The 60948-nt window shown below is 51.6% G+C and overlaps 4 protein-coding genes and 1 pseudogene across 12 annotated transcripts; all 5 read right to left on the bottom strand.

Annotated features, from left to right (window-relative positions):
* Positions 1 to 486: 486 nt before the first annotated feature.
* On the bottom strand, positions 487 to 7914 carry TBC1D24 (TBC1 domain family member 24). 3 transcript variants are annotated; one of them, XM_053671695.1, is made up of 7 exons: positions 6948 to 7914; positions 6347 to 6364; positions 5713 to 5871; positions 4477 to 4540; positions 3343 to 3438; positions 2780 to 3011; positions 487 to 2387 (listed from the first exon to the last, which is right to left on the bottom strand). In XM_053671695.1, exons 1-7 carry the CDS (start codon positions 7910 to 7912, stop codon positions 2233 to 2235), a joined length of 1689 nt encoding a protein of 562 aa, XP_053527670.1. In that variant the 5' UTR covers positions 7913 to 7914; the 3' UTR covers positions 487 to 2232. The 3 variants fall into 3 exon arrangements, with proteins under 3 accessions (XP_053527670.1, XP_037013192.1, XP_037013193.1); XM_037157297.2 differs by lacking the exon at positions 6347 to 6364; XM_037157298.2 differs by lacking the exons at positions 5713 to 5871; positions 6347 to 6364.
* Positions 7915 to 7939: 25 nt separating this feature from the next.
* Positions 7940 to 27258, bottom strand: NTN3 (netrin 3). 5 transcript variants are annotated; one of them, XM_037157293.2, is made up of 7 exons: positions 25904 to 27258; positions 25644 to 25832; positions 25418 to 25567; positions 25247 to 25297; positions 25027 to 25101; positions 8863 to 8971; positions 7940 to 8028 (listed from the first exon to the last, which is right to left on the bottom strand). In XM_037157293.2, exons 1-6 carry the CDS (start codon positions 26829 to 26831, stop codon positions 8880 to 8882), a joined length of 1485 nt encoding a protein of 494 aa, XP_037013188.1. In that variant the 5' UTR covers positions 26832 to 27258; the 3' UTR covers positions 7940 to 8028; positions 8863 to 8879. The 5 variants fall into 5 exon arrangements, with proteins under 5 accessions (XP_037013188.1, XP_037013191.1, XP_037013189.1 ...); XM_037157296.2 differs by lacking the exon at positions 25027 to 25101; XM_037157292.2 differs by lacking the exons at positions 7940 to 8028; positions 8863 to 8971 and adding an exon at positions 23210 to 24286.
* A 2133-nt stretch (positions 27259 to 29391) lies between these two features.
* On the bottom strand, positions 29392 to 30022 carry LOC119058156 (mitochondrial import inner membrane translocase subunit TIM14-like; annotated as a pseudogene).
* A 4188-nt stretch (positions 30023 to 34210) lies between these two features.
* TEDC2 (tubulin epsilon and delta complex 2) lies at positions 34211 to 38429 on the bottom strand. Of its 3 annotated transcripts, none has more exons than XM_037157396.2 (10): positions 38374 to 38429; positions 38182 to 38280; positions 37872 to 37942; positions 37371 to 37752; positions 36849 to 36902; positions 36119 to 36212; positions 35824 to 35935; positions 35636 to 35737; positions 35034 to 35224; positions 34211 to 34710 (listed from the first exon to the last, which is right to left on the bottom strand). In XM_037157396.2, the coding sequence occupies exons 1-10, from the start codon at positions 38397 to 38399 to the stop codon at positions 34564 to 34566; spliced, it is 1278 nt and encodes a 425-aa protein (XP_037013291.2). In that variant the 5' UTR covers positions 38400 to 38429; the 3' UTR covers positions 34211 to 34563. The 3 variants fall into 3 exon arrangements, with proteins under 3 accessions (XP_037013291.2, XP_037013292.2, XP_037013293.2); XM_037157397.2 differs by having other exon boundaries at positions 35034 to 35221; XM_037157398.2 differs by lacking the exon at positions 36849 to 36902.
* A 1346-nt stretch (positions 38430 to 39775) lies between these two features.
* On the bottom strand, positions 39776 to 59960 carry CCNF (cyclin F). The gene is made up of 17 exons (XM_037157372.2): positions 59871 to 59960; positions 58651 to 58805; positions 57387 to 57493; positions 56139 to 56206; positions 54710 to 54903; positions 54257 to 54310; positions 53444 to 53548; positions 53051 to 53128; positions 50819 to 50970; positions 48439 to 48603; positions 46399 to 46522; positions 45964 to 46144; positions 45505 to 45592; positions 43458 to 43557; positions 43232 to 43359; positions 42324 to 42493; positions 39776 to 41780 (listed from the first exon to the last, which is right to left on the bottom strand). The coding sequence occupies exons 1-17, from the start codon at positions 59884 to 59886 to the stop codon at positions 41221 to 41223; spliced, it is 2445 nt and encodes an 814-aa protein (XP_037013267.2). The 5' UTR covers positions 59887 to 59960; the 3' UTR covers positions 39776 to 41220.
* Between the last annotated feature and the right edge of the window lie 988 nt (positions 59961 to 60948).

Below are 60948 nucleotides of genomic sequence, written 5' to 3'. Positions count from 1 at the left end.
TAGTTTAGCAAAAAAAAAATTAGAAGATAAGAAATTCGGGGTGGGATGGAAGAGAGTACAAGGGAGATAAATGGTAATGGAAAAATATACAATAAAAAATAAACTAATTATAAAAAAGAAATTCAAAGAAACTGTTTTTGCATTGCACACACAAAGATCTCATGATACAGAAATCATGACTAAGCAGCAATTCCTCTCCCTGGGCTGGATCTCTGAGAATGCTCAACAGGGGCCTTGGAGCAGCCACAGAGAATCCTCTGGATTTTCCAGAAAAAGAATACAGTTTAGGAAGTTTGTAGAGAGAGCCATGCAAATAGTACTGAAATATATACCTTTAGCTGCTTCTGAAAGGCTATGTTTTTAAAAGACCTTCAACAGTCCAGCGATAAAACACTGACAAGCCTCCTGCATCCCACTTGGTGACAAGCCTGGAATGGAGGAGCTCCTGCAGGCCCCTCTGCGTGAAGAGACCAAACTTGGACTACGTAATAAGACCATGTTTAATGAACACCAAAATACAGGTGAGATCTGCAGGGGCTCAGAGTAAAGGGGAGTGGCGATGGCTGTAATGATCTTGGGTGGTGGGTAAACAATGCTATTTGGTGGGTGAACACCGCCGCCCACCACCTTTTTCCTTCACAGCCTTTCAACAGTCCTGGGGGACAGCAGAGGGGGATGACTGGCCCCATTTTACAGTTGGGGAAACTGAGTTCCAGATAGGTTCACCAGCTTGCCCAAAGCCGCGCAAGTTTCCTGGTCCTTTCTTCAGCCCCGCTGCAGTCTGGTTCAGAGGAGATTTGAGTAGGTGGATGTAAAGAGGACGAATACTCCATAGGAAGAGCAAGCCGGGTGTGCAGCTGGGTAGGGTGTGGTATGCAAGGACACTGAGGGGGCTGGCTGAAGGGCAGTAACCCTTGGTCAGACTGCCGCAGCACAGCCACTTGGGTGCCTGCTTTTCCTCTCTTCCCTCCTGGGTGCCCAGGCCTTCAGGACCAGCTGAGGGAGGTCATAGGGTAGGAGGGCTTTTCCCGCCTAATCTTTACTTGGCACCTACTATGCATGAGTCCACTGCAAAGTTAGGGAGGACAGGGCAGAAGGGAAGAGGTGGCAGCACAAAAAAACCATGCTAAGCAGCTGACTACAGTGCTGTGAGAGGGATGCAAAGGGGCTTGTGTGAAAGTGCCATGTGGGCAGGGACCTAGGGAGAGTGCAGACCTAGTACGTGAACTTGTGAGCCCCAATGAAGCAGAGGTGGGTAGGACTAGATAAGACAAACACAACACGCTGAAGAGTCTGGATGTGATCCAGGGAACCAGGACATCGCAGTGACATGAAGGAGAAATGGGGCCACCACAAAGACTGTAGGAGAGCTAAGGAGGCGCTGGCTGGAGAGGAGGAGGTTTGGAGAAGGCTCTGTAGGCCCAGGCTTCTCCAGGCAGGCCCCTGGAAATGGAGCCGGCTGGTTTGAGGTCAGAGGGCCCTCCCCTGGCCATGCTGGGAGGCCTCTCCAGGTGTAAATACACAACGAGGCCCAGCAGAAGCTTCAGGCTGTGCAGAAACACAAGGACATATGATGTCCCCTCTAGCCCTTCATCCCACTGGCCCTTGGCCCTCCCTTGGGAGGAGCCCATAGTTCAGCATAGGTCCCGCTTTTCCCAAACTCTTTCACCTTGTAGTTAACTGTACTAGAGGCAGCCCCTGGAGGCCAGCATGGGTTAGAGTCCTCAGGCAGACGCTCCTGCCAAGAAATAGTCCCCAGGGCACCTGTCTCTTCTCAGCACAAAAAATGCAACTGGGGAGCTAGAGCAGCCAGCCAGGCAGGAGGCTGCAGGGGCCTGCACAGAAGCCAGCAGGGGGTGCTATACACCCACATTTGGCGGGGTTCCTGCTGGCGTTCCAGTTGTCTCCACTACCAAGGAATTTGCAGGGGCTGTAAGAGTAGTCCCTCCCAAGCCTCGGGCACAGCATGGGCCAGAGAGAGCCAGGGCATGAGTCCAAGGTGGAGGCAGTGGCAAGTCTAAGCGGCCCTACCAGGGTCCAGAGGAATAGGCTTGGCCAGCTGAGGCCCTGGCACCCTGCCCAGCCCACCATCAGAGCCCCTGCTGTACCCCAACACTGCCCATGCATGTGGTGAGATCTTCACTCACTGACTCCTCCCTGAAGAGAGGGCCCGGCCACCGCCCCACCACCCCATCCCACAGCAGCAGCTCAGTCCCCATCAGCACAGGCCTGTCACTGGGTGTCAGGGTCCTGGAAGCCCCAGGCCTCCACAGCAGCGATGAGGAAGTTCTCACAGCAGAGGGGCTGGTTGTTGAAAGTGTCGCAGTGGCCCGTGCGGCCCCGGTTCAGGTCCCCGTCGATATAGAGAGCCTGGCCGCCCCCTCCACCTGGAGGATGCTGAGTCAGTAGCTGCCCATTTGGCACTGCCCAGGAGGTGCTCTCCTCCTGCTCCCAAGCATCTCCACTTGTCCCGGCCCCAGCCCTGCCACAGGCCTAAAACCACAAGGCTGACCTTCAACTCTCCAAAGCCCATCAGCCCTCAACTGGGGTCTAAACTCTAGGCTAGAACCCCCTTCCCAGCTAGCTTATCCAGAACACCTGTCCCCACTCCCACTCCTCATGCCTGCTCTCTTCCTCTGCCATTATGGGGGCTGTCTGTACTTCAAGTAAGACTCCTGCCATCTGGGTCAGCAATGGCTGACCCAGGGGCTTTGGCCACCCACTACCCTGTACCCTTCTCCCAGGCTAAGTGACACCAGCCTGAGATGGAGATGCCCACCTATGATGAGGCAGTCATTGCCCCCAGCCATGAACATGGACTCAGTCTTGGAGGGCAGGTTGAAGTGCCGAGTGGCCAGGAACGGTGAGAGGCGGTCAGCAGGGTTTGAGGATGAGGACAAGGATGACTGGGAGGGGTGGGACGAAGTGGCAGTGGCCTCCAAGGACACTGGCTTAGTCAGCTCTGGGTGTTTGATGACCACCCATTCATAGCGCTGGACTTCTGGCTGCAACTGAGGGTGAAAAGACAGTATGAGGAGCTGGCACACTGGGCCCTACAGGGCCCTTCTGGTCACTTTCCTCCCACAAAACTTCATTGAAGCCCTTTATGTACGAGGCCTCATGCCACGGCTGGGGAGACAGAGCCATACAGGGCAAGTACGAGGAATGAGAGCCTGCCTGCTCTCATGGAGCTATTGGTCTAATGATCACAAACCAGAAGAAAATGGGGAGGTTATCCTGTAGGGTAACTGCTATAACAGAGGAAAACAGGGTCATGTAAGTGGGGCTGATGAGGGTGCTGGGCCTGTTGGCCTTAGAGCACGTGCAGGGAGACCCACTTACCCTAAACACAAAGCATTCTCCGGTCCCAAAGAAGCCCAGTTTGCCTCCAAACTTATTTCTCTCACTCCAGTCTGTTGACAGGTAAGCTCCACACACCTGAGGAGAAAGACCAAGGTGATGCTGCACCCTGCTGGCCTGCAGGAGCATCCCCTTTCTCAGGCCCCGCTGAGGGGCCATTGTACCATCACAGCTTGGGTGGAGTGGTATTGTCACAGCATCCTCCGCCCCGACTGAAGGGTAAGGGCCGAAGGTAAAGAGAGGTGTGGGAGTCCGAGTTTGGAAGGCATGGGATTGGCGGTGAGAGCTGGGGGCAGGTAGCTGCCATTGGCTTGTTTGGGGTATTTCCATTTGGGCCCTCAAGCATGGTAACAAGCCCCATGTCCACACTCCAATTTCGGGCATCAGCACCTGGGAGGCCCCTCAGATGAAAGCTTCTAGGAGGTATGCCTGTTCGACAACATTCTCCAACCCTGTCAGCCAACAAAGTGCTTGATTTCACCATTAGAGTCATGTCCCTCCAGTGGCTGCAGGGTTCTTCCAAAGTGTCTGTCAGAGTCAACTTCTATGATATAGATGTCCAGGCTCTTTCTGGAAACCCAGATGCAGAGTGTGGAACGGGGTGAGGAACCTAAAACTCCCATGGGTACAGGTCTGGGAGCCACTGAACAAGCCTTTACTGTAGGCAGACACCCCCAGGATGAGGGCACATGAGCTGTGACCTCCCTAGTCTCGGGGGACTTTCCAGGAGACAGGTACTGTGGAGGAAATGGCCCTAAGAACTACCTGTTAGGGGGTGGAGGCAGGTAACAACAGCCAACTCACCTGGTACTGGCCCACTGTGTTGCGGGGAGGCAGGGCCTTGCTACTAGGCATTTCTGCAATGCTCCTTCCAAGTAGCAAGGCTGTTTCAGCAGGGCCTGGATCCTCAGGGGAAACGAGGAGGCCCTGGGTACTTGCGGGTCAGATAGGGAAGCTGGATTCACTTTTTGTGGAGGGTGGCTCTGCTCTGTACCCCTAAGTACAGGAAGGCTGGGTGGAGGCTGCAGAAGTACCCACCCTTCCTGGGGCACAAAAGCAGCAGACTCCCCAGAACTCAGAGACCAGGACCCCAGGTTCCCTCTGATTCCTGCTCACCTCCTTTTGTGTGGTCTTAATGAGCAGGAGGGTGGGCTCGTGTCCTTCGCACTGGAAATACAACCTGGGAAGAGACCACACATGCCAGTCCTGATGGGAAGCAGTTATCTTGTACCCTTTTCCTGTACCACCTCTGGCCAGCTTCTACTGACTGGTGCCCCCAGTGTCAGAGAAACCTGGACTGTCTAGGGGTGAATGGGCCTGGAAATGGCATTTCCTTATCTTCTGGGGACCAGGCATAGTGGCCAAGGACCTGGCAACAATCTGGCCTAGGCACTCTTCCAAGCCAAGGTAGGGCTTCCATCAGGTGGCCTGCAGGCTGAGCACTCTGGTAGGGGGAAAGGCAGCATGACAAATGGCCCCCAGCAGACAGAACTGCGTGCCAGGTGCTCCGCCGGAGCAAGAACAAGAACACATCCCTGCTCTAGAAGAGCTCAGAGTCCAAGCACATGGCAGTCAGCTGGCACTGGGAAGCATGTAAGGAGGCCTGAGGTTGCCACTGTGGTAGCTCCAGGTGCCCAGGGCTTGGCTGACAGCCCTGGCAGCTCCCTTTAACTGTCCCCCAATGAGCCTCCCATGCCACAGAGGTTGGGGTTGGGTGGATGCAGCTCCAGCTGTGCCATAATATTTGTGGGGCTATAGACAGTGCCCACCACATGGACTGGGCCATCTCTGCCTGTGGGCAGAGACAACTCTGACCTGTCTCTGTCAGGTCACCTGTGACCCAAGCCAGAGCTTCTGAGGCCACCTGCACTCTGAGGCTCAAGTGAGGGCTAACCTGACAGAGCTGCCAGTGAGGCAGTGTGCCCTGGGGAGGCCGGCACAGCCCCAACCCCACAGGGCCAACCTGTTCCTGGCTTGTGGACTGACGGAGTGGGGGTGGGGAGTTCTGAAACACAGCCTGTTTCCTTGAGTTGTCCTCTCTTACAGTTCTCTAAGCGAAGCCTCCCATGTCATCACAACGCCTACACAGGGACCTGGAACCGTGGCGTGCACGGCAATGACCCTTGAACTGAACTGGCCTAGGAGTGAGAGAAGCCCAGAAAAGTGCCTCCCAATTCTAGCCCCCCAGAAAGAGGCAGGGCCTCACCCTGTGTGATCTCCTGGAAGCACAGGCAGAAAAAGAAGCTGGGAAACTTCACTGCTCCCTCTGTCCTTCCTGGACTAACTGGCCCTCGGAGTCCCTGCCTCAGGGCCTCTGAGGGCAGGTCCAGCCTCCAGCCTCCTGGGCATTACCTGCTCAGGCTGTACCCATGCTGCAGTGAGGAGAAGAGCAGGAGGGGCTGACAGAGGGCGAACCGCTCAGGGATCCACGACCAGATGTCTCTCATCTCCTTCACACTGACAATCTCTGAGTGGAAGTTTTCCGCATGTACAGCCAGGTGCACAAACTGCCTGGGGAGAGTTTTGAGAGGTTCAGAGCACAGCTGTGACCCCAGTCCTGACGACAATCCCCCACCCCAGGGGTGTGCATTGGCTCTCTTGGAAGCTAAGCCTGGAGTAAACTTCTCACCTATTCAACCAGGTTAAAGCCTGGTCCTAGGTACTCTTGGGAAAAAAATGTGGCGGAGATGTCCCTTGGAGCCCCACTCCCATTTCATTACTAAGAGGGGAGAGCACCCAGCCCAGGTGGGGACAAAAGCACCTTTTCTCTAAGAAATGGGGACAGAAAGTGAGTCAGCTCTGGCAAGATAAGGGCCAGCCAAGCACCAGCAGAGAGCACAATTGAGGCAACTGAGCAGACAGAAGGACAAACAGATGGCACCTGAACAGCTGCCAGGCCCTGAGAGCCAGCACAAGCAGGCCCCCAGGACAGCCAGGCCAGAAGACAGAGAGAATCCAGGCATGGAGATATGGTTTCCAGACCTACCTTTTAGAAAGTGAAACACTGAAAAACAGAAGGAGGCAACGGACGTGGAGAAGAAGAAAAATAAACACAGACAAGGAGAGGTTAGTGGTAAGTACTGATATCCAGGACATGCCCGCATTTGGCCTGGAAGAAAGGCCTCCCACCTACAGTCATATCATCTACCACCAGGACAGTCTCAGGACACCATGAGCCCTTCTCATTTCTGTTCCCCAGGGGGCTGTGCTCAGCAGAAAGGGAGCCCAGAGCTGGAGGGATGGAAAAGGGACTGCTGTAAAATGACCAGAGGCCCTGGCTCAGCCCACTGCCTGATCGTCTGACCTCGTGGTCCACACCTAGCTTTCATTTCTGCCATGGGCCTCAGGCCTGAGGACTGTAGCAGGCACCTTCCATTCCCACAGTTGCCTTAGCAGCCTATGGCTATAACCAGGAAGGCCCTTTCTCCCTTCCCGTGGTTTTCTATCCATGCACGGATGGCTGGCTGGCAGCAGGCAGAATAAAAGTCCTCTGGGCAAGATAAGCTTATACCAAAGATCTTGGGAAGTATTCCATCAAAACCCCACCCTAAGCAGGCCCCTGGCCACCTGCCCAGAGGCCTGCCTACCTCTTCTGCTTGACAGTGATGCCCTTCTGCTTTAGAGCTTTCTCATTGGCCATCTGCAGGAGCTGAATCTCCTTCCGAGAGAAGAGGCGGATGGCAAATGCTTTCTCCAGCAGCTTTTCTGGGGACACTGTCTTGGCAATGTCCTTGACGAAGGTACGGATGTCTTGCTTCACATTATCTGACTCGAGCGGCTGCCCAGCTCTCACCTTGTGAAAGAACTTCAGGATTGCCAGTGCAACGCGGTACAACACCTTGTAACCTTCCACCAGGAAGACATCAAAGACACGAGCAAAGTAGTTAAGGGGCAGTTCCCCAAATAGCCAGCGCTGCCAGTCTGCGTAGACCTGCAGGACATCCTCTGACACAGCTACCATCAGCTTGTGAGCTGCCTGGCAGTACTTGTTCACCAGGTCTCCAAATGTCATGCAGGAAGACTCGAAGGCCAGAAAGCTCTGGTCAATCAGCTTCTTGCTGGGGTCATTGCAGGCCAAGATGCGGCAGGCCTTTTCAAAGCACTCAGCCTCATCAATGCTGTAGTGCAGCAGCAGGGCTACGACTGCAGGCAGGGCAGGGCAGAAGGAGATGTCAGGGAACTGGTTGGCAATGCACAGCAGAATCTTCCGAACAGCACCCTCACCCCGTGTGTTTAGGCAGTAGCTGGGCACCTGTGTGTTGTCCACAAACTCAGGCAAGGGCAGGCTGCTGCTGCTGTGCTTACCCACGATCTTGCCCACAATGTCACTGTACACACTGGCATCGGGCGTGACGGTACGGCAAGGAATGTCCCGGATCAGGCGCTGGTACACCTTCCCACGCAGAGTGTGGCTTTGGGCCCAATAACCTTGGCGTGCCAGCTGCTTCAGCTCTTGCAGCTCTGTGCAGCTCAGTTCCTTGGGTCCCAGGTCCTGGATGGCAGTGTTCATTTTGTCTCTGTCCACAAAGCAGTTGTACCCCTGGGAGTCCATATTGCAGGGCGTATCTGGGAGAAGGGCCCTGGGATGCCAGGACGGGGCAAATAGCAGCTAAATGCTCCAGCCCCCTCTCAGACACTTTTCTGCTAACCTGTTTGCCATGCCATACCCTATAGGATTAAAAACCATACTTAGTATGCAAGTATAAAGGTTCACATTTTAAAGGACATGTTTTTGTTTCACTCTACAGTATTACAAGGGCTTCCATTTAAGATAAGCAGATATTGTGAGAATTCACTATGAAGTGTAGCACATCTTTTCATGGGGCTTATAAAGTTACTATAACAGGTCACACAGATTATAAAATATCGAGAGGCTAGAAACGAGTCCCCAGGAGGGCTTTGAGAGTGAGCCTGACCCGGCTGAAAACAGCTCCCGGCTAGGTGGCGGAAGACCAATCAGACTCCCACACGCCCTCAAGCCCATGGACCTTCTGAAAAGTGATTGATTAAGAGGACTGATTTAAGTCAAGAGATGCTTTGCTTCAGTTCGTGAAGGCTTCAGGCCTTTAAGCATCTGTGTGTCATGAGGAAAACACACACCTACTCTGCCCCACTGTCCCCAGGTTAGAATTCAGAGGCTAGCTCTTTCTAAAAATGCCAGGTAGGTGTCAGGCAGGTACTGCAGAGGAGAAGTACTGGTGGGGAATAGACATGAAGGCTGAGAAATGAATGAAGCTGTCACAGCTCCAGAATTAGATATTTTTACATCCAAATGAACCATAAGTATTGGGGGATTTGGTGCTGTCTCTCCATTTAGGGCAACTATTGAAATTCGGAGAGACATTAAAAAATGGGTAAAATGTGCTATATGGACTCTCTGGCTGATAGGTAGACAGTGAGACAGAAGTCTACTGCTGAGGATACCATAATCTAACATTTGTTTTTGCTACAGGCTACTGTCCTCAGCTTTCACAATGGTCCGCCCATGTGCCTCGGACTAACCTTTCTGCCTACAATGGTTAAGTGTCTGCAGATGTCACAAGGGTTTGCTTCAGTGGGTTTTGGTAAACAGCCAGATCATTCCGGTTTCTCTTGAATCTAGAACATTCATCTGTAAATATAAAAAACAAATAATAACTTAAGAATAATGAGTATAAAGAATTATAGTATAAAACCTGTATTATGAGATGTCTTAAGAAAGCACTTTGATATGATTTTTAACAGTAAAATATACATAACAAATTTACCATTTTAACCATTTGCAAGTGTGCAGTTCGGTTTGCAAGTGTGCATTAAGTACATTCACACTGTTTGTGTAACATCACCCCCATCCATCTTTACAACTTTTTCGTCTTCCCAAATTGACACTCTGTACCCATTAAACACTAACTCCTTGACCCTCCTCCCCTGCAACCACCATTCTACTTTTTCGTGTCTAAGAATTTGACTACTCTGCCCTGGCTGGTGTAGCTCAGTGGATTGCACGTGGGCCTGTGAACCAAAAGGTTGCTGGTTCAATTCCCAGTCAGGGCACATGTCTGGGTTTCGGGCCAGGTCCCCAGTTGGGGACACATGAAAGGCAACTATACACTGATGCTTCTCTCCCTGTCTTCCTCCTTCCCTTCCCCTCTCTCTAAATAAGTAAATAAAAAATCTTAAAAAAAAAAGAATTTGACTACTCTAAGTGCTTGATATTAGTGGGATCATACAATATTTGTCCTTTTGTGTCTGGTTTATTTCACTGATCAAAATATCCTCAAGATTCATCTATACTTACAGCATGCACCAAATAAAATTTTTTTATTTAACAACGTTATTTTTTAGAGTAGATTTAGGTTCACAGAAAAACTGAGAGGAAGGTACAGAGATTTCCCATATACCCCCTGCCCCCACATATGCACAGCCTCCTCTGCTATTAACACGCCTTGCCATGAGTAGTGCATTTGTTATAATTGATGAACCTACCGTGACACAACACAATCACCTAAAATTTACAGATTAATGAAGGTTTGCTCCTGGTGTTATACATTCTATGTTTTGGACAAATGTAAAATGACATGCATTCTCATTAGAATATCATATGGACTATTTTCCCTAAAGATCCTCTGTGCTCTACCTATTCACCCTGGACCCCCATTTATCAGAATTTCATCCCTTTTTATGGCTAAATAACATTCCATTATATGAATAGAGCACAATTTGTCTATCCATTCACCTGCTGATGGACATTTGGGTTGTTTCCACATTTTGGCAAAGTAAACAATGCTGCTGTGAACGTGGGTGTACAAATATCTGCTCAAGTCCCTGCTCCACTTTCTTTGCATATACAGTATATCCATTGACACTGCTTTCATCAGGGCTTCCCCATAGAAAACGTTAATTAAAATAAGGTTTTCTGAAAACATCCACTTAATATAGCCCACTGGAAAAAGCCCTGCCCACAGTAGAACTAGGCCTGCTGCCAGTGTGAAACCTTCTTCCTCAGAAGAAAAGAAACCCTAGTTGGGGTTGACTTTTTGCTATGTTCTGGAGGGGAAAGCAGTGAGGATTCCCTTCTTCTCCAGGTTATAAAGACCAGGCCAACAGGCCCACTCAGGCCCTCATGGCCATGCCCAGGTTGCACTCTACAATTTCCATGTGTAAATTACCTATAGCTTTTAAATCTTCATTCTAGGCTCTGGGCCCACTAACCTCTGGAGAGACCCCAAGCCCATCCTGTTTGTGTGGAAAGGAACTAGCTCTTTCTCAGAGCGATAAACATGTTTATAAACAGAACAAGAGCAGGGCACGCCAGCCCCAACCCTCACTCAACTGGCTTCAGATTCGGGTTGAATATTAAACTGGAAACTCCAAAAGTGATTATCACACCTCGCAAAGTTCCTTCAGAGAGGACGCATGGTTTTGTTTGTTGCAGCAAGTTGCCCAGGGACACAAAGATTCAGAGGGACTCTGAGGCAAGAACACATGCAGGAGACCCTAAAGGAGGCCCCTAGATCCCCACAGGCCTCCTCCCCAAGCCTGCATCAAGAAGAGAGTATGGTGTTGCTGGGCTGGGAAAAAAGGCTTACAGTGACCTTTCTCAGGCATCCATAAAACCAGTTCCAGGGTGGTTTCCTTAGGTTTCTTTTTACATAAATGCATAATCACAAAAAAGTTACAGAGTAAAAATATAAAGTCCTATATACATTACCCCTTCAATCCTATTCCCTCTTCCACCTAAGATAATCAACCATTGCTCACATGTTAGCACAAAACCTTTCCTTATGTTTACACATACATTCACAGCTGAATTAGATTGTTAAGGCTGGCTACTGGGAAGGGGAAGTCAGGAGACAAGGAACAGATCAAAAACATTAAATTATCTAGTTGGATGCTCACACCCTAGAGGTCTGTTTTAGAGTTGAAGTGATGCTCTCACCCTGTTGTTACTCCACCTGCAGCATGCGGCCACGGTGCAGCCATCATGAAGCCATCGCACAATACCTGTTCCCCGCAGTCCCCCAGCTCCTGACAAGGCCGAGGGAGAGAAGGGAGGCAGGAGTAAATGTGGAAAATGATTTGGTTTCAAGTCAGATAGTCCTGGCTTCAAAGTTCAGCTTCACCACTTATTTGCCTGAACCTCAAACAAGTCATGGCTCTTCCCCAAAAGGCAGGTGCCTGTCTGTAAAACCGAGCTGACAAACACAACCCACCTCACCTGAATTAGTCCCCATGTGACACTTGAAGGCTCAGCTCTTACTGGGACTCACTGGCTGGGGTGTGGGTGACATCTCCCTCACTCTCACTTCCACTCACCTTGCTCAGGCAGTCTAAGGCAGGCAGCCAGCAGGCCCCGCAGGCAGGTGCACTTTCCCTGGTACTCAGAGTGAGAGGGAGGGAGAGAATGGTTTCTCACCACAATGAATTCACTCATCTAGAGGCCACCCCTCTAGGTTTACTGCAGAGGAATGGGGGTGGGAGCAGGACTGGTTCTCTGAGCTAACGCCTTTGTATCAGCCCACCCCTGTGGGAGAGGGCTGGCCCCAGCTGCCTTCAGCTCCCTGAACTTGCAATGTAAGGGAAGTACAGCTGACCTTTGAATAACATGTACTGCACAGATCTACTTACACAAGTATTTTTTTCAATACTGTAAGTGTACTTTCTCTTATGATTTTCTTAATAATATTTTCTTTAACTCACTTTATTGTAAGATACAGTATATATATATATATATATCACGCAAAATAGTGTCAATTAACTATATTATTGGTAAGGCTTCAGTCAACAATAGGCTGCTAGTAAAGTTTTGGTGGAGTCAAAAGTTATATGTGGGTTTTCTTCTTTTTTTAATTGATTTTAGAGAGAGCTTACGTGATGAGGGGGAAGCAGCCAGAAGAGCTGAGGAACAGTCACACTGAACAACAAGAAGAGCAAGTGCAAAGGCCCTGAGGTAGGAACAGGCTTAGTGTGTTCTGGGAGGAGAAGGGCACCAGTGTGGCAGAGCATGATGAACAAGAGCAAGAGCAGCAGAGACACCCACAGAATGGACTGTGCACAGGGAGGGGCTTGGATTTTATCCTAAGCACAGCGGGAAGCAGTGAAGGGATACTCCAACAGATGTGTTTAAAAGCCAATTGTCAGGATTAACTGAGACTGTTTATAGAAAGCACTAGCCTGACATACCAGGACAGCTCACTCATCCTGAGGGCATCCCAATGTTACTGCTCCTTTGGGTCCCCTGGCCTGGCACTGGCTCTGAGATGTCTGGGAAGTGACAGGGTTTTGGTGGCTCAATGCTTGATCAGTCCCGCAGAGGTGCAGCACAGAAAGCTACCACTAAGGTTCTCCCACAGGCCCACAGGTCCCCTGCTCTCTCTCAGGGATGGTCCCTCCAAGTGGCCACTCTGACAGACCTTCCCCTTCCCTGCTGTGCTGCTGCTTCCCACCCAGAAAGTCCCTTCCAATCACCCTCACATACTTTTCCCTCACAATGATTGTGCTTGTTTTGAAAGTTCAGGCTACCTGATGGAAAGCAAATATTTCTTAAATAGAAAAATAAAAACTTTCATGGAAATGAGTGATTTCTATTTCCCCCAAATATTATCTTGCTATGTCAGTGACACCTCTGTCCAGTTCCCCATAATGTCATGATGACAAATGCTGCCAATGCACTCTGTCCTGAGTCTGCCAAGGGCAAGTTCACATCAGACTCTGAGACCCAAAGCATTAAGGGCTCCCTGCAGTAACTGCAGCTTCACAGTCCCACAGAGAACTCCCCAAACAGTGCCTACAGAAAGGAGGTGGCCAGCTAGGGTGGGAGGAGCCCAGGCCACCTATGGGCTCTGCATGCAGACCTCCAAGATTTCTGATCAGGACCAGGGTGGGAGGGAAAGCAGATAAAGAAGGAAGGACAAGACTTTAATGTGGACAGTTGGGCAGGAGACGTCAGGACCAAGCAGCTGGGGTTCAAGCAGGACCCCCTCTCACCCCATCCTCGGGGACAGCCAAACATAAATCCCACAGCTGCTGGCTGTCAGGCAATTTATCTTGGCATTTCCATCTCTAGTCCTGAGGACACTGCCATGGCATGGGAATGTGTTCCATCTTATACATAAGGAAACTTGAATACAGAGAGGTACCTAGGAGGGGGGGTCTCCAAGTACAGAGTGAACGACCCCTGGTCTGTCAGCCTCCAGAGCGACAGCTCCACAGTGCCTGAGGTCCCAATCTCCCACTCAAGACAGCCAGCCCCACCCATGTTCTTTCCCCAGCAAGTTCAGGGATAGCTTCTCCATGCCACCTGCTGTCCCAAAACACTGACTCAGCTCAGATGAGTCACAGGACCTCTTCATTTCCCACCTCTTAAGCAGACAACATGATTTTCCCAAAGAATTGAATTTGAAAACAAATTCATTTTCATGTGACAAACACAGGCCCGCACAGTAAGCCTGGGCAACTCCATCTTTACCACCCACCAACATTGGGCGCTGCACCTCCCATTCAGTCTGCCTTTCCTGGGGGACCCAGCACCCCATCATGACTCCCCCTTCTCCAAACTTTTATTGATTTGACAAACTTATATTGAGTTGCCTTTTCTGTGCTGGGTCCTGGGCAGGGCACCAGGGACAAGAGAGTAAAAGACAGCTCTCGAGGACGGTAATGATCACAGCCCACACAGGAAGTGCCACGAGGCCAGGCAGGGGACTGGCAGACCACCAAGGCAGGTCACTGACTCCACATGAACACCGAAGGAGGAGCAATGGTGCCCCGAGTGTACCATAAAGATAGGTGCATGAGGGAGGACACAGCAAGTTGGGGAGCCTCAGGCAGGTGGTGTTGAGTGGCTGAAAGTGGGATAAGAGGAGGCTAATGGCCTTGAGTGCCAGCTGCACTAGGAGACCGGACATCACCCTCCACATGAAGGAGCTGGAGGAGAGTCTAAGCAGAAGGTAATACGCATTTTAGAAAAATCCCCTTGGTGGCCCAGGAGAAAGGACGGTAGAGTCCAGAAGAGGAGGCACGAGGAGGACTGGGCCAAGTCTGGCCAGAGAGGATAGAGAAGATGCAGTGGACCTAAAAGACTGTCTAGGGGTTGGATTCTACCAGATGAGGTGACCTAAGGGGCAGGATCTAAGAAATAAACAGGGAATTATGGCCCCAGGGTGGGGTTTTGGTTGGCAGAGGTGGCTCTCCATGTTGGAGTTGAAAGTGCCTCTTATGACATAGATGCCTCTCAAGCAAATGCCAGGGCCGCCCAGGTTGTAGGCAGAACCCTGGGCTGCCATGCCAAGGTCCTGCCCAGACACTCAGCCCTCAGCCCAGAGACCCATGCTGGCTCCTGGACTTCTCACTCAATTGACCTCACAGACAGCCCCCCAACACACACACCAGGATGCCACCAAAGTGCCAACTGTGGTGTCACTGGGCAAGAGGCACCCTGTGCAGAGGAAGATTGGCACTTACCAGGACTGCCTACCCATTCCTACTGCTCCCTCCCCAGCCTGGCCCTGACTATCACCCCATGTTGGCTGCAGGAACAGCTCATGGTTGGAGGACCCAGGGCTCAGCCTGACTGACCTTAGTCACTACCACGGGAGGATGGATGCTCTGTGGGTGTCAGCTGCTGTGTCTCAGTTCTTCCTCTCCTCTCTGAGCAATGTTACATCTGTTTTCCAGGAGTGGAACCAGGAAACAAAGAACTAAGAGGAAGGAGACTGCAGCTCCAGAATGGCAGATGACCGGGTGAGGACAGGAGGGAAGGGCAGTGAGGTGCTCTGTTCTGAGCCTGAACAGTTCTATGTAACAACAAAATGCACGCTCTTCTGTTTCCCCAGAGCAGAATTCAGAACATCTGCTCTCTAGCTAGTCTGTCTGCCTTAGAGACCATCAATCCCCAGTGAGGTGGAGCTTGCAGAGGCGGAGCAAGCAGGGACACAGCAGAATGAATGAGTCTCTTGACACCTACTTGGCATCAGGGGACAGGCAGGCAGAGGTGACAGCACCTCACTCCCTCGGGTGTGCAAGGTCTGGAGATGAGAAAGACAGAGTAATTATAGGACATGTCCACTGCCTGATAAGGAGATGCTCAGAGTGCCACGGACAGGAGGCACAGGTGAGGAATATGGCAGCAGGACAGGGAAGAGAAAACAACCTGTGTGGGAAGGAAGGGTGCATCTGGGTGGTTGAGAGTGTGACTCAGCTTGCAGGGCATCAGGGTAGGGGGCAAGGGTCATGGGACAGCTGGAAGGCTTCTGGGCAGGGGAAGGTAGAAGGAGGTGAGGGCTCAGGAGATACTACTGAGGCCATCCACCATGGACAACCAGAAGGGGCAGGGACAGGCTTGGAACAAGATGCACTCTAAGGCTGATGATGAGCACCCTCTCCTGTTACATTATGCAGGAACCTTCCTCTCTCCAAGCCTGAGTCAAGTTTAACTTCTTCATGAGAGGCCCTATCCTTCCACCCATAGGGAGTGGCCAGGGAAATGTCAAACCCCACCCCAGGAATCTGCTACAGCCCCCAGAGACACAGTTTTAGGACTCTGTCTCAGCTGTAGAATGATTCCGAATTCTGTGGATGGCCATTGGTGACACTGTTACTGACTGAGGTGACAACTGTCACTGATCCTCTGCATTCCCTTGCCTTGCTGCCCTCTTTTTGCCTACCTCACCACCATTCTCAACTCTCATCTTTCTCTGGAACTTGTCTGTGGGAAATAATCCATCACTTCATCCTCTCCCGGAATGCATTCTTTCTCCTCTGGTCAGGTAGCAGCAGGCTCTGCCCAGGACCCTGCTGGCTCCCCACTCCCTTGAGACTTTCCCCAGGACTCTGCCCCTTTCTCTCCAGCTCATGGCCTCCATTCCTTGGCTGCCACCACAAAGCTCTAGGGTTGAGTAGGTAGCCCTGGTGTGAAACTCCTCACGTTCAGAAGTCTTTACATCCTGGTCAGCATCAGAAACTGCTCCACCCAGAGGTAGCATACCACAACCCCACTCTCTCCTAACCTTTTTCTAGAGCTCTTCATTGCCCTCTTCCCACCCGCATGACCCCATCTCCCTCACCCACCAGTCCCTTATGGCTTTATGCCTCTGCCTGCTCAGCCTAGACCTGTTCTTCCAAGCTCCTTCTGTGCTTCTATCTCAGCCATGGCAAAATCCTCTGGAGAAGCCAGACTGATAGCATGCTTCTCCATGCTGGTACACCAAGTGTAGAGGGAAAAATCACAATGCCTTGCTCATGACCTGGCAGCCCTTCCTGGCATGCCTTGCCAGAACCTTCTCCTATTCCTCATACTAACTTACAGCTTCACATCGGCCCTCAGCCCTTGTCCTCCTTCTCTCCTGAGAACGGGATGCCAGGCAGGAGCTTCCTCTACTCTCTGACCTTGGCTCTTGAGCTGCACCCCTACGCTTGGTCCTGGATCTCACTTCCTGGGGACCCCAATTCTCCTGCATTTTTAATGGTCCCTTTCTGCTGTTACATACTCTAAAACAGACATTCACAGAACCTGATGCTCTACTCCAGCTCTGCCTCTCCTCTCCTTCCCCGTCAAATTTCTGATGAGAGCAGGCTACACCTGCCTCCCACCCCTCCCACCTTCACTGCCTGGCTGCCAGATAATTTAACTGATACTTTTGGACCCTTATCTCCCTGAAGCACACACAACTGACCTTAGTGCTCTCAGGTCTCCTCTCCCTGGGCCTCCTGAAACTCTTCCCTCATGTCTGTCTTCTCACCTCTGTGGCTTCTGCTGTTCCTCTGCCTGTCTCTTAAATATCCCTTTTGCAGGAGTCCATCCTCGTCTCAGCCTAGAATCCTCGGTGAACTCAAGTCCTGTACTTCCAACTGCTTTCTTGAACATTTCTTTCTTTGCCTACTCCATGTGACTCCAACATGTTCAGTTCTGACTCCCAGTGTGCTCTGCCCCGCTCTTTACCTGAAACCATGTCCTGGATCCCCTGCCATCCCCTTAGGATCTGGCCCTACCTGCCCCCCAAAGGCAGTTTTAGGTTGCCCACACAGCACCAACTACAGCCTCCGGGACACAGACACAAGGTATGTCCACAGACAGGAAGAAAGACAGGACACACCTGTCTCCTCTTGGTCCAATCTATATCAAGCCTCAGCCTAAATGTCCCCTTCTCCTTCCCTAAGTCCCAGGCATTCTTTGGCTGCATTCTACCCTGCCTTATCTAAATCTGTTTTAACTCTTGGCCATTGTGATGGCCTGCTTATGAGTCCAGCTCTTCTCTATACTGTGACTTTTGAGCCAGGTGTCTCACAGCACACCCAGTACACCCAGGAAGAAGGAAAGAGATGGAGACTCAGAAATATCCCAAACCAGTTGGGCCTGAGAGGAAAATTTAATCCTAAACAATAACAACAGGGAGCAATGTTTAGGCATATGACCTTCCCAGCAGGCATCTTCACACGATGGGATGGCAGGCCATGCTCTGCCTCAGCCCTGAAGCAGAGCACAAGGATTTCTCAAATATTAATGACAATTTGCATTCCACAGTGACTATCAGACAGCCAGTTACTGGGGAACTTGATAGTGGGCCCTTTGCTATAGCACACAATGGAGGGCACGTGCCAGCTACAAAGGGTGTAACCATTAATGGCATTAGCATTAGGCCTTAGTCACAGCACCGCAGGCCAGTTGGCTGGCCCGTCTGCCAGCCATCTGTCAGAAGTTCAAATGAAGGTCTTACCAGGGGTGCCTAAGCCTACGGCGTGGGCCCAAGCAGGAAAGTGTCCCAACTTTGTTAAGCCACTCAAAACAGTTGCCTGCATCCCTTTCTCAGGCAGAAAACTTTTTTTCCTGGCCTGGTCTGGCCTACCCACAGGAAGGGGCTGGGGTTGGAATGGGGGTCTGCTAATTCAGGATCTTTACCAAAGGGTCCTCCCAATAGCAAGTCTGGGAAAATACCCACAGGGCACAAGATAAACCAGCTAGCTGCACAGAAGGAGAATCAGAGAAATAGAACTAGGCTGTCAGCAGCATTAGGATTTTGACTGGTCAGAATTCCAAATGGGGTGCCTTCAACAGGTGGGCCTCTGAAGGCCAGGCACATAGCTGGTCTCCATAGTATTTTAAGATCTGACAACAGAACCAGGAATCTTGCAGATTTATTAATTTTGATAGGTCCTCAAGACACTTCCTGAATGCCAGTGTGCCAAGAGCTGGAATACAAAGATGTGAGGCCCAGCTCCAGGTCTCTATGAGCTTCTGACTGTGAGGACATGGGTGTACTAACCGTGCCAGCTCAGGTATTGGTGCTACGACAGGAAAGCTCAGGGTATCTAAACCCCCAGCACAGGAAAGAGGGGTTGGGAGCCAGTGCTGCCTCAGCTGAGTCCTGAAGGCTGTGGTAGCCTTCCTTCCAGGAGGCAGTAGAAACAGCATGGGCATAGGAAAGGGCCTCGGACAGCACAGTCACTTGGGATGGCAAGCCTTTCAGCTCTTTAAGGGGGCAGCCCAGTGAGCGCCATTTATGGCTCAGATTAAAAGACAATTCTGTAGTCCAGCCTCATAGGCTCTAAGAAGTCAAAGGACCTGAAACAGAGGCCCAGGGTTCACCAGGCTGTTGAGGAAGCCACATGCTTCTGTGTCCTGGGGAAGGGTCAGCCCAAGAAGGCAGAAAAACATGCCAGAGGCAGGAGGAGTTAATGTATACACCCAAATCCTTTTAAGGCCCACAGGTTTACCAAGATATGAAGGCTGAAATGACCCTTGCCAGAAAAGAAATTAGGGGAGAATTAGGGAAGGAGAACAAAATGATTCAAGGAAAGGCTGAAGTGACAGATGAGGGGAGCTTTTGGCAGGACATAGGTAATAACTGACATTTAGGACACTTCACAGGGCACAGGGCTTTTATTGGTAACAGAATTGCCCATTGGTAAACAACCCTCAATGTGTATGGTAACCCCATTAAGATTGTGTAACAATTAGGCAGACACACAGCTTCAGATTATGAAAAACAAGCCAAGCCATGTATAGTGTGTTCTCAATCACCTGTAAAAGAAGAGAGTATGCCTGAATGGAATGGAGGGAGAAACCATGATTATTCACATGTGACCCCTGCCAGCATATCTTTGTGTAGTACCCAACCAGGCTAGGGGATGACATAACTATACAGGACAGAGTGAGATCTTGTCTCGCATCTCCTAAGAGAGCAGGTACCAGAAACAAAAATAACTCCTAATAGCCCATGCACTTATCCAGAAGCTGGGCCAAGTCCTGTGGGTAGACCAGGGTTCCTTTCCCAGTATCAGCCTTTCCTCACCCTCCCCACTTACCCCTCAGTGTGGGAGAAACAGTGGGGAGGAGCCATCAAATACTTGGCCTCTGTATCCTCAACAGTCCCCCCTGCTGCTAACGCTAAGGTACCACAAAGAAACTGGGGTCCTGGAAAGACAGTGAGGGGACTTGAAAAATTCTGCAAACTTGGATCTATCTTTGGGTTTCAGAAGACCTTTTTTCAGAGATCTAATTGTAAGAACACCCTGAGAAAACCAATCTTTACTCTGGAGGGAAAAGTGGTCCTTTGAGATGAGTGACAATCTAGAAGTGTCCCAAAATGCAATAAACACGAGACAGGAAGACCCCTGGAATTGACTGCGTGATTTTTGCACCTTGAGCATTTTTACACCTTGCCATTTACACTAACCAACAAACTGGGCCTTTGTCACAGAAATAAAAAGCCCACTATCCTGACTCCACACCTCAAAAAAGGCAAGGGTTTATTAATGAGAACTCTTGTTAGATTATCTACCCTGTTTATAGATATAAAACATTAGGTGCCTCCAGGGTTCAGTCTTCTTTTTTTTCCATATACTCTTCTGGGAAGGCCGATCCCACTACTCCCTGGCTTTACTGCTACACAGGAAGGAGTCCCCAAAATGTTCTTGAGCCCAGTACACTCTTCTTGGTTCCAGACCGACATATATTCACCTACTGTTGAGAAGTCTTACTATTCCTTAGCTCAACATCTCCCAACTTCAAGTCATCACCTGCCCCCAAGCCTGTCCTCCTCCTGCACACTGTTTGTGGCATGGACCAGGTGCTAGTCACTCAATCTTGGACTGTTCTCTAAATCCTCCTTTCTCCCTTACCCTTCCCCTACCCCCACAGCTGCTTGTCTCATGGTTTTGCTCTCCTTTATGTACCTCACTGTCCTTTATTAATGCTGGGCCTTGATTCTCTAGAGGTGCTATGGTGGTCCCTCAACCAACCAGGTCTCAGTGAAACCCTTCATCAATCCACCCTGGCAAACGCAATCTGATCAGTCACTCATAGACCCAAGATCTCTTGGTGACTTCCCACTGCTCCCAGGGTAAAATTCAAAGTCAGGCCTGGTACTCAAGGCCTCTTCCAATCTACTGCCAGCTTAGCTCCTTAATTTCATCTCCCTCTCTTTATCCCAACCACCAGAGTTACCCACTGCTCTTGTTCTAACAGGTGGGTCATGCCCCTGTTACTTCACAAACACTGTCTCTGCCCGGAAGGCTCTTTCCCTCACATGCTCTTGCCATTCCTATTCATTCTTCAAAATTTAGCTGAAGCCTTTCTCAGAACTGCCACCAAAGGCCACCTGAATGCCACTCTGCCCCCTGTATGAAAGCACTTCCCACAGTGCCACAGTTCATTTGCCTGTCTCCTGACCGTAATGTAAGCTCCATAAGGGCAGAGAGTCACTCAACTTTGTAGCCACATAACACAGGGTACAGGCCTTCCTCATGTGAATTATGATTTCAATAAAGTTATGTGGAAAGAATTTTTTGAAATCATCAAATAATGAAGTTGATTCTTAGTACAAAGCTTAAAGTTTTGTTTCCTTGATAAAGTGACATTTGAAACAGTCACTGAAACTGCTGCTTCAAGTTAAAAAAGGGTTCTTTCAGGTACAGAGTTTTCATAACAGAAAAGGTATGCTCAAACAGGTAAAACATTGAACAGGATAAATGTTAAGTGCTTTTTAATAACCTGCTTCATTGTCTTTATGTACTTTAAACCAGAAACCACCTAAAAGCAAGCTTAAATATGTCATCTGAGGTTACCTTAGACTGTAATGAGAATTAGAAGCAACAATGCGTGCCCAAGGTCACTTAGCCTTCTGGACAGTCCTGGCGGGTGTGTTCAACAAGAGCTGGTGAGACCCACCTGCTGGTGAACTTGCAGATCCAGGGAGTGAATTTTATTATTGTTATGAAAGCCTAGCTAGATTACTTCTACACCCACCTCCTGCACCCCCACGGAAGGTCACCCTTACTACCAGATGAAAACCACTACACTAGTTATACTTAGCACCTTGTTCCATTTCAAGTGGTAGCCGTGGCCCATTCCATGCCAGGCAATGGGGGAGCAAAAATGAATCCAATGTGCTTCCAGCCCTGTTCATAGAGACAGACAAGCTCCTAAACAAAGCATTCACTACCAGATAAGTACTTCATGTAAAGGCTTTATCTGAAGGCTGAGAAGATTGGATGAGGGCCAACCTTCAGAATAAAAGGAAGCTGTATGTTGGGGCTGTTCCACTGGCTGTAAACCTTTGTAAATGTAACACCTTTGTGAGGTTTCTTGTCCTATTCTTATCTGGGTTTGTTTCTTCCAGCCTATATTCCTTAAAATGAAAAGAACCTGCATACTTGTCTTTAAGATAATTAAGCAAACCCACTGCTTACTATGTGCTGGAGATAGAATGTGAAGATGGAGCCCTCACCCTCAAGTGGAGGAAACAGCTACATCTGTTGAATAATGGCACAGTCTTTTTAAAATGCAAGTGCCTAGCAGTCCTTGCTGAGTCCCAAGCAAATATACAGCAAAATATAGAAAACCACCTTCAAATGCTTCTATCGGCTCTGGAAAAGCACACAGACTAATGACTTGGAATGACCACACCACCACCACCACCACCACATCAGCCATTAGGACTGTATCTCCTAGCACACCACTAATCTAATAATCAACCTGTGCCTCCACACAACCCAGGTGGTCCTTAGCCAACCTTTGGTCTTTAATGTTAGCCCAAAGAGTGGTTACCCAGGAGACCCATGGCACATGTTGCCATACTGGGTAAGGTCACCAGTACCCCTGCTTGGAGAAAACCATGACCAGGTGTAGCCCATCCCCAACCTCTAGATTAGATAGCACAGTGCCCAGGGACTCTGTGGAAACGCTTCTGTCTCTGAGCCCAGTGGTCATGCCAAAGGGGAACCTTCCAGACAGGACTCAACCGTCAGGAAGCAAGTAGGTGGGCATGTCATCCTGAGGCAAGCAAAAGGCAGGAAAAGGAGCAGTTGCAGGTCTTAGACGGCAAAACGTTATCAGAGATTCTGTTGCAATTTCGAGTCTAAAAGAGAATTTCTTACCCCTCAGAGACAGACAGTGGCCCGAGGAAGGGGTGACACAGAGCTCCTTCTGACTGATGCCTAGCCATGGGCCAGCCAGCACGCAGATGGCCCTGCCCGTGGGGCGAGTGTCCGGTGGAGCCGAGCTCTGCGGGGCCGCGCCGGGGGCGGCGGGCAGTGACAGGAAGACGATCTTGGGCCGTGGACCCCGGACCTCCGCGCAGCGGCCCGATCCGGCGCCCCACCTCGTACCGAGGCCCCACAGTCCCGACCCCCACGCCCCCTCCCTCAGTATGCCCCCGCCGCAGTGACAGCCGGCGACCTGGTCCCGCAATCCCTGAGGCCCTGCGGCAGACCATTACGCCCAGCGCCTGTCCCTCTGTGTACCCACCTCCTCCGCTGTGCTGCAGCGCTCAGCGCACCGCTTTCTCCTCAGCTCGCCGCGCAACTGAGCGCGGGCTTCTCTACGCATGCGCGCAGACTGCCCCGCCCCCACCGAGCACGCGCCACTGGTCGCCCACCCCGGGCGCCCCGGGTCTTTGCCACAGCGGACTCTGGGCATGCGCGCCGACGACCAGCGTCCAGACTGGGACAGTCCTGGCGCAGAGGGGCAGGGGTTCGCGAACGGTTACTCCTGGAGGGAGTCCAGTGGGCGGGCGGCTACCAGGCTCTTCGAAGGATAGGGCTAGGGGCATCAAAAGCCAGGAGGGCTGTCCGCCGGAGTTGTCGCCCCCTCCCGGGTTGCGTGTAGATAAGGGAACGCGCGTCCGTGTGGGCACGACGTCCGGCTACGAGTGGGAGCAGGGACGCCGGGGATCCTAAGAGCAGGACTTTAGAGGAAAAGCCCAAAGGCGGAGAAACACAGCTGGATGGAGACAAGAGATAGGGATACAACTGGCCAAGAAAGAGGCAGAACACAGGCAGAAACGCTGCAGAGACAGGGACAGGCATAGACCTAACCGGCAGAGAAACGGCAGGCACCGGGGACGGAGGGGAACCAGAGGCCTCCATCCTCGTTGGGGGAGGAGTCACAGCGCCCTCTGCGGGTTGTGGCAAGGGGTAGGGGAACCAATGTCACCAATCCCCAACGGGGTCTGTGGACATCTGTGGTGGCCACAGTGCCTATGGGTGAGTTATAGCGCTCTCTAGCGGGTTATGAGAGTCCATGAGGAGTGGAGTCACACCAACCCTTGGTGTGTTCTCAGACCTATAATGAGTGGGTCCTGGATTCATGAGGAACAGCATAACCTTTTGGGGGATGTTCCAGTGCCTTTTATAAAGATGAGAATGCCTTTTGAAGGACTATGACATCATGGGCAGGCGGGTCACAGCGGCCTCTGGAGTGTTCACAGAGCCCCAAAGTATTGGACCCCACAAGGAAGTTCGCAGCCTTCTGTAGGTGTCAAGGTACCCCCCACCTTGGAGGGGGCAGATAGCACAAGTGTAGGGGAATCCAAGAATCCTCGGGGATATGGCCAAAAGAAGCTTCCAAACAGATCTTTGGGGCTATGACATCCCTCTGTGTTGCTGTGTAGGTCACAACCCCTTCTGGGCCCTGGCTGGAGGCACAGAGGGAGGCTGGAGGCTGGAGGTCCTGCAAAGTCGGGTGGGGGCCCAGATGGCGACGCGTGGTATGCAAACACTGACTCGTCTGTAGACGATGCACTAGTTGAATGTGCACCTTGACGTAGGAGCAGTGCCCAGCCCAGCCCCAGCCTGGCCCCGCAGGCTCAAGCCACTCTGCAGCGTCCCCGACGCTCCCGCCTCTGCAGCCTCCTAAGGCGCCGCGTCCACGTGTCACGCCAGGGCAGTACGAGACTCCCGCGGTTGGCGCTGAGCCCGGGCCCTCGGCCCCCTGGATCCCCGGCCGTGGCTCCCTGGCCGCCCCCCAGCAGCAGGTAGCGGTGGCCAGGTAGCAGGCGTGGGCAGCCGCAGGCAGCATCCCGTGCTGGCACCCACAGTGCACTGCTCCCGCGCCTTGCGCGCTCCTCCCCGCTCCGGAACACAGCGAGCACGGCCACTGGGAAGCGTGTCCACAAGCCACGTGTCTCGCTGCGTGCACCCACCGCCACCTGCACCGCTGCAGCAGCAAGGGTGAGAGGGAGGCAGAGTCAGGTTAGAAGAGGGCAGGTCATGTGGAGGAGTACTGGGTGTCCTTGGCTGGGAGGGAAGGTAGAGGAGAGCCACAGAGGACACCCACTGGAGAGGGAGGGCACAATGAGAGACCCAAGGGCTGAGGAATGGTCTGGGGCCCAGCAAGGGTCAGGGTATCCAAAGGAAAAGTGGGGAGGACAAGGTGAGAAGGTGAGGGCAGGAGACCTGAGGGCTGCCTACCATAGTCCTTCCTACAGAACTTCTTCAGGCTGATACGGTAGCTGCCACGAGTGGGTTTGCAGTGCAAATCGCAGTCTGGGGATGGGGGTAAGGTAGTAGGGAGGCTGGCACAGATCCCCCACTTCCTTCCCTCAACCTTTCCTCCTCCCCTTCTTGATCCCACAGCACCCCTGCCCCCCATGGACATGCCAGTCTAGGACCGCGATCTGTGTCCGCTCACCCTGAGGCTCCACAGGGCTGCTCTCTTCAGTAGGTCCAGGGACAGGGGTCTCTGCAGAGAGGGTGGAAGAATGGCCTGCATTCGAGCGGGGCAGGGGGACCTGGAGCACTCAACAGACAGGTAGGCAGCGGCAGGGAGCTGGGGCAGCCTAAGCAGGACGAGGTCACTCACTAACACAGGGTGCCACTGGAGAGCGACTCTGCTGGAAACCAGGAGCGCAGCGATTGCAGGTGAGGCCAGTGACACCATCCTTGCAGGGACACTGGCCTGTGGTCTGGTTGCAGGTTTTGCCAGCAGCACCAACAGGATGACAGTCACAGGCTGAGGACAAAGGTGAAATGGTCAGAAACCCATCTGGGGATTTTGGAAACTAGAGGGTGAGGATGTGCAGGCTCACCCCTGCAAATGTGGCGATCACTTGGTGCACGGCCTGGGTCTCGATAGAAGCCCTCCCGGCAGTAGTGACAATGGCGGCCAGCAGTATTGTGCCGGCAGTTGAGGCAGACACCGCCACTGCGGCGGCCTGACAGTCGGTACAGCTCCATGTTGAAGCGGCAGCGGCGGGCATGGCCATTGCAGGAGCAAGCTGCAGAGAGGGATGGGTCAGGGGCAGGCTGGCTGGGTCCAGGATCCCCAGACCACCCTCCAAAGCCTCACCAAGGCAGGCGTGGGCTTCCCGGGCTGTGGCCCGCTGCCACGGCCTGTCGCAGTAGAATGGCTTGCAGCGACCACAGTCAGGGCCCTCGGTGCCATGCTGGCAGTCGCAGATCAGGTGGCCCTGGGTGTCCAGCAAGCACCGTGAGGCATGCCCATTGCACTTGCAGCGCCCGCCCACCTGGAGCTCAGTGGCTGAGTAAGTGTAAGGGACCATGGCCTCGGAGCCCCCAGTTTCTCCCAGCATGGCAGGCCTTGTGAGCACTACTTGGATGTCCGTAGCGGTCACCCAGTCTTGGAGCACAGGGCTGCTGTCCAGATCCAGGCCTGGCGGGCTGCTGTCCTGCACGCTGAAGGCCAAAAGGCCACCACCATCAGGCTGCGTCTGGGGCTCAGGGAAGCACAAAGCTTCAGGCCCGGGGCCAGCTGGGCCATTGGCAGGGGCAGGTGGGCGGCCGTAGTCCAGGTCACAGCAGGAGGAGAAGAAGCCCAGTGGCACCCAGCTTCGGCCATGGTCCTGCGACTTGAGTAGGGCCACTGAGGTAGGGGGCGTGGAGCAGAAGCGCAAGCTCACGAACACCAGCTCAAAAGTTTTGCCCAGGGATACTGTGAGGGTCACGTTGAGGGGCGCCTGCATCAGCCAGTCCGAACGCCAGCACAGAGGGCTTGTGGTGCCCCCTGTGAAGGTCAGGAGGGCAGCAGAATGTGTACGTGGAACATCAGAGGAGTCACAGGTCTGCGTGGGTGGCTGCCCACACGTGCTGGACGCCAGGACCTCGCGGCCCAAGGCCGCATTCACTAAGCCAGGCACGCAGCCTCGAGGCGCACCCCCTTCATCGTGGCAGGGGTCAGTGTGCCCTGGCGGCCCAGGGCTCAGCGCGGCCCAGAGCGTGCCCGCGGTCAGCAGCAGCGCCCAGGGCCAGCTGGGCATGGCCGGAACCTCCGTGTGTCAGCCAGCTAGCCGTGGCCCCACGCTGCTGCCCTCCAGTGGGTAGAGCTCCAGTCCGAAGCTCTGCGGGCCGGTGCACAATGCTGAGCAACCCCAGGCTCCAGGTAGCCCCAACGGGGGCCCAGAGGTGGGAGTAGACTGGCAAGCCCCGGGCCTAGTGCAGCAGCAAGAATGTTGGCGAGTCCTCCTGCTGGGCCTGGAGCGATGACAGCCTTCGCCCAAGCTCCCGGCGCCTCCGCCTGCGGAGGCCCCACCCACCGCACGCTGCTCACACTCACCCACGGGAGCAGGTCTCCCGGCCTCCCGGGAATTGCCAAAGGAGAGCGGGCCCTGGGGTGCCCGGGGCCTCGCTACCTCCTCCGGGCTGCAGCGAGTGCCAGGTAGGGGTGGGGGTGAGCAGCAGGCTCTAGCCGGGCCCAGCCGGAGGCGGAGCTGCAGGGGCTGGGAAGGAGGGAGGGGAGAAGAGGGGGCCTCCTCGGCATAGCGGGAATCAGAAGCAGATTCAGACACAGGCTAAACCAGCGGGGGAGGGGCCGAGGAGTCAGGAATGCGCGGCCGGGAGGGGTCTGGAGGGGAAAGTTCAGCCACGCAGTCTGTGGAAGACCACCCAGCAGGGTCACTGGCAGGCAGCCAGACCTTGACTGATCCTGGGGCTGTGTTACATGCTGGGCAGGGGGTCTGGCAGGTTCTTCCCTCAGGCTCATCAGGCAGGCTGTGCCCTGGGTGGGAAGTCTGGTGCTTGGATGCTCCCTGATGTCGGTAAAGGACATTCTCAGGGCATGGGAAACCAAGCCATCCTGGTGGTTGTGGGGTGTCCCCAAGGCGGCATTCTGCTCCAGTAGAAAGAATCCAGGACGGGAACCAGGTCTGATTTTGAGTCTAAGCTGCTCTAATTTCCAGCCGTATAGTTCACATTCCTTAAACTGCTCAAGCCTCAGTTTCCTCTTTGGCCACATGCCTTGTTATTTAGCATTCCCAGAGCTGGGTTGGGGTATTTGATGAGCTGTTGGTTCAACATACGGGAGTCCCTCCTGCCTTTTGTTCAGGGGGGCTTGGATACCTATGGAGAGGTAGGGAGAGGGGTTTCATTCATGGGGGTAGGGGTGTTGGTTACAGATGTGTGTGCCTTACCCCTGAGCCTGGCCCACATACCAGTAAGGTTGGGCAGGGAAACTCAGGAGAAGCCCAGGTAGGTAACCTGGACACCAGCTGGGGATGGGGCAGTTGCAGCTGAGAGTGGCCCCAGCCACGAGGGTCCAGAAATCACTCTGGATGGAGAGACCCCTTCCCAACCACCTTGAGGTCCTTGATGGAAGGGGGGCAAGCATCCCAGAAGGAGTTGGCCCCATGTGGAAAGGGAAAGAAACATGGGAACACATCCCACATGAGAGAGCTCTGAGGCCTAAAGTTTCAGATGGGAGGCTGACTCCAGGCCAAACCCTGCAGCCAGTGGAGGAGGCCACTTGTCTGTATTAGTGGAGCTACCATCCTCTGCTGGGCCTGAGACACTGCAAGGACTCACAAGAGGACGGAGAAAAGCAGAATGCATGTGCTATTTAGGAGGGGAGGAGCAGGAGGACACTGGAGCCTCCTGGGAAACTGAAGAAGAGAGAGCAAGAGGCCTTGACCTTGGAGAAGAAGGAGGAAGAGAGAGTGATGAGGCACCTGGAGAGACTGACACCCTCTGGTCAGGCCCATTCCCAGCCTGACTGGCACAAATGCAGGGTCGGGGTGTGTGCGGAGGGAATGACGAGATGATGGGAGACTCTGGAAGGGCTCACCCAGGAGGGTCACAGGGGTTGCTGGCTTCTCCCTTCACATTTAGCAGCAACAGGATGGCTGTGGGTACCCACAGAGCAGGTGTCATGAGGCACTGTCCCTCAACTTCCCAATAAAGAGAATGTGCCCCTTACAACACAGAGCTGTAAGCAAACGAGCGAGCTGGCAGAGTGTAGCTTCCTATTTTTTTTAAAACACGAATCATTTTTTTAAATCAGGTTTTTAATGTGTGAAATCTGAATCCTGTCAGTGACATATACATACCTACATGAATTTGTTTTAGGTCAAACTGTGGCTTCATTAATTTTTAAATTCACAGCTCCAAGCCACTGAGCCAGCTCTCTGTACCTTGACAACCTTTCTTTCCAATGAGATGAGTCCCCTATAACCTCTGCTAATTCCATCATAGTATTTATCACATTGTATTTTAATTACCAGTTTATCAGTCTCCCGCTAGATTGAGGTTCCTTGAGAGCAGGGACCTTCATGTTCACTTTGCCTTGAGTAAGTACTAAATTATTTGCTAAACGAGTAATGAAAAATATTTCTATTCAAATGGTATGTATTTACCCATAATTACTGAGCAGTAATCTATTACTGTTCTATAATCTGACAAAATCCTCAGATTTAAACAAACTGATACCAGGGTTTGACTTAGTTTGTGCTAAATCATTACTAAAATTTGTGGCTTTGGGACATTTTATAAAAACCTGGTACTTGTACACATACTGATAAGAACTTTAAAATTCATCATACATTTACTTTACTTTTTAGCTTGACCTGGTAAATCTTTAGCTTCAACAATTTTGGCTGTTATATAAGGAGATCCTCCCTTGTCTGGGTGATTTAAAAGCATAATTTTTCGATGAGCATCTCTTGTCTTTCCTTTATTGGCAGTAGGGTTTACACCTAGTATTAATGTTGCTTCTGTTTTGTCATTTTTGGTTCAAACCCACCTCTGTAACAGCCACCACTGAAGGCCTTCTTCAAGTGTAGTTCTAGGCTTCCCATACAGGCAGCAAAGAATTAATGAAAATGTTCAAGAAGCCTCACAGATTTTGGTAGACTTTGAAAAACTTGTTTGGCTCTGGCTGGCGTGGCTCAGTGGACTGAGCACCAGACTGTGAACCAAAGGGTCGCTGGTTCAATTCCCAGTCAGAGCATATGCCTGGGTTGCAGGCCAGGTCCCCATTGGAGGGGCGGGAGGGGGGACGCGTGAGAGGCAACAACACATTGATGTCTCTTTCCCTCTTTGTCTAAAAAATAAATAAAATTTAAAAAAAAGAAAAAACTTGTTTGATTTCAGGCTCCATATGCTTCAAAGCTTGCAAAACATAATGGACTGCTCCTGCAGCAGCAGTGGTTGGTCCAGCTGCTACCACTGTACTGGCCATGGCTCCAGCTTGGCTCTGCTGCCTCTGCCGAGAGTGTGATTCATCCCACTCCACAGGCTGTGGCCACCCACTCCACGCCTTTACCAGAAAGCAAGGCAGCCACCACCAGCAAGGATGAAACATCCAGACGCTGGTGCCCTGGGAAACACGGCATAACATGAATCATTTATACTTTGTCTACACAAATACTTAAATACTGTATTGCACCAGCACCCAGTCATGGCTCTGAGCCTGTGTTCTGAGCCCACGGCCAGTTCTGGGGGGTAGTGGGCTGCCCTACCACGTCCACTCCAATCTCCAATTGCGGTAGCAACATTCGGATGGCTGTGAGCAGAGTCCCCTCGCTGGGCAGCAGATGTAAGTGCCCCACCGCTCCTTGGTTCCCAACAGCTGGCTAGTCCAGGCTGTAGGACAGAGCTCCTCACAGTGGGTCTAATTACCAGTCCATGGTTAGCTGGATGCTGTCAGAGCTCATCCTAGTGCCCTGACTCCCTACTGGAGACAGATTCCTCTATTGGCTGGGGAGGGAGGGGGTGCTGCTGTACTTCTGGGGCTGTTACTGCAGGAAGTCCGTCTCTTCTGGGCTGAAGAACATCTTCACCAGGTTGTCTGTTTGTATCCTGTCCAGCTTGCTGTGCATGCAAGCTGGCTCCGGGAGCAGTCAAAGTCCGAAAGAGCACCTTCCCAACCACCTTTTTATTTTAAAAAAATATTTTATTTATTTTTAGAGAGAGGGGATGGGAAGGCGAAAGAGTGGGAGAGAAACATCAGTGTGTGGTTGCCTCTCATGTGTCCCCCACTGGGGACCTGGCCTGCAACCCAGGCATGTGCCCTGACTGGCAATCGAACCAGCGACCCTTTGCTTCACAGGCCCAGCCACCTTTTTAAAGGCCTTCTGGTTGCCATCCTCAAACGCTGCCTGGGATGGGAAGAGTTCTGGTGGGAGAGTGGGTGATGCGATAGATCCTTCGAGGACCTTAGAAGCAAGGAGGTGACCAGATGGCCACAGTGGGGGAAAATGCCCAGGCCCAAAACAGGAGTTCCACAGGGTCTGAGACAAGCTTCCATGGAAACCCTTGCTGTCTGGATTCAGGACTCCTGCCAGGAGAGAGGAAAGGGGGAACAGCTTCTCCTTTTTCTGTCAGCCTTTGAGGCTTTGTCTGCAGCTCAGCCTCCTTGCTGAGGTCTGCAGAACATCTGGTGGCTTCTGGTGTGGTGGAAGGAGGCCCCCAGGGCTAAGCCTGTGGTGAGTGCTCATGGGGGTGAACCCTGGGCCTGTTGCACAACCAACTTCCCTGGGAGGAGGCTGCAGGCAGCAGGGTTTCCTCCCTGGAATGGCCCTCTGCACACATTCTCTTTTGGCCCCCAGGGCAGCCCTGGCAGATGATGTGATGAGAGTTAGGCGGGCCTTCCCCTCGGCCTCCAACCCAGCTCACTGCTTCTTGTGGACTCTGCCATTTGTTCCCAGCCCCTGACTGAGGCCTCTCACACCACCTCCCTCCTCCCTGGCCCTGCACAACCCTGGTACCTTAGAAGAGGCTCTGCTTCCCTGCCCCCTCCAGCAATTCCTCAGGCTGTTGCATTCTCCCTACTCCTTCCTCACCTCACTCCTGCTGGTTTTGGAGTGTTCTGGGAAACTGTCTGGGGGAGGCACGGCGGGGCCTGATAATCTGAGGCCTCAGAGGGCTGGGGTATTTCCTTTAAAAGGGTGACCGATTAAATACTCCTGGCCTAGCCCAGAGCCTGCTGTTTCTGTAAGATGCTTTCAAGCCACCACTTGTTTACAGAGCACAAAGATATATGTATTAAACACCTATTATGCCTTGAGGAGCTTCCAACCCGAAGAGGAAGACAGATGACTGGGGACAAGGAGACAGTACACTGTTCCTCTCTCCGAGGACGGTGGCCAAGCCGACTCCGTGGCCCACTGCCAACCTGCATTCCGCACTCGCTACAGAGCCCCCCATGCCGCACTCTTGCCTGCCCTGTCCTTAAGCCAGGCACGCTCTGCAGTTGCAATCAGCTCTGCACACCAAGTGAAATGCTGAAAAGCAACAGTGGGCACAGAGCGGTGAGAAATGGGAAGAGCCGATGAGAGAGGAAAGGGAAGTGGCCTCTGAGTCCCCTTCGCCTGCGCCTCCCAAGAATTAGGGGTGGGGGTTCAGTGACCTATGCACTGTACTGTGTCTGCCCAGCCTGGGTAAGGTCCGGAGGGAGGAGGCTCCTGGCTGGCCATGACCTTGCTGGGAATCAGCCCTTGTGCATGAGGCTCAGGGTGTTCCTGGCTCTTGCTGCCTTTTACAATACCTCCTCTCTGCCCCCCACCATGGCAGCCAGGAGTCTGAGACTGGCGTGAATGGGGCCAGCGACTCACCCTGGGTCAGGTCCAAGCAGGGTCCATGCAGGGAGGTGATGGCTATGATCTTTTGCAGGGCAGCCTGTGAATAGGGCCACGTTGCTGAATGGTAGGACACATGGAGGCCACAATCCCCATCCCCACCCCTTGCCGTGCTCTCCATGGCCCACAGAAATGCACAGGGCCCAGGGATGTTGGCAGGTGCCATGGGTGAAACTTGGGTGCGCTCATGCCACCCATGAGAGTTCTCCGCTGCTTTTTGACTTGATGGGGCAGATGCTAATCTACATGGGGTCTCCTTTTCCTGCTCTGGGGGCCTTGTGTTGGGGCCTACCCAGACATCCCCCTCATACTATCTATAGCAAACCCCTGCCCAAGAAGGTCCAGGTCCCCAGTGGCCCACAGGACACCACCAGTGCCCAGGATTAGCCCCAGCTATATGGGTCTTTGGACACCCATTTGGGCCTGACTAGGGATCCAGGTGGACGGCACCCCTGCCCTCGTGGGACGCCTTCCAGTAAGGAAGGTGCACAATAAACCAAGTGAACCAGTGGATAAAATAATTCTGGTGGAAACTACCAGCTATGGAAACTGAGTCTAGGGTGGTGGTCAGGTCCACCCTGAGGATTAAGGGCTCCTCAGGATCTGAGCACCTGGGCAGCTCTGGAGGCACCAGTGGATTGGCAAGCTGTCCGTCAGGGTCTGTCTGTACCCCCTTTCCTGGGTCCTGTTCTGGAGTGATCGGTACTGTTCCATTCCCTTAAGGCCCCTCATTGCAACGAAGCCCCTGGTTTTTCCTTTTGTAATTTGTCATCTGGTCCCCAGCAGGCAACGAGACTCAGGACTCTATGTCCAAGATTTCTAGCCTGCTGGACGGTGGGGACTTTTGTAGTAGGGACTCCTGCAGGGGACCTGGAGCCACCCTGAAGCTGTTTCAACATCACCCAGCTCACCCCTTGTATCTGCTACACTTCACCTGGCTCTGAGTTACCTGCCCCCTGGGCCTGGGTGTCCCCTGGGGCAGAGGCTGGTGCTACTCCCTGTCTCAGTCACTGTCCACTCTAAAGGCCAGTGCCTCAGCTCTGAGCATTGTGCTTGGTTGTTGGATGTGCTCAGTAAAGGTTCATTTAAAAAAATGCCATAGCCTCCCAGACCTCAGCAGGGTCCAGCACTGTGAAGCATCTCGAATCATCTCATTTATCTTCACCTTAGCCCCAGAGCTAATAACCACACTGTGGACAGTGGAGACAACACTGCGAACTGAGGCTCAGAGTCCTTAAGAATCTTGCTGAAAGTCTCATAGCAGCAAACAAGTCACAATGTAGACTCCAATTTGCAACTGGTTTAAAACCAGAGGCCATGACCTTGACCTCTACTTTTTTGCCTTCCAAAGCAACAATTCCTTCAACAGGAGGGGCAGGAACCCCAAAAGGGGTGATAGTGGAGAAAGTGAGAGGTGTTCAGTAAAGGGTCTGTTCTCTGGTGGTTGCTCAGTGTCGGGGGCCCACCCTGGCCACAGCAATGGCCCAGGCGGTGGTGGGTATGGGTGCCAAGATAGATGGCTGTGGGCACATAGTGCCCACCTACTCTGATACATGCCTGTGGCTTTGTGTCTTCCAATGAGCCCAGCACAGATCTAGGCACCTGTGCTGGAGCCGGTACATGAGGTGAGCGCCCAGCGCAGCCATCCTGGGTGGCCTTATCCCTGTCTTACGATACAGCAGGGATATGAGTGTTCTTGGTAAATATACTTGATATATTCTTGACAAACAAAAACACAATAAAATAAAACAAATATGCACAAAATCCCACCTTTGTAGGATATAAATATATATACTTTCTAAAGTAGCTTTAATGTCACACAAGCAGCTTTTGAGCCTAAAGTGAGAAAACAGAGGTAGCTAAGAAAAGCCCCCTAGGGGCCTTTGAACTCCCCAAGACTGTGCAGGGCCCTGCTGTACCCTGAGCAGGTTTAGCAGCTATGAGAAGGGCCCTCGTTCCTCAGGAAGAGCCAGGAGGCCGTCCCCACTCCTTGGAAATCTGGTTTCCCAGGGGAGTATAGGAATCTCAGCCCAGACCACCGCACAAGTGAAAATCCCCTCAACCCCTGTTCATTAAACTCCGACCAGAGAGGGGTGCTCTCCCCAACAGACCTAGAACCAGCTTGCCCTGCGGCAGAAAGAGTTCAGTCAGCAGGCTCATCTCGAAGGATGGTGAGGAAACGCTGGCCTCCTTCGCAGAGAAGGCTGTGCACAGCCCGGTACAGCGCCAGCCAGGCTGGTCCCAGTGGCTCCTGTGTGCTCACCAAAGGGAGGAGTTCTGCCATCAGGACCTGGGATGAGATGCAGGGTCAAGGTTGTGGGAAAGCCTTGTCCCAGACAGGTAGCCCAGGGCTCCACAAGGGGTGGGGCAATTCCAGAGCAGGCTTTGGGGCACCATACTCCAGCCCCTCCCTCCTCCCAAAGCTCCCAGCTCTCTCCAGTGCTGGCAAGTGCACAGGCCCAGAGGCTCCCATCCTCCTGGGGGTCCTGTGGGGAGGAGCATAGACAGGCTCTTGAGCTCTCACAAGACTCCAGACCTGGAATCTTCCCCATGGCCCAGGCTCTCCTGGAACCCACACCGTCACCTACTCCCCACCTCCCACTCTGGGAGTACCTTTTGCAGGTGGATCTGCTGGTCCAACATGCCCACCCGAAGTCTGAGGGCTGCCAGGGTCTGCAGCTCCTGGGTGCTGGAGTAGAGAAGCAGCTGGGGGCTCCAGATGGAATCTGCTCCTCCTCCACAGGACGGTGAGGCCCTGGGGAGTCTCCCTTCAGGCCATGGGCCTGGCTGCTGTTCCACTACTGCTGTGAGGACAGGGGGATGTGGCCTTATAGGGTGACAGCCAGGCACCTCTTCCCCACTCTTCTCTAAGGTTGCAAAGTTTTCCTTTGCCTCCCAGATGAAGCCCTATTGTCCAGTCATCTCTTGCAAGGCTAGGCCAGTTGTTTGCCAATACTTCTCTGATTCTCACATGCTACTTTTTCAATAACTGGACAGATAAGCAAACTACTTATAGTTGTGGGGCTTTGTGTGCTGGGAGACCTGCCCCGACTGGTCCCACAGGACAACTAGGGAGAACTCAGAGCACAGTGGGGTGACAAGGGGAAGGGTCTGCCTGCCTCTGCTCCTAGCTGGCTGTTAAAGTCCCAGTGCTACCTATGGCTAGAGGACCTTGACCCCTGACCAGACTTCAGCACGGTGGGTGGGGGTCTCACCTGTCCGAAGCTCCTGTAGCCTGCAGAGACACTGCCCGACAAGGGCCTGCAGTCCCTCCAAGGTAAGCAGGCAGCGGTATTCCTGCATCCAGTCCTTGGGGTCTATGAAAGGGTCAGGGAGGGCAGGCTGGGTCCAGGTTGGTCCTGCAGCCTTCTCTACCCCAAGACCTATATCAGGGTCCACTGACCTGTTGTGAGTTCCTCCACCATTCGCAGTCTCAGCAGCAAGCAGGCCTTTTGCAGGCGCCCCACTTCTGCCTCCACCTCTGCAGCACTGAGCCCAGAGCTGGGCCAACCTGACTGGACACAGGTCAGGGAAACTCCCCTGTGGTCAGTGCCCCCCCACCCCCAAAGGTAGGATCTGGGAGTAGCTCTAACCCTTCTAGGAGTTGCCCCTCATTCTAGGAGTTCTGTAACTCCTAGGAAGTGCTGAACTAGATACTCCCCCACCCCCAACCACCCTAGCAAATCCAGCAAGGATACAGTCATCTGCATTTTCTGGAGGAACTGGGTTTTGGAGGACATAGTAGCATCCATGGAATCACTGGTCTGTGTAGAGCTGAGCTGGGCCCACAGGCTGGGATGCACACACGGGCGCCCCAGGAACCAGAGAGAAATTGTTATTCCAGCCAGCTGGGCTGGGCCTCGGGAAGTAGGCAAGGGTCAGGGTAGGGGCTTCAGCCTGGGGTTTCTGGGCCTGCTGAGTGCCAAGAGGGTCCTTGGAGGCCTCGAGGAACTAAGAGGACACAGTCCAGAGAGCTGTCCCACTCTGAGAACTACTAGGAGAGAATTTGAGGAAGGAGGGAGGGCCTGGCAGTGACTGGTTACTAGGATGACTGGTAAGAGCTCTCAGTGCTGGCTCTGTGCCAGGCATAGTACACAACCTCAAAGGAACCACCTTGGTTAACATCTCTACAAAGCTAGTACTATTATTAGCACCTGCACATGGAAGACAAACTGGGACTGAAAGGCACCAAGTGCCTTGCTCAGTTTTATAGCTGGTAAGCAAGTAGCTGAGCTGGGAGCCTCAAAGCTCACTATGTCTAAAGTGACCATGGCAGTCTGAGCCGAGCAGAATTTAATACAGTGTCCCCACCTAGCAAAGAAAGCAGAGGGATTGTTGGAAAAGTCTTACCAACGTGGCCCCTTCCCCGTTCTGCACGCTCCCCTGGCTTCCCCTCTGCCTCCACCCAGTCCCGAGACTCAGGCTCACCGGGAATTCTGAGAAGCCGCCTTCCTGAAGGCCGTGGGTAGCCGCAGCAGGGTCCTGTCAGGGAAGCCGGTGCTCTGAGCAGCCTCGCCCCATTCTGGGGCTACAGACCCTACTCCCTGCTCAAAGCCCAGTCAGGGGTGAGGCTAACCACTCCCACCCCCTTGAACAGTGTGTCCAGAGTGACCCTGCGAGCCAGCCAAGTCCAGGCCTGCCACAGGGTACCCAGAGAGGGTACCACAAGCACAACCCATCTTGAGCCCCGCAGCTGGGTGGATAAGAGAACAGGACATTGGAGAACCAGGGAGGAGAGTGGAACAGGCCCTAGCTTATCAAGGCTGGCACATTCACAGCCAGCTGTTCCATTCTGCCAGCTTCAGGGCATGGGCCTCATGGGTAGTACTCCAGAACTCACATCCACCTCAATGTCCTGCCCTCCCTGTCACCCCAAACCCTGGACTCCAGCGCTAGCCAGAGTCTAATCAGGCAGAGAGCAGTTTCTCCAGTGAAGGTCTGGAAACCTACCCCTTGTCTTTGAGTGTGAAAGCTTCTGGGGCTTGAGGAGCAGCCAATGGAGCTATTTGTTGGTCCCTGAGGCTTGGCCCAGGCTTGGCATCTTGGGTCCCTCTCCCCTTACAGGTCTGATCCCCGACTGACAGAAGCCTGGGCTTAGGGAGGCCCTTGGCAGGCATGGTGATCTGGTGGATGCCCCTGGGGGGTTTTGTTTCAGAAGCTCGGGGTGGGGCAGGAGCTGTGGTAGCAGAAGTGGCAATGGACCCAGACTTCAGGCTGGAGGACTTCTCTCTTTTTCCAGCCTTAGAAATGCCTTTTCGAACCTGTACAGCCTTCTCCAGTGCCTGGGTCAGAAGCTCCAGCTCCTTGAGGTCTTGGGGGCTGGGTTTGCATGCTGTGAAAACCAAGACATGTGGTGGTCTTTCACTACTGTCCTTCAGGAGGGTCCCTCACTACTGCAAGCCAGAAGACAGGCCAGGGGCAGCACCTGGGGGGTGGGTGGCTTAGGTTTACCTGGAAATGGGGCCTCTTCATTAGTTTCTAGCCCTGGGGTTGGCTCCGGAGCTGGGGTCTTGGCTGGTCCCCTGTGAAGACACAGGGCAGCCTGTGGCACCACAAGAAGATAGAGCTCAGGCCCAAAAGATCCCACAGGGCCATGTGATCTGGAAGCAAAACCGCAGCCTCAGAGCCTTCAGGGAAAGCGGGGGAGCCCGATGATCGGCAACTCGGAAATGGGCGCTAGGCCTGGCCTCTCGGCCCGGGCATTCTAAGAGGGCTTCTGAGGGCGCGAGGGAGGACTAATTGGCGGTCGGGGTCCGCGTACCAGGTCCCCAGCAACCGCCGGGAGACTTGCAGGCTCCGCTCCAGCTCCCGCTGTCGCTCGGCACAGGCATCCAGGGCATTCCACAGCTCGGCCACCAACCTGGAAGGGACACACCGGCAGCTCAGTTCTGGAGCCAGCCTTTCTCGGGCCGTGCTCGCTCCGGCCACGCTCCCTCCACAGCCCTGACCCTACCGGTGAGAGCAAGAGGAGGGTAGCATGAAGGATGCAGTCGTTCTTCAGGATTTGCCGCGTCGGAAAGTCCCACCCCTTCCGGGCTGTAAGACAACCCCTTCCGGCCGGGCTACCCTATCGGATCCCAGAGTTTAGGACCCTCTCCATCCCAACTCCAGGGCTTCGTGTCCCGTCTTCCCCGGTGATCTACAACTTTAGCCTTCCTCGGGTAACGGACCTCTGATGCTGCTCAGGCGTCTAGTGTGGATAATTGGGTAGATGGTGGCGTCTGTAATGCCATCCGTAATTGGCTTTCCGGTTGGCTTCTTCTTTGTCCTTATTGAAATCACTGTGAACTGGGGCCGACCTGCCTTGCTGACCCCATCTGGCATAGGGTGAAACACATGAAGGGGCACAATCTGTATTTACTGAAAACGGTTGCTAGAGGTGTGGATGAAGTGTGTGTTGGGAGTGGGGTTGAGGAAGGAGGGAGTGTTCACTTTTGGACATACTGACAAGGTGATGACACCAAGAGGAGACATCGGGTAGGCACCTGGGTGGAGAGGGATGAAACAAGATGGCCCAAGGTGGGACACGTGTGCATGGACAGGGACAGGTGAGGAATGGATGATAGGACTGCAGAGACCAGTGTCAAAGAAGCAATGGGAGGCTATACTAGGAGCATGTCGGAGGGATGGGGGATGGGGTCTTCGGTGACTAAGGGAACGAACACCTTGAATGGGAGGAGTATTGCAGGCAGCAAGGCCAGTGTAATTGGAGATAAAAATAGAGATCCCGGAGAATCCGAAAGGACAAATCTTGGGAGAGAGGTTTGTTTAAAGATGGAGAGCTGGCCATTTTATAGTCTCTAATAGGAAAGTGCTGCCGCATAGGGAAGAAGGACATGGAGGGAAGTTGAGGGGACAGGGCAGGGAGAGAGGTGGGGACTCAGGCAACCCTGGGACTGTTCTTAGGGTGGCCACTCACCTGCAGTGGCCCATTTCTCATGCCCAATAGGGGAATGCTAATGCCATTTCTGCCAAAAATAAGATTCTCTGTGAGGTAGGAGGGGAAAATGCTTCCACTGGTACTTCGGAGATCCCATAATACAGTCACAGGGCACCAAGGTGATGGTTAGGACTTGAGGAGATGCAGGCAGACAGCACCAGTCAGGAGCTATCAAGGTGACCTTTAGAACTTGGGGAGACACAGGGAGACCCCACACTATGGTCACACAGTGTTGTGTTCCACTGGAGTGGTTTTCTTCTACAGGTGTAGGCTGGGAGAAGGTAGAGAACTGGGTTCACCCAGAGTTGAAATTTTGATAAGGGGCTATGGACAAGTGCCCCAATGTGACTTGGGTGACATTAGGAAGTGACAAGAAGGCAGTTTAGATATGCACATCACTCAGCTTCCACTATCCTCATCGCATTTAATCTTCACAACACCCCTGTGAGGTAGGTATTGCCCCATCTTACCAGTGAGGAAAATGAGGCTCACAGACACCCAGGAGCACATGGTCAGCAGAAGGTCCAAGATCCCAACACTGAGCATCCCCTTAACCACATACACACGGTGTGGTCAGTATTCTCTTACAGTAGCAGAGAGCTCCTGGAGACAGACTCACACACACATACACAGGCACCCAGGAAAACCACCAGTGAATCAGCATCTCCACCTCCACATCCTCTGGTTCAAGAACATTTGAGGGACATTCCTGGCCCAGTGGATCTGACATTTTGAGAGGAAACAAAAGCTATCGTAGCATGGAGTCAGTGGTCATTACAACTAGAGAGGTCAGGGCCACCTGGCAGATCCCTCAGATGTTTTGACTACTGCCTCCCTGGGGGGAGTCCCAGTCTCTAGGACAGTTATTCTCAGAAACTCACAGCAGACCCACCCTCACCCAGCAAGCAGGTTCAAGACTCTGAATGTTGCTCTTCTGCATTTGGGTCATCTCAGATGTTACAAATGACACTCCCCCAACCCTGCCCCCCGCAAAACCCCGCCTGGCTAACCTCTTTGGGAAAATTCTTTTTGCATAAAGTATGTCAGGATACCATTGAGGGATTTGAATTAGATTCTTTTCAGTAGATTCTAAATAATGTTAAGAATCTCTTATTTTAAAAATTTTAATGTCTTCTATTTAAAAATTCTCTTTTGTTTTCATCTTAGAAGAATGAAAGATAGAAATACAGAAAAAGAAATGGACCAGAAATTCAGCACAAAAAGAGATGTCTATACAGATACTATCTGTTGGGGACAAATGATTCTGGGAGGAGGGACAGATTTCTAAAATAAACTGGGAATACGAGAGTGAAGGAGCCTATGACAAGACGTTGAGGCCCTGGCCTGCAAACAGTCAAGGGTCTCACATCTGGTGATCACATGTAGTCCCTGACAATGCACAGGGCAGGACTCCCCCACCATGGGACCCTCTGCCCTATGAGAGAGTAGATGACCTCGGCGGGCAGAGGTGGACATGGGGACAGTGTGCTTGGAGCTCTCGGCTCCCATAGAACCCCAAACCAGGTAGATGCAGGGAGCAAGGAAGCTGTTCCAGGCTACCTGGATCATATGTGTTCTCAATTGTGAAAGCTGTCAGCTCCCAGGATGGGGGTTCAGTGGGGCTGGCTATCAGACAGTGGGCTTAAGCTGCACAGAAAGAAAAGAGGACAGACACAGGAGAGGACAGAGAAACAGGCTTCACATGGTGTGTTGTTTGAGATTAAAGTTTCAAAAGAGAAAGGATGAGTTTTTGTTCTGAGTTTGACATTCTGATGGCTCAAATGTGACTCCCCTGGTGAAAGATGGTCAGTGCCCCAAGTTCTCCTCTGTTCCCCGTGGAGGACACCAGAGGTCTACATATCATCCATCGCCAGTGCCCCCACTCCTTGCTAGTGCAGCAGCAGCCCTGTTTCCACAAAGATTCACCTTGGCAAACACTGACACACTCACAGCTTCATTCAGGGAGCCCAAGTTCGTGTCCTGCTCTTCCTTGCTGGAGGTGGATAGGTTTTTCCTTTTCACTTGTTGCTGGGGAACATTGCTTTCTGGGGAACTCAGGGGATGACACTGTAAACACGACTTCCTGGCATGATGGTGGCAAGGCTGTATGTTTGAGTCACTGCCTGGGGACAGTGCTGAGGTAGGTTGGGGTGGGCTGCTGTCCACCGACTTCGTGGGACTCACACCACTGATGGAGGAGTACCCTGAGGTCATAATGTCCTTGCCCAGTTCTCTGCTGCGGCAGAGAAGGGGCTCGGGTCCTGGAGCCAGAGGTGTCTGGGTGCTTGTCACCATGGCATTCAGGTCCTGATATGCTTCATCCTCCAGGCAGGCCTCCTCATCGCTCGATTCCTGGCAGCAGTGCTGTTCTGGGTTGAGGTACACCACGGTGACATCGAGGATGCCGCTGGGAGCTGTCACTACAGGAGAAGTCACGCCACAGACTGAGCACTGGGATAACCCTGTTCAGTTGGGACCCCAGTGGCCCAGGGGTCAGCTCTCACCCAGCTCTCTCAGCTCCATATCCTGGACCTTGCTACAGTCCCCTGTACTGATCTCCTTTGGGTTAAGTGACTCCTTTAAATTTGGAGTGGCACCCAACAGGACTTAGGGGACAGCAGGAAGTGATAACTTCTATGGAGTACATGAGGCACAGAGCCTGAGAGGGCAGTGGGGGGACACCTCACACAATCTTCTAGAAAGACCTTATGTAAATTCCAGACAGGCTGTCTTCCTCTTCCCCTGCCCTTGTGAGGCCCTTCTGTAAACATAGGCCTGGCTGGAGCCTGACACACATTTGGCCTAAATCCTCACCCTCTCCCACCTGCTGTGGTGTCTTAGGGCTTCTGCTCTCTCACTTCTATGTCTGGACACGTTCTCCTGCAGGTAATGCCAGGGGCCCTCAATGAGAACTATCCTTCTGCCCGCTGGCCCCTGGGTGGCTTTGTGGCCATGGGACTCACCATCGCCCTCCTTCTCCCCCTCGCTCTCCTGGTCACCCTCATAGCCGGAGCAGTAGTCCAGGTTCCAGTCTAGGAAGCTGCCAAGTAGTGTATCCTCCTGGCTGGACAGCTCTGCAGTGGGCGTGGTGACGAAACTGCCCCTGTCCTCCTGGAGGCTGTTCTCTCGCTTCCTGGGGGGGGGGGGGGGGGGGAGCCAGAAACCCAGTCACAGGCAGCATCGTTAGGTCCTTGACACCTGCTACCCTGCTCCAGTGTGCTGTGATGGAGATGACACAGCCACCCAGTGCCTGCCCTTGGAGGCCCAGAGGCAAGGCTGGAGGCACAGTGAGAATCCTGGCTCATCTGGACTTTGCAGGATCAATAAAAGTTCTTCAGGTGGGTGAGGCAGGGAAGGGAAGTTATTCTAGGTGGGACAGCCAGGACATTGAGATGGGAGAGATAGAATTACATGGGATACACACGGGAAATTAGGGTGGAGGTGAGGGTGAGCAAGGGAGGATCTGAGGACACTAATCAGGTATAGCTAGAGTGTAGGAAGTGCATGCAACACTATGGAGTAGAGGGCCCAGGGTAATGTGACAGGTGTGGGGCAGGGCCAGAGCCTGAGATGGGCTCAACCTGTGCTCAAGCCCATCTTTCCTCACAGGGTACCAGTCAAAGCAAGAGAGACAGCACGTTGGAGGGAAGACAGAGTTGCAGACAGTGCGGCTCAGGCCCAGGGGGCCAAGGCCTACATTCAACTCAGCTTCAATTTTCATGGGATCTGTTCCTTTGTTCTCTAATGCCTTAGGAGCCCCCTGTATAAAATAATGGAACCTCTCAAGAAGTTGCATGGGTCACAAGGGAACCCAGGCCCAGCACGTGGGAGCCAACACTGAATCACCCTTACAGACACTGGGTTTACTAACCTCTTGGTTCTCCTTGCAGAGGGAGAGCTAAGGAAGGAGTGAATGTCCCCTGAGTTGAGGAAAGATGCGGGTTCTGGGCTCTCTTGTTTCACTCCCAGAGCTGCACACACCTGGCTGTAGGTCAGCACCTGAGAGAAAGGCAGGATCAGAGGGAGGTAAGAAGCCCCAAGGGGCAGACAGGGAACTGTCCTCACCCCAAACAAGAGACAGGGGAGGAGGGTGGCACCTCTTCCTGGCTGATCTCTTCGTAGCGCTTGTCCTCAAACCTCTGTTTCACTGCGGTCAGAGAAACTTGTCTGTAATCCTTGGGGACGTCATCGTGGAAGCTGCAAACAGAGGGACACATGAGAGATAGTGTAGGGGGAAGGAAGGGTTCTGGGACAGGCATTATCAGCATCAACACTTCAAGAGACTCCCATTTTTAGCTTCCCTCACTGAAATGAGGGGACAACACATTTTCAAAAACAGCCCACTGATGGGAGGTAAAGCAGGGTGCTGCGGTGGAAAAGTCTAACAGTTCCTAATAGAGTTAAACCTAGAGTCACTTATGACTCTGCAGTTCCCATCCCAGATAATGTCTCTTTTCCCCAAGAGAAATGTGAACATGTTCACACAGAATCTTGTCCACGATGTTCGTAGCAGCATGATTCATTAATAGAAGATGGGAACAACCCAAATGTCCATCAGTGCACGAATGATAAACACACTGTGGTCCATCCATGTAGCAGAGTATTATTACAGTGAAAAACATGAGGGTGGAAGAGGCCAGCCACAAAAGGCCACATATTGTATGATTCCATTTCTATGAAATGTCCAGAACAGGTCAATCCATAGAGACTAAAAATAGATGAGTGTTTGTCCAGAGGTAGAATGGAGGGGGCACATGAGGTGACACAGGTAAGGAGTGCAGGGTTTTTCTTTGGAGGATGGTGAAAATATTCTACAATTGACTATAGTGATGGCCACACAACTCTGTGTACACTAAGAGCCTGTTGAATTGTACACATAGAAAAAAGTTCGGTTTGTAAACAAATGGTTCCAATTTATCTGATTTGGAAAAAAGAAACTCTGGAAAGTAGGGGACAACCCAGAAATAACTTTTGGCAGCCCGGTAATAACTGCTTGCATTCCTTGTATAAATAAGCACAGGTCAGACACGTGCTAACCTGTCACCTGCACTCCTAGTCCATCAGTTTCGAGGTCTGGGCACCACAGGAGAAAACAAGGCGGGCTGAATCCTACATCAACCCCTGGGCAATGCTGACAGGTCCCCCCAAGGCTGTAGCACCTCAGGGAGTGGGGAGAAGAAGCAAGTGGGCCAGAGCAGAGGCTGGCAAAATGGATCTGGGGCCATGCTGGAGTTTTCTGATCTCGTCCCAGAAGGTGTAAGCAGAGGCAACATGCTCAGAGGCTTCCACTGCAGTAATCCAGGAGGTGGCTGGGGGAGTGACCATGGGCAGACAGTGGAGACTGAGGGGTTCATATGCTTAGACGTACAAAGAAAGTGCATCGGCCTTCAGAGCCCCTGGGATGCAGGAACAGTGAACCAGAAATGGGTTGGCCTGAGTTCTCTGCCGGAACGACTGGGGCCTCATCCACAGAGCACCAAATGCAATCTGTGAGGAGGAATGACTCCAGAAAAAGGGGTTCCGGTTTGGATAAGCTGGCAGGGGAGTCTGGGACTTTGGGTTTAGAGGTGTTCTGAATCCTGGAAGTGGTTACACCTTCCAGGGACAACTGAGGATAAGCAGAAAGATGGAATTACCCACACTCTCATGCAGGGGAAAGGGGCACTGAGGCAGCATGGTCTGGTGGAAGAAGGAGGTCACTAGGGGCTTTACTGGACATGCATGTGATGGGGAAGGAGTAGGGATCAGAGCGAGTGGGCCACAGAGTGGGCGGAAAGAGTACGAGCTGAGATGTGCAGCATGTGGGTATGTGCCAGGTTGGCCAGTTTGCCAGCTCCTGAGCTAGATGATGTGTCTTATACTGAAATTCCTACCCCTCAGGGAGATGGTCTTGCTTTTTCTGTTATGTTCTGCTGCCTGTGGAATTCATCTTGGGTTGGAAAGAGCTACTGCACACACATTTAATGTTAAAATTGAGTGAAAAAATGGAATGTTTAAATATCAACTCTGAGATGCACAACTCACTGCAGGTCTGTACGGACTGATGGCCATCTTGTGAGAGCTCCCTCCCTTGCCCCATTCTTGAGGACACAGCCCCTATGGCAGAAGTAGGGTGAGAGAATCTATTTCTTTTTATAGACTCACCACTTTTGGTGAAGGCTCAAGACACATGGTATGAGGTCTTCACAGGAGAACCCAGTGAGGTCCCATAGCTGAGTGGTCCAAGGCTGTGCTGGGGAGAACAAAAGAAAAGCAGGAACGGTGGGGTCATTATGACACCCACTCATGCCTAGAGCCCTGATGGTTCTGTTGATGGTACTGCTGGCATTTCCTGGAGCTCAGAGTTGCAAAGACCCCCATATACAGAGCATGCCTGCTCACTGTCATTAGTGAGGAAAATAGTACTTAAGCCACGACCATCCCTGACCTCATCCAAGAGAATGGTTGTTAGTCCACTCTGGTGTTTCCTTCTCCAGGAGAGGTGAGCCTGCTTTTCTCCCCCTCCCAACTTATATTTGAGCATTGTCTCCCGACTCCAGGAATTACCCAGGCCCTTGGCTCAGCCTGTGCTGAGCAGCTGGCCTGGAAAGGCAGGCTCCTTACTCTGCCCGTGTGTCAGCCTTGCCAGCAGCAGGGCAGCTGCAGCCAGGTGGGCTGGGGAGTAGGCAGCCAGGCTGGTGTGCAGCAGAGACAGCTCGCAGAGGAAGCTGCACAGGTGCTGGGTTCTTGGCGCCACAGGGATCAGAGTCAGCAGGATGTCCTTGTAATCAACCACAGTGGGGACCTAGACAAAACCAGGAGGTGGACGTGGGGTCTCAGCACACAGAGAGCTCATCCACCCACTCAACAGAGCACAGGGTCTTGGCATGACTGATGTTCAGGCTGGATGCCAGGGCACTCGGTGACAAGGTGCCCTCTGGGTCCAGGGGGACTTCTTAGAGAAGGAAAGCTCAACACTATGAGGCTGCCCTTGGATCCTGCCGCCCCCTCATGTGACCTCCACTTTGATTTACAAGGAATAAGCAAAAGACCACTTACTCGAATCTTGCCTTCCAGGGCAGAAATGATCTCTCCCATCATCCTCACCAGGTCCTCATACTTGTAAGTGTTGTCTGTGAGCCACACGGCTTCCCGGATTGTCAAGATCTCTTTGCTGATGAACCTGGAATATAGAGGAGAGTTGAGCCCAATTTCCTCAGTAGGGCAATCCCTTTAGGCTCCAGTGACAGAGGGGGGGGGGATGTCAAAGAGTGAACCTGGATGTTTGTGGCTGCAGAAGGGAACTGAAAAGTTCATATAACCCTGTCAACCCTGGGCTGGAAAGGAGAAATTAGTGACCTGGACCAATGGGAGTGACTGGACTGCCTGGCACACAGATGTTTCTACAAAAGGCACCCATGAATGATGTGATTGGTCAATCTTCATAGAGACTGAGGGAGCGGGGGTTTGCCCGGCTTTGTGCCAGATTCTACAGTGAGTATAAATGGCTTAAATCCAGACAACAGTGAGCCAGCAGAACTGAGCTGGAGGTGGTTTGAAGGTTTTTACACAGCACAGTCTGGCCACTGGAATTGACTGTCCCTTATGCAGGTGGCCACCCTCTCTACTCTCCACCAGAGCCAGCTGTCAGTGAACAAGCTGGTCCAGTGACCTATTAAGCATGCCCTCCCTTGTGACCAGGGCTAAGGGAAGGCACTCTTAACTGGGCTAAGCCTGTGACCATTCTGTGCTAAGGACTCTGCAGCTCCCACATTTGCTGATGGCTTGACCAAAAGAAAGAGGAGGCATGGGGACCACAGGTGCTGAAAAGATGAGATGCAGGTGGGGCCGATGAGAGTCCCACCGCTTGCTGGGAGCCATGGCAAGTGCTGCCTTGAGAACAGAAGTGGGGGTATCTCAACCTCTAAAAATTTTTAAAACAATTATCTGCTCACCGCTAGTCAGTTTGTGATCCAGTAATTTGGTCCCTGATGGCAAGAACATAATTATGACGCCTAGATCCAGGAAGCAGGGACCCTGTCTGGTCAGCTCTCTGGTGAGGAGACCTGAAATAGTGAGGTGCCCAGACAGCACGGCAGGCTGCCTGCTGACACTGAGCCGTGCTCCCTGCATCCATGGTCATAATCCTGTGCTTCCATGACTACTGGAAGAGATCATGCTTTCTAGGTCGTCGTGGCCGTGTGACTGAGCTTGCTGTGAAGGTACACATGGTAGCCTCAGGGGTCATGGGTGGTGGTGGCAGATAAGATAGAAGTGGGTCTCCTCCATGGCCTCATGAAACAGAAAATCCATCCCAATGACATGATGAGCCTGGACCCTCAGCCTCTGGGTTACTGTGCAAAATAAATCAATCTCTGTAGTTCACAACACTGTATACAATAAGCCTGTTCCTCATTCCCCCAATCCTTGCAGACAGGGCCAGCTGGTCTGGAAAGCACTGCCCAGGGAAAATGGCAGACTATTGGATTTGGGAAAACTGGAAAATGCAAAATGCATGGTAGGAATTATCATCCGTATTTCTGCTAAAGGCAAAATTGGGCAGGTCGGTATTTGTTAAAGGATGGCAGATTTTGGTAACTCTAAGATAGTACAACTTGAAAAGTCAGAGCTGCCAGGGGTTCAGACTGCCATATGAGGAGGATGTGCCATCTGTGTGGTTGGAGTGGGGTCTGCGGGGAGCCGGGTGGGGATGTGAGACTGACTGTAGGTTTCTGATGACACATACTTGAGAAACACATTCTTGCGAACCTCACTGCCAACAAGCGGTCTTTCTGTGATCTTGGCTAGAGGACGATGACCTACCCTCTTTGCTGAGTCACCCTCAGGGTCCAGGGCAGGAGGGGTCTGGTCTGAGCCTGCCCACCCAAGGCGGCACTCTGGATCCTGAGACCATGTGCTGGGACGAGTGGCCGCCCTCGCACCAAGGATCGGCACTCCCTTAAGTTAGGTGGGTGCCATCTAACAAGGTGGGACACTGAAGGTTTATTTCACTGAAAAGCCAGCCCATGAACTAGGGCAGGGCCAGTGTATTATGTGCCAGCCTGTGGGCATGAGCACGGCCATGGGGGTGCTTCTCACCGGGTGCAGATGACCATGCAGGCGATGCCCAGCAGCTGGAGCCTATACCGGGGAACCAGCCTCCTCTGTAGGTACCGGTCCACACACTCCACGGTCAGGTGAAGGCATAGGCTTGTGAAGTCCTTCATGGTGGCGACTTCTACCAGCCAATCGATTAGAATGTACCTTTGGAAAGAACACCACCCCTGAACACTAGAGTGAGCATTCATGAGTGTCCCATCTCCCATTCCAGATGGCCTGTCTATCCCAAGGGAGTGAATCGCTCATCTGCACCACTGGTTTACTCAGGCACCATCCCAGGCTGAGATGCCATATTCAAAGGAGTAGGGGAGGCCCACATCTCCCGACTCCATATCTGGGAGGCAGGTGAGCTCATATATCTGTGTCCCTGCCTCCCCCACAGAGTCCCCACAAGCACTGGAAAGCCCTGGCACACATAGGTAAGGGGCAAGGGAGGGGTGGGGACAGATCACAGGACCAGAGAAAAGACTCTCAAAGCTATGAGAGCTTTGGCCTCTGTGTAGCTCACCTGTGGGATCATTTAACAAAACCTTTTGCAATGGGGTAAACAGCCAAGAACACAAGGCCTGACAGAGCCGACACACATGGGGTCCTTCCTTGAGAGGGCTAAAACCTGGGGCCAGGGACACAGGCATTGCAAGGGAATGTACATGCAATGGCAAGGATACCACGTACAGCAAATGCCTTTCTAAACTAAGGAGAGGGGATTCAGAGAATAAAAGAGAAAAACTGTGACACTGCAGGCTTCTTCAGACAGGATGAGGGGTGGGATCCTAGTCAGCCCAGACAGAAGCATCTCTTATATGTGGAGGGAAGGAGGGAAAGATGGGGTCAGAAAGGTGGACTGGAAGGGGGAGGGAAGCAATGGAGGTGGAATGGAAGGGCTAAAGGTTGAAGGAGGAAGACAGGCCCCTATTTTCTCCCAGAAGGTAAGAGGGCATGAGCATCAGGTGTTTGAAATTTAAACCAGCCACTGTTAGAACCGAAGAGGAAGTTCTACACAAACAGACTTAACTTAATGATCTGACTTACAAAAACAGACCAACCAAAGTATGTACGTTAAAATGGTTAAATCTGAAACTAATATAATATTACATGTCAATTATACCTCAGTAAAAAAAGTTGGTGGTTGCCAACTCTTTGGAAATTGGGAAGATGCTCAAGGACTGAAATGATATTAATATTTCAATAAAATTATTTTAGATCTTGAAAAGGAAGAAAAACTGAAATCTGTTACACCCAACCCCCCCAAAATAGCATGTCAAAATAAGGGGGGGCAGACTGAGAGAGGCACAAACTGTTACCAGCATATTTCTTCCAACAGAAAAACAGATGAGAAGAGTGGGGAGGGGGCTGCTGCCACCATGGCAGGATTTAAAAGCATAACAGCTTTGTGACATTGAATGTGGGGTCAAAGGACAACTGTGTGTGAGAGAGTTTAAGCCTCTACAGGAAGAGCTAGATTCTTCAAAAAATACATGTTTACTGAACTTACTATGTGTTGGGCATTGCGGCCAGAGCCTGCCCATTATAAATCCAAACATATCTGAAATCTCATACACAATCTTAATGATTCACATTTTCCATTTTCCTAACATGTTCTGTAATTGAGTATATGAGTGTGTTGTCTCTAAACCTTGGAGGAAAGTGGACCTGCAGGAAGAGGTAGATAGTGCTGGGGTTTCAGGCTGCTGGGCACACTGAACCTGTCCCAGAGGGCACAGCTCCCTGGGTCAGGCTGGCTCAATGGCCATGGAGTTCCACACACCAAGCTGATGCTCCTTCATGATGGCTTGTAAAGAAAAGGTGATTTTTTGGCTTCAGAAATTGGGGATGTGAATCCCATCATTTTAGAAAGAGGTTTAAGAAGGCTTAACTTGGCCCTGGCTGGTGTAGCTCAGTGGATTGAGCGCGGGCCTGCGAACCAGTCAGGGCACAGACCCGGGTTGCAGGCTGGTTCCCTGCAGGCCAGTTCCCAGCAGGGGACGCACAAAAGGCAACCATACATTGATGTTTCTCTCCCTCTCTCCTTCCCTTCCCCTCTAAAGATAAATAAATAATTTTTTTTTTTTTAAAAAAAAAGAAGGCTTAACTTGTTTTGAGGCTTAAAAAGGCAAGTTGCAGAGAACAGGCACTTTACGAGGGATATTTTCTCTTCAAAGCCCTGGGTAACTTTCTAAACTCTGGGCAGGGTTTAGAAAATGCACACACAGAGAAATGGCGGGATCCTAGTGGCATTGACAACACAGAGTGCTCTGCGGCAGGTGGCTTAGGTGAAATAGAAGTGACAGTTCCCTTTACCCCAGAGACCAGTGGTCCCTCTGCCTTCCAATCAGAAGCTCTGGCTTGAACCCCTCACCTCATTGTGTCGTTGAGTCCCTTCTGCACAGAAAAAACCTCCTGCTTATTAACAGCGCGGGAGGCCTGAAACAGCTGGCAGACTATCTCACTGGATGCTTTTGCTTCTAGTCCGAGCTGGTTCCCATTTGCACAGGCTTTGGCTAAAGACAGCTGAGAAGGAAAGACATGCAGAATGAGCACAAAGTGGCAGCTTTTAAGGTTTTCCATTTCTGAATATGAAGGTCTGTTGAGGGAGAAGACACATGTATACACATTTGCCCTCCTTATGCCTTCTAAACTTTCTGGATATACTATGGCTAAGATTTTAATTATTCTTTTTGAAATAATACATTACATGGTCAAGAATTTAAAAAAGGATAAAAGGTATACGATGGAATGTCAGTCCCCTTCCTACCCTGGTACAGCCCCTCAGCCAGTAAGTCTTTTGGCAACTTTAAAAAAAATTAAGTTAGTTTCTGTTCAACTCCCAGTTGCAGGGGTATAGTTTGCACATCCTGGTTACTTCACAGGACAACTCCCAATTGTGAAAGCTTGATGCTCCAGTGGGAAGCTGAGTAACAAAGTGGCAGGGAGCAGGCTGGTGGCTCAGATGACCTGCTTTTAAAATCTGGGTTTGTTATGTGGCCACTGGCAAACTGGGGGACTGTTCTATGACTCAGCTTCCCTTTTCATAAAGTGGCACCCAGCACCTGCTTTGGCAGGTAGATGTGAGAATTAACTGAACTTTGCTCAGGATCCACCCAGCACCAAGCTCTGAAATGGTTACCATCAACCATTTCTATGCATTTCCTTTCAGATTTTTCTATGCATTTGTGATCATGGTATATACACATCTAATCTATTCTTTGCTCACCTAACAGTGATGTGGTTCCTTAGGAAATGAAATATCTATAAGTGTGTTTCATCTGTTCTTCCTTTTCAGCTATTTTTTATGTATTTTATTATTTCGGGGAACATCTTTGTGCAGCATTTTTGGTCCCTGCACCTTTCTGCTTATGTGGTCAGTCCACAGGAATGGCTCTGCTAAGCATTTTGCTACTTGTGCCCAAGTACTTTCCAAAAGGTAGGCCCCAATGTTTACACACACTAATAGGAACACTATCTTATTACATTTTTGCTACCAAAAACAGCTACTGTTTAAAAATGTATATGTCCTGAAGTTATTAGCTATCTGGCCAAAAACACATGAGAATATACATATGCATGCATATACATATTTGCTAGTGTGATCTCATTGAAACGCACGCCCCTCTGGCCGGCAGTGACTGGAAGGCTGCTGCCGCGTTTCGGCTACTGTGATTACTTCCTCTTTTCTCAGAGGGCACTGAGGCCCTGTGGACTTTACCAGGGTCTTACTATTCTTCTTATTTTTTTAAAGATTTTATTTATTTATGTTTAGCGAGGGGAAAGGAGAGAGGGAGAGAAACATCAATGTGTGGTTGTCCTTCGCACACCCCGTACTGGGGACCAGGTGTGAAACCCAGGCATGTGCCCTGATTGGGAATCGAACCAGCGACCCTTTGGTTTGCAGGCTAGTGCAAAAATGCCAGCCAGGGCTTACTATTCATATTCATGAATTTGAGCTTTAACTAGAACCACATTGTTGATTCTCATATGTCTTGTAAATATGCTGACTGCCTTTTTGGATATAAACATGACAGTGTTTTATGACAGTTCTACTGCTTTGTGATTTCTTTCCTAGCTTTTGAGGATAAAGGACGCTCAACTAACCAAGTGGATGACCAGGTCATCACTTGGCTGGTTGAGCTTCTACCTGCTTGGCTTTGTCTTGAAACCATAATTTTTCAGCTACAAGGAGAGTACTTAAGAAAGACCAACTACAAAGCCCTGAGGTTTTGTTCTCACACTGGATGACCTGGTAAGCAGGTCAAATAATGAGAATAGGACAGCAGTCCACATGCCGACCCGCTCTAAGGAGTCTTGAGTTCTGTTGCTGAGGTAGGCTTTACCTGGCAAGACAACTTTAGGGGCCAGTATGAATTTTGATAACAGATGTAGTCCACAAGCACTTAGAAAATAAGAGGCTGGCTTAAGGGCAACAGGCTTTGAAATGATAGGGTGGTAACGGACAGAGATGAAGGAAGCACTGCCAGGGGCTCCTCCTGCATACCCTGGAACTAAATTCCTGTAAGACCCAGCTCAGTCCTGGGCCAATCTTACTGCTTCCTGAGTGAGAGCCCAGGAAGTGTAATGCCAGATCCCATCTCACCTGGGCTTCCCAGCAGCCTTTGGCAGCATAGTCCCTGAGTTTCCGGAAGTTGTGGAGGCATCGCCCGGGATCAGACATCTGTCAATGGGAGAAAATCACCATGACTTTATATGGTTGTGTCTCTGGAAAAACTGAGAACTTACAGGGTCCTTAAATGTTCCTCCAACAGCCCCAGAGGGTTCCCAGCTGCACTTTCTTCCCAGTCCTTTATCCTCCAAATGATGGTGTTCGTTTTGGGGCAGTGCTGAGAATGGCCTGCTGTGCAGCAGCTCCCAGGGGCCTAGGAGCTATATGAGGATCCTTACTGTGTGACCACCTCATCCAAGGGTCAGTTTGGAGACTATGCCTTTGGCCAACATAATTCCTCCTCTCCCCAGACTCTGGTCCACTTACATCTATCAGTCTGTCACTTTCCCAGAGGAGGTATGAGCTGGTCAAACATCCCTGATTAGCAGACTCTTCAAAGAGGTCACGGGCCTGCTTCTTTTTCTCTTCATCCTGGAATGAGTCCATGCATTTTATTCTTTTCCTATTCTCATTCTGCTATACAATTCTACTAACCATCTTCATTTCTCTCCACACCTCTAAGTGACTGCATGCATTGCTCTTTAATAAAAATGAGTTAACTAAATCGGAATAGAAATGATTTCTTTAAAGAGACACAATTTGACAATCAACATGGAAAGTGAATTCATTCATGAGTTCTGGCCTCACAAACTCTGCTTTCTCCTTGACCAGGTTGGTATTTGGCTTGGCCCTAGGCCACCCAGAGGGCCAGCCATCCACATAGAACTGCCCAGACGGTGATTTCAGGGCTCCTTCACCTCCTCCCTAATACTCAGTATTCCTCCCTGGTACTGTCAATGCACACCTGTCACCAGAAGCCACCACCTTCCCTGAGTTTTCTGCAGAAGGGGTTCTTTAATCACAAAGCTCATTTAAGCTTTCTCAAGACTGCAGAGGTATGAATGACGAGTGGAAGAGAGTCACCAATAACCATGAAACAAGCCCCTGGTCCTGTGTACACTTGAATGTTCTACCTGGCTCCACGGGGCCTCTCAAAGGAGGGACTCATTCTGGCTTTGAACCCTGGACACTCTCTTTTGCTGCTTTTCACTTACTTTCTCATCCTTGGTGCTTATGGCTGCCAGAAAGGTGAGCAGCATGGAAATGTGAAGCTGCTATAGTGGGATGGATAAAACTCACCTCAAAGAGACTCAGCACCTTCCCCAAGCAGTGCAGTATGGAGGCTCTGTGAGTCTAGGAAAAGGAGGAGAAAGAGGTATGATCATCAGTGGTGAGAACATCTGGGGCCCGCCCCTCCCATTCTGTGGGTCCCACGGACCCTGACCGTCCCTCTTTGCAGAGGGTTGACTGCTTCACGGAGCCTCCATCTTGCCTTTCTAGCTGTCAGTGTGTCTGCAGTCCAGCCTTTCATCAGATTCCCCTGACCCCCAGCTCTGGGGCCTCCTGTCCTGCTGGGTCATTTCTAAACACTCCCATACCTATGCTCTTGATTTTCTGTACCTCTACTTCCCTCAGGTCTCTGACTATTTATGGTCCACAGTCTCTTCTCAAGGTTTCTCACCTCTCAGGATCCTATGGGGCTTGAATTGCTCAGCACAGCCCGCCCTACACGCCCCGCTTGCTAGCACTCACTCTTTGTAGCTGGCATTCCGCCTTGAGGCTCTCGTGAACCACAGCCTTGCAGCAGCTTCCAGACACTGACCATGGAGGGCGGATAAAGAGCCAGATGAAAGGTGTGGTACTGACATTTAGTCGCTCGGCGAGACTGAAGTAGCGAGAGGCTTTCAGGCCATTCACTTCTGCACGGGCCTCGTCAGACACAGACACTATAGAGGCAGACAGAATGTAACTCAGGGATGTCTCAAGGATAAATGTGGGAAGTTCTCCCTGGTCTTTTGTGCCAGTCTAAAACTTTAAGCTGTAGTGCAAAGCTGCTGGTACTTTAGGAGAAAAGAGCCTCCAGGACGAGGGGATTCTCCCTTTTCTTTCCCTTCTTTGTGAATCATGTGCCCCTGCCTGGGTCTTCCCAGCAGCCTGTATTTTGAAGGCTGGGAGTTCCCTGTGGAGATGTCATATCTCCACCCTCCCTCCTGCTAAGAACTGCGGGCAACAACCCGCCCCCGCCCCTACAAGTTTCTTTTGGGGGTAATGAGAATTTCCAAAATTAGACAGTGGTGATGGCTACACAACTCTGTGACTATACTAAAAAAACCACTGGGTCGTATACATTAGATGGGTGAGGGCATGTGAATTACATCTGGGGACTGCTATCTGATGGCATGGTCGAGGCAGGACTGCCGTTCTCCTGAGCCTGGAGGAAGAATGCTCAGTGTCTCTATTAGTTACAACAGTCTTGTCAACCAACCACATGATGCGCTATCTTTCAACAAGATGCCAGATCTTTTAGAAGCATAAAAATGGCTGCTATACCCAAGTCCTTATGTGTTTTGGGAACCAGGACAGGATGGACCCCAGGCTAGTTCCTTGATGTGCAAACAGGCAGCAAGTGGAAGAAGGCTGCACAAGATTCTTTCAAGGAGCACCTGATCTTGGAGGTGAAGAAATTCAGCCACCATGCTGCCTTTGGCCTGCTTGTACCTGCCTTCTGCTTGGAACCTTGGCTACCTGCCATTATTGACACCCTATGGAATTAAGCACACTTTTGACCGCTGCCCCAGAGTCCCACAAAGGAGCTGCGGCTGAGGAGAGAAGCCAGAGTCTACATACGAATTGTAGTGTTAACCTGACAGAGGGTCGGCAGCCACAGGGAAGCTGGCTGTAGCCCTGATTCTGAGTCTCTGCTCAGTCATTCTTTGCTAATTGAAAGTAAAGGATTTATTAAAATAAGCGGTGACTCTCCCAACCTACAAAATCAAAGTTCCTCAATGGGTCCCTCCGCGGGGCACCTCTTGGCACCAGCTCCCCAGAGGAGGCAGTAAGGCACACCACCAGACACAGCAAGAAGAGCAACTAAATTACACACGCTGAGAAGGGCTCCTTGTTGTTGTAAAACATCTGTACTAAGTGGGGTGATGCCAGCCACAGCCCTGCAAGGACTTACAGCCTTCATTGTAGAGGTAGGCAATGCCCAGCTTCACAGCAGCCTCAAAATTTCCCTTTTCAGCAGCCCTGGAACATTAAGAACATAAAATGCCACATGATTTTATTCCATAAAGGTTATGCTCCATCACAGCAATTGAAGCTACAATACTATTTTCTGAATAGAAAAATTTTCAGGTGATGCAGTAATATATCTTTTATTCATGACATGCTACAACATGGATGAACCTTAAAAACAGGCTAAGTGAAAGAAGTCAGCCACAAAAGGCCACGTGTTGTATGAGCCCTTATATTAGATGTTCATAATGAGCATATCCAGAGACAGGAAGTGGATTAGTGGATGCCTAGGATTTGGGGGAATACAGGTAAAATAGGGAGTGACTGCCAATTGGTACGACTTTCATTTTGGAGTAATGAGAATGTTCTAGATAGTGTCGATGGTTGCGTAACTCTGTGAATATATTAAAAACCATCAAGCAGTACATTTTGAAAGGGTAAATTGTATAGTTCGTGGATTACATCATAGGTGGCCTGCCTGAAACCACGGGCACACTTGGACAGTGGGTCTAGTCATCGGCACACCGGGGTTCACTGGCCACAGGGTTCACGTTGACTTTGGCCCTCTCACTGGGTCTCAAGTCTGGCAGGAGGTGGGATCAGCCAGTGAATAAATTGCAATAGGATTTAAATAACATTTTTTAAAAAAACATTGTATTTATTTTTAGAAAGAGGGGAAGTGAGGGAGAAAGAGAGGGAGAGAAACATCGATGTGTAAGAGAAACATCAATTGGTTGCCTCTCCCACGCCCCTAACCACGGACCTGGTCTGTAACCCAGGCATGTGCCCTGATGGAGAATGGAACTGGGGACCATTCAGTTTGCAAGATGCCGCCCAACCCACTGAGCCACACCAGTCAGGGCTACATCACACAGTTATGAACCAAAGAAAAGATAGCTGAATAAAGTTTCTACACAGGTGACCTGGGTTTGAGTCACAAGGGATGGGTCACAGCCCAAGGACTATTTAGAAGCACCACTGTGACAAATGAGAGCCAGTCCTGTGCTGGAAGTCATCTGACTCATAGGTGAAGCTGACAGCCTTCAGTTGCTTCCTTGGGGGAGATAAGGCATCAGCAGGGGCTACAGCAAGAACAATATCATTCCCAGGTCAGGCCCTGGGACATAGGCTGGAATATCAGGAATGCCTCCAAATGGGAGGAAACCAAGCTGTTCTCAGGGTAAAGAGATACCTTTCAAAGAGCTTCAGGTTCCTTGGAGAAGGCCACAGCTCTTGAAAGCTGGCACACGCCCACACACTGGCATGGTTGTCCACCAGGTTCTTCAGGTGGGAGTGCACCTGCAGAACAACGGAAGTGGGATGAGTGGGGAGATTATTAAGGGACCTCCCAGAAGTCACGCCTCTGAAGTTCTTGAAGACAATAAAATGTGTATAGATGTAGGGTCTCCTCTCCCCTTGTCCAACCCAGTGGCAAAGGCCCCAAGTGTCTAGGTCTCAAAACAGTTGCTTTGAATAGAAAAAAGCCCAGAAACAAGATTCTCTGTGGCTGTAAAGGTGGAGATACTGATCCTGGAAGGGGGAACAAAGCACCTAGACTGATAAAAGGGATGATACCTTTGTAAGAGTATATACCTGCAAGGATCAGGAAACCAAGTGTAATTGGAGCAGCTAGGACAGAAATCTGTTTTGTGCTGCTCTGCCTGGAGTCTTGCTAGTGGGAGCACAGCTGGACCCTGGAGGTAAACAGGGGCTTTTGGAAAAGACTGACACACGTGACAGTAGCCTCAAGTAGGACCTGGAGACTCTGCCCTGACCACAGGATAGCAATTTAAACACTAATGTTCCCACTGCCATCGGAAACTCAGCAACCATGGATATTACAACCCAATGGAGGGGGGCTTTGGGAGCTGGAGAAGTGAGCTCTTATCTTCCCATTAATTTACTATATGCCCTGAGTTAAGTCACCCAAAATAAGGCTGAAGTTCCAACATCTGTAAAATAACTCCCAGAGTCCCTTTCAGTACCAAACATTACATGGGATTTGTCCTCAAGAATATACTTTTATTCTTTTTAATATTATCTTATTTCTTCCATCAGAGTACTAACCAGGCCTACCCTGCTTAGCTTCCAAGATCAGAAGAGATTGGGCTCATTCAGGGTAGTATGCCTATAGACATAATATCTTATTTCTTTAAAAAAATTTAAAAATTTTAATTTTTAATTACAGTACTATATTAATATCAGGTATAATGTGTTGTTCCTTAAGATAGGCAAATTTTACTGCCATAAAAGTGTTTTCTCTGTTAAACATTACAATGAGCTTGCTATGTATGGTTCAGCTTTCCTACAACCAGAACCTCAAGCACCTATTAACAATATCATCCTTGCTGTTCTGCCCTCTTTTTGTAGCCAAAGTTCTGACATTTATGAACATGGAGCCTTGATGGTATGACCAACGACTCTAGGGCTGATACTGTTTTCATCTCACAACTTACAGATCGAACTGCTAGGATGTCCCCAACAGAAAGCCATTTCAGGATATGAAAGAGCACATCTTCTGGGAGACTCAAGATGGTTAGGTTGCGGGGTCTCCTTCTTATTCTTCGCTTTGTAGGATAACAGAAACACTTGGCACACCTACAGTGGATCACTGAAGAAAAAGAATCGGAATAGTCTAAGTGATGTATTGGAAAGGAGTTGTACTGATACGTACATTTATATCTGAAGATGATTTAAAAATTACTGTCACCCACCCCACAGAAGGAACCAGTCACATTTCTAGTGCCAAACAAAGAATAAATAAAGGAGTGTATTATAACAGAAGACATCATCATTCATTCAAATACTTAGTAAGTATTTATAGTGAACAACAGATAATCATTTAACTGGGCCATTGGGAGACTTCCTGTGGGAAAGTTTCTGACCCAGAACCCAGATGACACCAGGAAGGGAAAAAAGCAGCCAACGATGATAAGGTCTCTCAGTGAAGCCCCCAGGACCCTTGCTTCCATTTGCATACATAACTAAAATGCATAATGCTCAATAAGGATCTGGTGTTCAAGTCCAAACAATCTGGTGTTCAAGTCCAAACTAGAAGGGTCAAGTCCAAACTTTGCTCCGCAGGGAAGCAAAGGCTGAACTTGGAGACCAAGCCAGTCCTCGCTCTGCCCGGTATCCTCTCTCCCCACAGGGGGTCATTCCGACTCCAGCAGCTCCCTTCTCATTCTAAGCAGACGACTTAGTAGAAACGCCCCAAGGGAGCCTCTCACATTTTATCTGGTTTCCCACCCGATCCTTCCTTTTGTCCCGATAGGAGGGGTCTGCTCTCCCCTGCAGCACCCCGCCCCTCGCTTAGCTCTTCACCTGGGGTCTTCCCATCAGCAGTTAACGCGCGGCAAAAGCCAAGTCTACACTCAGGGCCAGTTCCCACAGATTACATGGACTTTACCACACTGTCCTCATTCCCTTGATGCAGGACAGACTCGGAAACGCTTAAACGCCACGGTGATTACCACCGAAACCACAGCTGTGCTCACAGCCTCCCAACAGGTGTAGGGACCCGCGCGGGGCTTTCACGCGGACATAGGCGCCGCCTGGTATTTAAACCGTGCGCCGGGAAGGTGCCGTCCGGAGCCCAGGCCGAAAGGCTCGAGTCAGCCTGCGCAGGCTCTGGCCTCCCGCCCGCCGCCGCCCGCGCCCCGTGATCCGCGCTCACCACTGCCGCTCCCCATCTCCGCCTGGACCACCACCACAGTCGCCGCCGCCTCAACTTAAGATGCTCGGGTCGCCCGCCTGCCCTGCGCGCACCGCCCCACGCACGCGCAGACCCGCCCCGTCGCCCGCCCTAGTTTTCAAATGCGCCCAGCACTCCCATTGGCTGGCCCGGGGGGGCGCGCGCCGCAAGTCCACAGGGCATGGTTCCCGCCCCCATTCGACTCACCGGCTTCCAAGGCCTCGGATTGGCCGCCCCAGGACGCGAATTCGAACGCTGGCGGTTAATTGGTGGAGCCCACAAAGCCGCCCCGGCTATGGCCCGGGCGGGGATCCCAGTGGAGTGCGGTCAGGCTCCGTGGGTAGGGGGTTCTTTACTCTGAAATGGCCCGCGTTGACCTCGGCTGTTCGGTGTTTGGGCCTCTTTGCTGACTTTGGCGTATGAGGTTCTGACCACCGGAATCCACTGCGCGCAGTGGGTTGTCAGTGAAGGTCTGTGCGGATGGGCTGCACCTCTGGGCGCTGGGTCTTGGATAGGGCGCGGTGCGGCTGGCGCCCTGAGGAGTCATCAGCTTGTGTGGACGCAGACGAGCAGGCACCGGCGAGGCCGCCCACCCTGCTTGTCGTTCGTGCTTCTGGCGAGGAGACTCCTGTTTCGGGACCCAGCCAGACTGCATATATTGTAATGCAGAAAGTGAAGTTGGAGGTCTCGGCCAACACAGCCAACACCTTTGACCCTTTCTCTTCCAGGAACGAGGCTCGTCCTGGACCCTTACTCCATACATGCCTCAAGGCAGTCCTAACCCTCTCACTTTGACCAGATATTGTCTCCCCATGTCTGTCACTGCCATCTGGTAGATCTTTAAAAAACAGGGCGGGGGGAGGGGGGAGTCGCCCTGGCTGGTGTGGCTTAGTGGACTCTTACACATCACGTCGATGTTACTCTTCCTCTCTCCCTCTCTTTCCCTCTCTCTAAAAATAAATAAAAATTTAAACAGGGAAGTGCACACCTGTTTGCTTTACTGGTTACTGCCAGCCACAGCTGAACATTCTGTTCATTCTGAAGTATCAGGCGCTCTCTG

Source organism: Artibeus jamaicensis, unplaced genomic scaffold, assembly GCF_021234435.1.
Source record: "Artibeus jamaicensis isolate MK-2021 breed Jamaican fruit bat unplaced genomic scaffold, CSHL_Jam_final contig_700, whole genome shotgun sequence".
Classification (NCBI taxonomy): domain Eukaryota; kingdom Metazoa; phylum Chordata; class Mammalia; order Chiroptera; family Phyllostomidae; genus Artibeus; species Artibeus jamaicensis.
The sequence above is the reverse complement of the archived record's forward strand: the minus strand, read 5'-3'. Positions and strand labels throughout refer to the sequence as shown.

Coding starts and splice junctions, on each gene's coding strand:
- TBC1D24 (XM_053671695.1), bottom strand. CDS start 7,912: ATGGACTCCCAGGGGTACAACTGCTTTGTGGACAGAGACAAAATGAAC. Junction 3,012..3,342: donor GAGAATGCTTTGTGTTTAGG/GTAAGTGGGTCT, acceptor TTTCACCCTCAG/TTGCAGCCAGAAGTCCAGCG. Junction 2,388..2,779: donor CAATGACTGCCTCATCATAG/GTGGGCATCTCC, acceptor AGCATCCTCCAG/GTGGAGGGGGCGGCCAGGCT.
- NTN3 (XM_037157291.2), bottom strand. CDS start 26,831: ATGCCCAGCTGGCCCTGGGCGCTGCTGCTGACCGCGGGCACGCTCTGG. Junction 25,568..25,643: donor TGATCGCCACATTTGCAGGG/GTGAGCCTGCAC, acceptor CTTTGTCCTCAG/CCTGTGACTGTCATCCTGTT. Junction 25,102..25,246: donor CAGCCCTGTGGAGCCTCAGG/GTGAGCGGACAC, acceptor CCCCATCCCCAG/ACTGCGATTTGCACTGCAAA.
- TEDC2 (XM_037157396.2), bottom strand. CDS start 38,399: ATGCTACCCTCCTCTTGCTCTCACCG. Junction 35,738..35,823: donor GGTGGAGGAACTCACAACAG/GTCAGTGGACCC, acceptor ACCCTTTCATAG/ACCCCAAGGACTGGATGCAG. Junction 34,711..35,033: donor AGCAGATCCACCTGCAAAAG/GTACTCCCAGAG, acceptor ATCTCATCCCAG/GTCCTGATGGCAGAACTCCT.
- CCNF (XM_037157372.2), bottom strand. Junction 42,494..43,231: donor TCTGCAAGGAGAACCAAGAG/GTTAGTAAACCC, acceptor CCCCCCCCCCAG/GAAGCGAGAGAACAGCCTCC. Junction 41,781..42,323: donor GGGGGAGAAGGAGGGCGATG/GTGAGTCCCATG, acceptor CTTCTCCTGTAG/TGACAGCTCCCAGCGGCATC.